At 42.5% G+C, this 72,089-nt stretch overlaps 2 protein-coding genes across 2 annotated transcripts; both read left to right on the top strand.

Annotated features, from left to right (window-relative positions):
* Positions 1–17,331: 17,331 nt before the first annotated feature.
* tekt3 (tektin 3) lies at positions 17,332–24,369 on the top strand. Its single transcript, XM_069719955.1, has 8 exons — positions 17,332–17,407; positions 18,068–18,668; positions 19,408–19,491; positions 19,593–19,663; positions 19,766–19,909; positions 20,727–20,949; positions 21,812–21,966; positions 23,089–24,369. The coding sequence occupies exons 2-8, from the start codon at positions 18,099–18,101 to the stop codon at positions 23,303–23,305; spliced, it is 1,464 nt and encodes a 487-aa protein (XP_069576056.1). The 5' UTR covers positions 17,332–17,407; positions 18,068–18,098; the 3' UTR covers positions 23,306–24,369.
* Positions 24,370–31,315: 6,946 nt separating this feature from the next.
* Positions 31,316–39,076, top strand: pmp22b (peripheral myelin protein 22b). Its single transcript, XM_069719960.1, has 5 exons — positions 31,316–31,444; positions 32,032–32,122; positions 32,416–32,509; positions 35,531–35,671; positions 36,715–39,076. The coding sequence occupies exons 2-5, from the start codon at positions 32,045–32,047 to the stop codon at positions 36,873–36,875; spliced, it is 474 nt and encodes a 157-aa protein (XP_069576061.1). The 5' UTR covers positions 31,316–31,444; positions 32,032–32,044; the 3' UTR covers positions 36,876–39,076.
* The last annotated feature ends 33,013 nt before the right edge of the window (positions 39,077–72,089 follow it).

Genomic DNA, 72,089 nt, shown 5'->3' with positions numbered 1-72,089 from the left:
GGGAACGGGAGTTGTGTATACCGTACATGATGTACATGCAAAGCAGTAGAAAAAAATATATATATAACGCATAGGATGTACAAGCTTGAATAACTGGACTTCATTAAGTTTTGGTCATTCATCTTTGGCTCATGTTGTTCTTTCCTGCACATGCAATGTTTTCTCTACTGTTCTATATGTGAACGCTGAGAAAAACAAACTGTCACTGAGGGGTCTGCAGCTTTCCACATGTACCTCAAACACCTAAATATTTAGTTTGAGTCAAGCTGAGCTAGTCTGAGCCAGTCAATTAATCTTTTCAAATGAGAGCGGGGTCAAACAAACCAAGATGGGTGCATAATGAAGCCAGCCCCTTAATGTCTGTGAGTTGTGATTGAGCTTAGTACAAAGGACATGCAAACAATGTCTTATGATGCTTTACAGTGGGGAACACAGCTGCAGTTGTCCCTTTTGCTTGGCAACATGTTTCATTATTTCAACACTGCAAATATTTGACACTGAAACATTTCTGTTCAGCTTTCGTGTTGATTTTGAAAGCTGTATAAATTACCCATCAAGCCCAGGTCCAAAGTCTAGTACTCATAAATTATAATTAATGAGTCTGGCAGGTGTTTTTTTTTTGTTGTTGTTGTTTTTTCAATACCAGTCATTTTTAGCTGAGCAGAGCACATTTAAGTGAAGGAATAACAGCCACACATTAAGGGCTTTCAATGGAGCACTCTGGAATAACAGAAGTTCGGAAATGGGCCCCTTGTGTAGGTTTGAGTGCTTGGATGAAGCTTCCCCCCCCCTGGTTCTCTTGAGCAGGCTTCAAGCTCTGGGAACCCTCAAACCAAAACAAAAAAAAAAAAAACTAGGCGAGGATATTTTCAACCTCGGTGCAAGTTTGTCCAGGTGGCACAATTAACCTTCCAGTTTTTATTTTTTTCTGCATTCTTTTAATAACAGAATTGAGCTGATGCTTAACATTTTCATGTTTTAAAGAAAAATCATCAATAATTACAGACATCCAATCTGTGTCATTCATTTTAGTAATCAACCAGATATATCTTCTATTGATGTAAAGCTCATTTCAAACTAACAAACATGATTCAATGTTTTAACAGCAATTATGTCTTGCTATCGAGTCAACTTGTGCTAAGGAGGTGATAGAGAAGCTGACAGCTTCTTTGCTTTGACTAACGCCAAAGAGCATAGGAAGCATTTGACTTCTGTGGCCCTGAATCCTGGTCTGCTTCGGAATGCGTCGGGTAGTGCTCGACGTGATTAAAATAATGGCACTTGGTGTTGTGGTGCGTGCCGGTATGCCGAATATAAAAGCTGGATGTAGCCTCTGTTTAAATAAACATTACAGTGTAAAGTCTATTGTGTCTAACACGTTTACAGGGAATTTGAGGAAAGGAAATACTTCCTCTGGGCTTCAAATGTAATGTATTGTTCGTAGTCGTAAGTTTTGTTTTGGAGTGATTTTTTTTTTTTTTTTTCTTTTTGGGAGGGCTTAACTTTAGGATCAGTGACTTTATAAAATACGATGCTATGCTAAAGGAGAAAGAAAGTCATAGTAAAAGAGATAACTGATTACACAACGCACACAGAATGAAAGGTTGCAGAGTCCTGACATGCCATAGCTTCCCAACGCCACTCACATCCTGTCTGTTACTGAAAAACAGACGCACAATTCCTCTCGGTTTCCTCCGAGTGTTTCCTGCTGTCAGTTGAAGAGTCCAGGCCGACACCCTTTTCTTCAACCCTCTGGGATTTAACCTCTTACAGGGTGGAGAGGGTGAGCTTCCTTCCCCGTGAGAAGGCTTGGAGGAGGAAGGACCCTGGGTGGTGGTGGTGGTGGTGGTTGGAGGGGGAGCATACGGCTGGCTCCATCATTGCAACGGGAGGAGGTGGCAGAGAAGAGGCCGAGATGTTTTCCAGAAAAGGCGTTCCCTGCAAATTCTCTCTCTGAATGAAAAAAGCTGGGGTGGGGTCGTGAGGGATTTCACGACAAAAGACAGAGGAGGAAATGGACTGGACGGATACTTCACTACTCCATCATCTGCACCTCCCTTTTCCCTCTTGTGTTCATATTTTGCCAGATATGTGTGTGTGTGTGTGTGTGTGTGTTGAACATATCCCAAGGAGGTGTTCCTATGGTCACAGCTCCTGGATTCGGAGGGATGTATTCCTGAAGTTGGACCTATTCCAACACAAAGGAGCTTGATGTGATGGCCTTGCCAGTGTTCCTGATTTGTTAATTAATGCCGACTCATAACTGCTGAGATACAACATTGTTTCAAAAATGCTTTCGAATTTCCCTGTGCTGAAAAAGCTGAGCGGTGATTTAATCATCATTCTGGTAGAACATTATCACATAAAAAGCATAAATGTTCAGATGGGACTAATTATCTGCCAAACCACAAATGAGACGAGACAGTAAAATGGCCTAATCTGTTTTACAAGGACTGAAAGTGATATGCGAGACAGACTGTCGCCAGAATAAAGATTCAAATGAAAGGTCAAGTACTGTAAATCAAATTTCTATGATAATAGCTTAAAAGGCCGCTATCTCCATTTCACCATTGTGAACTGTACACTACAGACATGAAAGAGTAAGTGAAAGCCATATTGCAATTCCTCAGTCTCACTAGTTAATATTATACATCTGCTTCCTGGAGCTCTGCCTGAGAATTTGGTCCTCATTGCTACTCAGAGGGATTTCCTGTTGGATGCAGTGCTGAATCACTGGATTTACTCCAAAAGCCATTTCATATAAAGGAGAAGGATGTGAGTACATGACAAGGTCTGAATTTCATTTTATGGGCTTTTTTTAAAAAAAATTTTTTTATTTTTTTTATTCTCCTCCTTCTAAACAGGATGCTGCCTTTACTATGTATCTTGAAATTTAGGAAGAAGGGAGCATTTCTGACCATTTATAGGCTTGAACATTTACTCAGCAAACCGAGCGGGCCCGTGTCGACTGACAGTGGCCATAGCCACCAGCAGATTAACGAGCCATTAAGCCAGCCATTCGCAAACCTCAGGCTGGCCTCTGCAGCCACGCATCACCAGCAGTTTGCACGGTTTGCCCTAATACTGGTGCAACCTCCTAAGTGAGCAGCAACAGTTAGTTAGATTTAGACACTAGAGAGTTGGTGCAGAATATAAACTTTAAAAAAAGCCTGAGTGAGGCCTTTGCTGTGGAGTTGGACCTGCAAGAAACGACTGATGGCAAAGTCCTTGGAAGTCTGGAAGCAGCACAGTCAATGGTGCTGCCTTAAAAGTGGTTACAAGTCTCCTGATGGTAACACTTATGCATGTCAGTATTTGAATGATTACCGAATAATGTGTGATACAGAAGTTTCTTAAACCACTGAGGAATTCTGATTAACCTCAATCCTTCTCATTTCCAGGAACTTTTTTTGTCAAGCATGCAAATGGTGAAGACGTTTGCATGAGGACCACACACAGCGGGATCCCGCACCTCCACTTTAGGTAAAGGGTTTATTTACACGGGCACTATATGTATCATCCAGCTCAAAAAGGGAAAAACCAAATACATCTGGATACAATTTCTTTCACATGGGCTCAAAAAAGTAGAGAAAATTTTGAGGGATATTTTTTTGTTTCTATAAACACTGCATGAATCATTTCAGAAAAAAAAAAAGAAAAAAAAAAAAAAGGCAAACCAACCAGCTTCTTGGTTTGGATAACTATTTAGCTGACAATCTCCACTGCCCTGAGGCTAATGGAAGAAATTCACCTCCTGTCATGCCGTTTCCAAAGCATCTGACATTATCTCAGAACCGCCGGAGGTAAAGATGTGAGTTACCAGTCCCCGTATTTATTCCTTCTGTTAATACAAGAGCAATATTTAGGAATAATTCTCCCATTTCCTGCCCTACAAAGTTTCAGTGACGCTAATTTGAGTCCTGGTCGGTGACACACAAAGGCAAAATTATATGACGATAACTGTGAATTTTGTCCCACATTCTGCACAGTGCAGTTGTTCTGTGATGGTTTCCCTGAACAGGACGAAAGACAAGGCTGAATATAACCTTTTTAATCAACTTATTTTCTATAGTCATATAAATGTGCTAAACCAAATAAGAAATAAGAGTAAGCTAAAAAAAAAAAAAGAATATGACTGCATACAGCATGTCAGCACTCTGAACCAACTCTTTGAATTGATTCAGTTGTTCCAACTGAGGTGTAGATGTGATCTATGACTGCAAAAACACATTCTGTACAGGCACTGAATGATGTGTCTACACGTGAGGCACATTTGCATAAATCCAGGATAGCTTTTCACTGGCTGTAAATACACGAGCAGGCTGCGTAAATCACGGTGTCTCTTACTTCGGCAGCGACCTCCCCGATATCTTGTTGACTGGTTGCCCTGTCACACATGCACATACATTTTGCATGATACATGCAAAATACACGTGCACCTCCATTTTACATGATTTAAGCGGTGAACCTCGGGGGCTTTTAAAAACCACACTGTGAATTTTGGACATGTTTAGAGGGGTGTATTTATAAACGGCAAGCCCACCCGGCCTGGCATGTTTCGCATGCTTTGGGTGTTACCAGAATTGGCACCAATAAAGGCCAGTGGCATTCCTAGAGCCATCAACATTGGAGGAAAAAGAGGCAGCTTTGACAGAATTTGGGGTAGAATACATTACGTCTCTCATATTAGGTGGAGAAATTAGTCACTCTAATGAAATTAGCAGATGCAATATTGACTTTTAACTGGAAACTGTGGCGTCTAAAGTGACTGGGTGTGTCTGCAGCGCTGACAGATGTGAGTATATGTCAGGTCAAAAGGGCAGGACCTTCCTCTTTAGCATGTCCAGAAAATAGCAGCCCACTCTCGCTCTCCCTCTCATTTGTAACACAAACACACACATTAGGCAGATTTGGCTGCAACCCGCTTTTGAACTTTCCATTCCTCTGTCTGCGGTTTCAAATAAAAAAAAAAAAATAAAAAAAAAAAATTCCACCAACTTATTTTGCAGTCTTGTGACACATCATCAGAAAACACAGTCTAATGCATTACAACAGCTTAATGTTTAATAGTATAAAATCACTTATGAAACAGAGACAACACAAAGTGGAATGTTGTGGAGTTTTCATCGTACAGTACGTGCAGCAGTCTGTAATTTGAACTGTGCTTTTGAAGATCAAATCTGAATTTTATTTTCAATTAGACCAGGCTTCCAGATACCTGATACCTCATAACAATAATAGTTCTATTGGCAGCACGAAACAGAGTCTGTCCCTCAAATATAATCATGTTTCTATTTAAAGGAATAGCCGAACATCTCCTACAGTTTTTGCCTGAAATTAACAAACATGTTAAAAAGTGATAACTATTGAATGAGAATGAGCAAGAAAGTGAATATGCACACCACTTATGATGTCAAACTATTCCTTTAAGAATTTTGTTTTGATTTTAAATTGTTGCAGTTTGTTGAGCTCCTACACTGGACAGCATGCTAGCAGAGAAGATGAAGTGAAAACCGGTTCGAAATCCTTTGTGTCATCGGGTTTTATCAGATATTCAGACCAAAATGACAAAAGTACAGTCCTAGTACAGACAGTATTGCGGTTTAACCTTAATTACTTCATCAATGATACTGAACGTGTAAATGAGTTCAAGTCTCTCTGAATCAACTGTAGGTTCTATTATAATCGGTGTGCTGTCAAGCCAAAAGGGGACATCATTTCACTGTTTGATGCCTCGAACCAAAAGAGAGCAGCAAACACACGGTGTTATTCAACTACAAGAGGCTGCAGATGGTTATAAGGACAACAGAAGAAACAGAAATCAGTGAAAAAGAGAAAGAACGATGGTGAAGTCGTAAAAAAAAAAAATTGACTTGCAGTTAAATTGTATTTGTTATTTAACCTAAAATTAAACACTAGTGTACATAATGATCAGTATTCAGCACGCCACTGAAATCCAATCATGCTTTGGCTGAGTTTTCTAAAGCTGAACTGTAGCTTCACCTGCAATTCAGGAAACATAATGTTAATGTATAACTGTGCATGCGTAAAGGAAAGAAGTGTAAGCACCATATGCAGTGTGTGAGGATATACAGTGTAGCCCAGGAAACCCGTTGACTTCCTCTCTTTCATTTCATGTGCACAGTTGAGGAATTTGCAAGGCACAGGCTTTAGAGACAGGAAATTCAATTTTAAGAAGCAAACTTTCTTTTTTTCTTGTTTTTTTCTTGTGTTTTTTTAAACTTGTATTGAGCAGCAACAGCGATGCCAGGCCACGAGTTAGGGATCAAACAACGTCATGAGATAATTGAAATTATAACCATAATATAGCTGTGATCTAACTCGACTGAAAGATTGTAAAATCAAATTATATCAAGAAACACTAAAAGTTCCATTCTCCTTTATGCAGCCACCTGAAAAGGAACAACAATCAGCAAAACAAAGAGTCATTGCTCTTGCAGGAGGAGCTTGTGTGGATTTCCTACAAGCAAAGATGAATCACGTCATTCCAAGTAGGGAACTGAGACATTTTAATTGCATGCGTTAATGGCTCTTGGCATCATATATCTTCCTACTCGGGACTTGGAAACAATGTTAACCTTTGTAGGAAAGCAGTGTTTCTTGTTGGGGCGAGCTGCTGCCTTGTCTGCTCCTCATTACTGCTCTAATGATAGAGCAGGTAACTCAAGCTCAGTTAGCTCTTTAAATTAAACCTCTGTGTTTGTCTTTACATATTTTTTTAATTTTTTTTTATCTTGTTTCCTCCTATATGCCATGCTTTGATTGCACTTTCCTGGTGTGTTATCTCCCTCCTTTCCTCATGTGTGCCCTGCCTATACTGACATCCTCTGCTCTCAGTTTCTCCCCTTTTAACTCATCTATGTGATGAGTTGGCTGTCAGAAAAGTTCAGACAACAAAAGCAGCCCACCGTTTCCCTAAATCACAACGTGTCAGCTGTGAAGCAGCAGTCTTGCTGTGTGCTACAGGCCCGGTTATGGCCTGCCTACAGTAGCTACAGTATTTGGCTGAACTGGTCGGAAACCGCAGCGTCAAACAAAGGCTACAGTGTTCTCGTTCACACATACGTGCTGCAACAAGGAGCGCCTAACATAGTCCGTGACGAGATACAGTGGACTGACAGTGACTTGTGCTCTCTCATGTCACCTCTTACAATTGGATACTTACATCCTCTCATTTGTGACATTGTCAGTTATTTTCATCCCCACTGCATGCTTCATGCTGTCTGTCTTCTCTATCTGCCTCAATATTCTGTTGCCCTCTTATTCTCCCTCACTATTTTCATCCTTGCTTTGCAGCCCCCTCCCCCCCACCGCTTCTAAATTCACCAAATTCACGAGCCATCTTCAGCCAGCCAGATGCTTTTTATTTCCCTCCCTCATCCCTGCAGTTCCTCCAGAGAGCATTTTCCAAAAAAGCTCTTACAGCCTCTTCCTGCCCCTGAAGCTCATAGCAGCTCCTTCCACAGGATTCTGGTCTGCAGACGAAGACAAATGTCGTAAATCTTCATTACATCACAGCTGCTTCGTCAAACTGTGACGACCAGGTCAGCCGAAATGATTGCACGCTGACATGCTCGTCGAAGGCTCTGCAGAATCCTTCAATAACAACAGTGGGGTGATGATGGTATGATACAAATTTTCAAGGTGGGAGAGTATTGGTCGGGCTTGTTTTGGCAGACATAAGCGCAGTGGGATTTTGGATCGGTGTAAAAGTTTAACCGAGTATGTGACACATAGCAGCTCTTTGTTTGCCGAATAGCAGACAGGGGGCACTGGGCTGCCATGCTGGCTCCTGTTGTGCCCACTGCACAACAGGAGCCAGGACATCAGCGAGTCATTGCTAATAAACTGCACCTAATAAACAGTGCAGCACCACTTCCCTCATACAGGCAAATCCTTATACGACAGTTCCTCGTCTGAAGACCTTCTAAGGACAAGAAGACAATGAGATTTATTTCCTTTGCTGCAGCTGTGACTGTGTGTCGGCACAGATCTGGTTCACTCCAGGATGCTCTCAGACCACTCAGCTACGCTGTCCGGTTGGGAGCCCTTTCTGCCATTTACATTCCTGCACATAGTGCTGCTACATAAACAGAATAAATGTGCACAAGCTGTATGCAGCAGTCAAGGAATTGTTACGGAGCAGCTTTTCTTTCCTTCAGGTCCTGTACACATTTGTTGATTTATGTATTGTTATTAATGAAAAGCAAACTCACAATAATTCCAGCTGCCAGTTAAATTCCTAGACTGTAAATAAAAGTGGACGCAACTTCCAGGTCTGAAAAATGAGGCCGATGAGGAGCTCCAATACCACCGAGTGCCACTAGAGGTTGGCTCCAAAAAGCCTACAGATCCATAGACTCCCATTTAACTTGTTTCATTAAATACAAAGTCAATACATTTTTTTCTCCAAATTATTTTGGTGTTGTTCGCTAAAGTCGCTCCTTCTTATGAGTTTTGTGGCGGTCCTTCTAAAAATAATCCCGTCATTAATTAGAAAATAAGGCTCAAAAAGATGTGTTTTTGGGGGCGTGTCTGTTTGACTGACAATCCTGTGGTGTAGTCAGGTTACAGACTCGATCGAGTATTTTTTTTCTGTTGCCTTTAGATTACAAGGTTCTACCCTCCTAATGTGACTTTTAAGTTCATTCTCAAATGTGTATATACAATGTTGTATCAGAATTGCATTGGCTGCTTTCTGCCTTGTTAAACTACTGCTTCAATCCAAAACTGTTTTTAGACCTCTGTTTGGAGAGGACATGAATGAAAACAGCCCAGCTCATCCACAATACAACACTATACTGGAAAAGGGTGCATAACAGTTGTTTGTTGCTGAAAGCATACATGTCTTGTAATACGGTAAGCAAGGTCACAAAAAACGTTGATGTTTCAGTGGGCGTACATCCAGTTGAACAGACAGATGAATGGATCTGACAGAGGTGTGGCTGCTCACTAAGTGATACATGATATTACGCCAAGTGATATTACTTCAGCATACTACTCTACACAGCCAAGTGAGTGCCCGCTCCACCGCCAACGATGCCTGCAGTTGATCATCTGTCCAGTGGAGAGCATGATGACTTTTTCCACTGCAGAATGGTTGAAATCCAGTCCTGCAGCTGTGCCCTGCCGTCCTCACCACGATCAACTACGCGGGCGCGTCATGCCCATGCTGGGTAAATGAGAGGAGAGGGAGAGAGGAACATTAAAGGTCATCCTCAGCTTACCGTTCTGGTTGGGAGCAACATGCGGTGCGGTTAAGAGGCCTCGGGTGGTCGTCTCGAACTCCGCACAGAGAGAGAAAAAAGAAGAAAAAACTGTGTTAAACAACTGCGAGCTCACCACAGCAGCTTGTGTTACACACAGAGAGTTGGCAGCACTCGCACAGAGGATTAGAGACAGAAGACGCTGAAGTAGTGACGGGTGTTTACCACTGCTAAATATGTTTAGATATTACCAATTCTTGGCTGTTCCAAGGCGTGCATGTGAATTTTTTTTTTTTTTTTTTTGAGTACGATCAAAACGTCCTCACAACTGGACATCGGAACGTCTCGGAGAAATGGAAAAGGCCTTTAAAGATAATTCAGGACGAAAGAGCAATCCATAAACTTAAAAACGAGAAAAAGTTAGCAAAATATGTGTCAGTTACAGATTTCAACAGCAAAAATGCCCTTCTGCTTTCATGTTTTTGGTGCGCTCCAAAATCAGTAACACAGCTTCAGGGTCAGACGCGCTTCACCTCTTGACACTGACTTCTGGACTGGTCCGGCCTTTCTTTTGACCTCACTTTTGCTGACCCCCCCTCTGATAGCTCCTCCCATCGGGGGGTCATTGTGCATTCCCAGCTGCTGCAGCCCATCCTGTCCACACACACACACACACACACACACACACACACACACACACACACACACACACACACACACACACATTGAGAGCGTATAGCTGCCACAGATTTTCACATGCCAACTCCATTTAAGATATCTTGGCACCTCCACTGAAGGGACCCACAGTTTAAGTCTGATAAACAGATCATACGGTACATCCAGGGGCTGTGAAAAAGGTGGGAAAAGGCTAAATCTTGTCTCGCAAGATGAAGAATTCCAACTGCATCCATTTATGGGACTGTTAAGCTGCCAGGAAAGATACATTAATTTCTCCCAAGTTCGCTGAACACGCGGACAATAGTGCCATTCTACTTAAGTCCAAATTTGGGAAAGGGAGAACAATTTCAAAGCTTGTGAGGAGCTGTCAACTGGATGCCTTTGGCATTTCAGAAATAGAGGGAGGGCGCAGGGGTTGGAAAATGCCTCTGAACAAAAAAGCCATGGTTTTAAAGGCCTTTCTCCGCCTCGGAGTGATACATCTGAATCTTCCTTTGCATTTTGTTTGGCTGTGAGCAATTAGACAATGATCCTTACAGGGTGAGAAAGCACTCTTTATGTTTTATCCAAAAAACTTGTTTCATGGTGAAGTGCGTACTGCTGTCTTTAAACAGGAAAAAGCAACTCACTTCATATACACTATAAAGCACATTTTAATCTCAACCAGGCATCCTCTAAGTGTAATTAGAAGTTACTAAATGAAAGCAGACTTAGACAGCAGCAGTGTGTGCCTCTCCGAGCGCCTAACATGAGAACATGCCTGTGCCTCCATCTGATATCTGACTTAATGCACTCTGACCTTTGGCAGCACACAAAGGGAATGAACGACTGGGGAATGGTGTTGTAGCCACAGCTGTGTGTATGTTGAATGTGTTTGTACTGCATACTTTGTGTTACTATACAGTACACGCGCTCGCAAGATCAAGACAACACTAAGTCCGGCACATCTTTTTCTTATCCTGACAGGAAATACAGCTTCTGGGAATGCATTTCGAAGCTCTAAGCTCTCTTGTGGCACTTGTTTGAGCTCTGGCACTTTCCTTGTGACTCCAAGAATGTTGAAACAATGTGTAATAAAAGTGCCCAGACTGCAGGCCTTAAAATGAAGACATCAGTGAAATCTTTGGCGGGACATTCAAGAGCCGTTCTGCCATCAGTTTTAATTGCAGCAGGTCTCTCCTCTGGGAGACAACAGAGCGTGTTTGGAAAGCTGTTAATCGTGCGGCAGAAACATCTCCAGCCACAGAGTCCATCTGGACGCGATATGCCCGGCCCCGCTTCCAACCCTTGTTCCCATGCTGCTAAAAGGTCCAGCTGTGCACAGTCTCCCATCAACACTGACAGACACCTCTTTGTGCAACAGGACACAGAGTACGGCCGGCTGTAACAAGGGCACTGAGAGAGCTGCAGTAAATGGAACATTTAACAAGTGAATAAAGGGAATGATGGAGAGGAACACTGGAAAGGGGGGCAGACGTTTTTTGCGAGGGAAAAACAAGAAACCACTGGAAATAAGACACAGACACTAACTTCCTCAATTCCTTTCTGTCTTATTTGTCTTCTTGGCTTTGATACAGTTCGCACATCAGCTGGCCACATGTTGAACATGCTTCAATTCACATCCTCGCTCCTAAGTGGCACCAACATGAGGAATGTAAGGCTCGTTTTGTTCCTCATCCTGATTAAAGCTCCAGACGCTCCGCTGACCATTACTTGCATGATCGTGACTCACTGTGTAACGATCTGAGGTTTTTCTATCGCTCACGTTTCCCTTCCTGTATGGCATAGATGACAAGCACGAGCTGCGTTTTCCCTAATTTGGGGTGGAGGTCTGAGTGTGAGAGTAAAGAAACACGCCCAGGGTGAATAATTCAACTCCTGAGTCAGCATGGAAACATTAGACCTCTTTCCCCCTTTATAAACGCTTGGGCCAACAATAACTAGAATTACAAGCAGCAGTCCAGTTGTCAAAGCACGTTGTTAAGTCAATTTATGGATAGTTAAAGTGTTTATATGGAAAACAACTTTTAACAAAGGCTCCAAAAAGGGTTAATCGGTGACAAATCAGCAGACAAATCCAATACTGAGATCAGCAATCATTGCTCTATCTAGCCAGGGAGATTTCTCCATGATAGTAGCAAACACTCCACAAGATGCTGATGACTCAGACCTTGCAGACCAGCCAGAGATTAAAGCACGAAGCAGCCATTTCTGCAAAGACAAGTTCCAACTGCTCTATAAGTGAACAGCACACTTCCCGTGGCTGACCAGTAGAGGTGCTGTCCCTTAGAAAATAAAGAGAAAAAATGTTTTCCACAGGAGATCTCCATCAGTGGCTTTGTGAATTGGTTTTGAACTAGTTGAGATGGACAAAGTACTCAGAAAGCTTCAAAATAAGCACCAATAAAAAAAAATTAAAAAAAAGATGACCACCTCTACATAATTGGCATGAATAAGCGCAAGTATCTTTTGATATGGTGTTTTATGTTGCATTATGACAGGCAGAGGGTCTGCTCAGTGTTTCCTCTCCCGGCCTCCCCTCTCCTGTCCCGTGCTGCCCTGGCCTGCCCTCTCCTCCGCTCTGATGCGCGCCGCAGAGTGGCTCCAGAGGAATGTGATGACCACGGACTGGACAAAGCCCCGCATTCATGGACCCATCGTCCCACTCTGGAAGTCTGCGACTGGGAACCTTGATCGCAGAGTGGCATGGCCAGAGTCCATCCGCCCCTCGCCTGTCCTGTCCTGTCAGGCACGCCGTTGCCCTCCCCTGCACTGGCACATGACAGTCGGCCACCACATCAACATCGCACCTCCATCGACTGTTTTTTTAAAAAAACAATTTTTTTATCTCAATTTCTTTACAATTTATGTCGTAGATAAAGATGATAACACTCGCAGTTAAAATCCAGACACAGATGCTGAGGGAGGACGCTTAAAACAGTCGACCAAAAGCAGCACGGGACGTTTCTGTTTCACTGGTTCAATAAAAGGAAAGTATTTGGATGTTTCAGGAAAATAAACAAATAATACAACAATAATAAAAAACATATATTTATATGTTCGCTCCGGAGGCAAAAAGTGGATTTCATTTTGTGCGGCTCATCGTCCACTAGACACAAAATGAGGAGACATTGATTGCTACTTATGAGGAGAACATAATTAAGGAAGGTTTAATCAGGGAGTCGCTCAGCTTTAGATTATGAGCCTGTGATAAAATGATGTCCACTTCAGTGCTGGTTCATAGACAGCAGGCTACACAAACCATCCATCACTCCTTCCTCTGTCTGAGTAGCTCACACAGTATCCATTTGCCTGCATTGTGAAGGAAATATAATAGAGCCCACTGAGCGCTCTGTGCCTCAGAGGCTTTCCCAACTAAACGTGTAGACATCAAACTGCACAACACATCTAGTTACCATGCAACAGCACACAAACATGCACAGGGCATGCGAGCATCTTAACGGGTTTGTATTGCTGTGCAACATGTATTGGATATTCTGGATAGACATAGGAAATATACATTGCTATACAGTTTAGACGCATGTAAATGTACTTGTATATAAAGGATCCGTTTGCTAATAGGCTATTTTATTATTGTCAGTAATCCCACAAAAAGACCAAATAACATGCTTTGTCTGTGCAATCAAAACCTGATGTATCTTATTCCTCTGTATCAAAGAGCTCCACTGTTCCTGAGAAATTATTAAAAACTCATCAGTGAGACACACCTTTGGGTGACATGTTTCTTTATTACCATGAACACGGACATTGTACTTTAGTTTGACGCAATACCACATATGCACGCACGCACGCACAAATCCTTCCTAACACATTAAAATCTGACTGTGAAAATAATCCATAACAAAATACACGACACCTGTTTGAGTTATATTTTGAAAGATGTTACAGTGCTCAGTTATTTTAGGGAATTTAATTGGCTTAAGAATTGATTGAAAACAGTGATTTAGTTGTGATGCATTTTCATAGATTCATGTCTTCAATAGGCCTGAAACCTCCCCTGTATTAATAAGCTCAAGTCAGTCATCACCACCCTCACTTTGTACGACCAAAGAAGGCCTCACGACTGTAGATAAGCTACGATGAGCCCTTCAAGGCTTCTGTGATTTTCCCATCTGGATGCTCCATTACCTCAGCGGGGGAGCTCTAATACTGTCATCAGATTTAATGCTTCATTTCTTCTCCCGTGTTCCTCTCCAGGTGTGGCCGCCCTCCTCGTAGACTGCTCCATCTACAATTCATGAGAGGAAACCGATGCCGTTACAGCGGCCCGTGTACTCTGTGTACGGTACCTAGAGAGGCGGGAACTTGCTCGTCTGGTTTAACCGTCGAACTGTGCAGCTAGGAGAGCAAGCAAAGCGTGGTGGGACTGCTGATAGTAATCTTTATTTCTTTAAAAAAAAAAAAAGAGGAAGCTGTGGTGTGGTGTGGCCAGAGCGCTGAACGGAGCAAGAAACTTGCCAGGTTGACATAAGGGTGGTGGGGGGGTGGGGTTGAAGAAGTGAAAACACAAGGGGCCCAGGGAGGGAACAGACAAGCCCTTGTTGTCACTGGGAGGGACTGTTTAGAAAACCCCTGTGACCTCCTCCTCTCGTCTATTCTTACCTGATAAGCAGAAGGTCAACTGTGAAAAGTGAAGGTTGAGTAAAGGCCGTCGGGGAGTCGTGTGTGTGTGTGTGTGTGTGTGTGTGTGTGTGTGTGTGTGTGTGTGTGTGTGTGTGTGTGTGTGTGTGTGTGTGTGTGTGTGTGTGTGTGTGTGTGTGTGTGTGTGTGTGTGTGTGTGTGTGTGTGTGTGTGTGTGTGTGTGTGTGTGTGTGTGTGTGTGTGTGTGTGTGTGTGTGTGTGTGTGTGTGTGTGTGTGTGTGTGTGTGTGTGTGTGTGTGTGTGTGTGTGTGTGTGTGTGTGTGTGTGTGTGTGTGTGTGTGTGTGTGTGTGTGTGTGTGTGTGTGTGTGTAGTGCAGGGTGTGTGTATGAAATGACCCAACTGGTGACAGCTTAGTAGAAGCAATAAAGTTGTATGCTTCTTCAACTGTGAGACAACTTCAGATTATGATGCGTTTCTTATTTTGGCTGGTTTTTAATTCTGACCCTTCTAATGTCTCATTAAGGTTTGAAAGCATCATTTTGGCTGCTGAGTTTAATGTCCAGATTGCTTCCGTGTGTATTTGGGAGTCTCTGTGATGTCTGTAGATTGATAGTGAGTATTTTGTCTCTTCTGTCCAAATCGAGCATATCTCATCTAAGGCAAAAGAGAAAAATCCAAAAGCCAAACACCTCTGCCAAACCACAGGACATGACTTGCACACATTACGATGCTTTTGTTTTCTTGCTGGAGTCACTTTTCATCCACAAAGAATACAGCTTGACTGCTAAGTGGCTACAATACCACATAACGGGAGGAAATCATGTCTTAGATACTCTGCATTTCAGATTTAAAAGCTCTTTTTTTTAATCGAGTTTTCATTCACTATGAGCACTACAGCCTTCAGATCAGTGTCAGTGAGCTCTAAGTGGAGTGGACAGCGTGCTTGCTCCCTCAGACATTTCTACTATGCAGTAATTCACAACATACTCTCATGGGCCACAAGGCAGGTGTATATATAGGCTCCTCTAACTTTTCCTTCACATTCTGAGGCCGGTGGGGAGATGGACTGGGAAGCACGTTTCCAGCGGACACTCACCGCTCTATCCAGGGGAGGAATTTCATAAGGAGGGCTGGCTTTTCATACTTTTCTGAGGTGTATTTATAGCGGCTGAGGGCAGGGCGACGGAGGCATGTGGGGTGGCCTTCTACAACCTGGCCATGTTAAGTGATGCCGGGCGGCCGCAGGGGTGGAGCAATGATGTTTCATTCCATTCTAAATCTAAGCCTCCACGTTTATGACAATAGCAGCCTGGAAGCCGGCATCAAAATAGTGCGCCGAATAGCTTCTTTCAAACACACAGAGGCGGTTTCAGGGCAAGACACATTAATCTGCAAGCCAATCACACAGCCATTATAAATGATCTTGAGATTACAGTAAGTGTCGTTTAAAATGGGGTGATTTGATGTATTTTAACCTTTAGATTACATTTTTTTTGGTTGCCATTTTAGGTAACAGGTCACTTTAGGATGATTGAATTATCAAGGATACATGCATGACTTTAGCATTACTTCATACAATAACACCCAGTGAAATCATCAGGAAGTAACATGATCTTGATTCATGATAATGAATGCACCCTTACTGTGTTACCCTAATTAGATGTACAGTTATTAGGATATTACATTTCTAGTGAGATTTACTGTTCAAAAATAAACCTGTAATACTTAAAGAAGAATAAAATACTTGATGAATTTAAAGTTGTAGGTTAAATGACAACTGTTGGAAAGACTGAGCAGTCATATTTTGTTCTGGCCACAATTCTATAAACAAAGAGAGAGACCAGCAGAGTAACTCCTGGCTAGAGCGTTGCTTGTCTCTTTAGTGGAAACCAGGCTATTGTCTGTCTGGCCCGGCCCCCTCCAAACAGATCTGTGTAAATGATCCTCATTTCCAATGGTAGGTAACACAACACAGATTATTATTCTGTGCTACAGGGGTTTGTGTGGACTCTTCCTGTGGCATGAATCATTAAACAGGCGACTGTAATCCATACAGACAGATAGTTCTCAGGATGACAGTGAGCTATCTGACGCTGCATGGAGACCAACTGAAGTCCTCTGCTTTACGGACAAAGCTCAGATTGCTTCTCAGCTTACAAGAAATTTGAAGGTAGATGACCTGCCTAAAATGTGACTTTAACCACAAAAAAGTGACGTCCTAAAAAAAAAAAAAATAACAACAACGCTAAATTATTCGTGCCAAGATTCATCTTTGTATTTTCACTCACTTTGACCTTTAATAAGGAAAGAAAAGAACAAGAACAATGAGGAGAGCTCACGGAATTTTAAAAAGGGTGAAAGCACCAAGGATCTATGACACAGAAATCCAATTATTGTCTCAGTGTCCTCACTGTATTTTGCTCCAGTGGTCCAAATGTGTGCTGAAGAGGATGTCCATTTAAAGGAAAAAGTAGAGTTGGTCTGTATAAAGTAGCAGACGGCCAAAACACATACATCAAGACATGTATTAATACGAAAAGAAAAATTACAAACACAAAAATCGTATCTACACTGTAGTGACATTTTTCTAACACCAATGTTTTTTATTAGTATAAAGAAAAAGCACCTGGTCGCCATTAATCTGAAAAACCCAGGCACAGTGTTGCAGTAACCCATGGCAACTGCTTCTGTGTCAACAGAAATCTTGGACAAGGCCAGCTCCTGCAGTCCAGGACTGTGCACCACCATTGGCTGGCTGAATGAATGACTTGCAAACTTGTCTATCTATTATGCATGTCAGTTTACCTTTAGTGCGTTCTTGAGCTCATTCTCAGGTAAACTCAGCTGAGAGGCAGCCTGTCACAAGACACTGTGCACCGAAGGACAAGCTCTCACCTCGGTAAGACATTTCTTTCTCTTTTTTGATGCTACTTTGTAACACTAGAGTAAATAGATAAAAGAATCTAAACTAAAGAGCCATGGAACACATGTTGATAATTTTAGTATACCTAACAATCCTATGAGTACAAAGCATGCTGTGTTAAATATCTGACCCTGGATTGGTAAAAGTTCAATAGCATATTTGAATTAAATGTAAGGAAAACATATCTGCCTTGAAACTGTACAAGGTACGTAAATAAGCAGCCCAAAGTGATTAATACACCTGTCAGTCCACTAGAGCGAGGTCGTGAATGCTTGGATGGAAAAAACAAAGGATTTTTACCCGGAAGTGTGTTTGATGCTGTGAGAAAGCAAAAGTTTACGAACATGGATTTCTTTTAGGTAACATAAGTGAGTTGCATTCATAGTATTTAACGAAATGAATGTACGTTGATTCATATGTAAAATGACTTTTTTCATTGAAATCCATTTTCTTACCCTAACCAAGTAGTTTTTGGTTCCTAAATCTAAAGCGCTTTACTTTTTACACCTAAGCGAAGCAAAACGTGACATTGATATGGTATCCTGTTGAGGACTGGCAGGTATATTACACACTTTGGTGTGATATTGGGTTTAAAATATTCAGGCTGATGTAACAAAAGTCATCTTTTGAACTCAGAAAACCAGAAGCACACTGAGGGGTGTCAAAAATGGAGCTGATGGGATCCACTCTGATGGCCACATATGCTCGGCCCAAAACCAGCCACTTCCTCCCTGCCATCTCCACCATGGCATCTAGCTACCGCAACCCCCAGGCAGCCTTCGCCATGAATCCCAGTGCCAATCTGTGGAGGACCAACAGCTATTTCAAGGGTAGCGGCGCTGTCCCATCCCCCTCTTCCATACAACGAGAAAATTTTGACCTTGTCCGAGCCAAGACCGTGTTCTACCCGTCCAACAGGAGCGCGCTGACCACCCGCTACACCCCGGACGACTGGTACAAGTCCAACTACAACAACTACAGGGAGTCCGAGTCGTCGCGGAAAAGTGCAGAGAGGCTGAGAAAAGACACCATCAGGCTGATGCAGGATAAAGATCAGCTGACCCGACGCTCCCAGGAGAATACCAGCAAGAACATCGGCGAGAGGGTCAATGACATTGTCTTCTGGAGGTCTGAGCTGAGCCACGAGATTGACAACATGGTGACAGAGATAGCGGCTCTCACTGAGGCCAAAAGGAGGTTGGATAGAGCCTTGGCAGAAACTGAGGGGCCCTTTCAGGTGAAAGTGGAAGGAATATACTTCAGTGAGAGTGTGATACCTTGAACTTTTCTTCTCTGGTTCATAGTATCTTGACGCAGAGATGTGTTATTCGAAAACATTTCTACAAGGACAAATTGCATTTTGCTTGAAGTCTTAAACCAGGCCACTGTTGAGTACACACATATTATCATTCATGCATGTCATGTCTAAGGGTTCATCACGGTATCTGTGGTGAAACCGTTTTGTCTATGAGGCCCCCTGTTTGGTTGTAGCAACAGTATCCATATGGTGCCTCACAACACTTTAAAATGCAGCCGTGCTTTTGCTGGGTCAAACACTTAATTAGGTCACCTTAGTGCCTCGTTAAAGTCCCAGTGGTCATTTGTGTCACCGAGTGAGTCAACTTGATCTAGCGGGAGATCTGATCACACAAAACACCTCGCTGGGCTAATATCATGTGGCAGAAGACTTTGTTAGAGTCCTTTCCAGTTAACTGAAACTGGAGTATACACCTGACACACGGCAACATATATGCACACGTATGCAACACACGTGCACACGTATGCTCCAATGGTGTGTGGTGTGGGACATATAACTTTACATATATATTTATACAGAGACACATACTTTATGTACATACCTATACGCCCCTCTCGTCTGTTTAAAAGTCCCAAGAAACGCTGAGAGAAGAAAATGTTGGTTATTGAGCGATAAATACCATCTCAGCTTGTTTTATTTACGACCATTTTGTCAATAGGTGTCTCAAGAGTGTTTGTACCACAGAGAGAAGCGGATGTCCATCGATCTGGTACATGACGATGTAGAGAAAGACCTCATAAAGGTAAAATAAAAGCAGCAGTGTGGTTATACTTTATGTCTGATACCAAAGTGCCCACAGAAATAATTACATTTTCGAATTCTTCCTACCTGTGCTGCAACAAGGAAGTCGAAGTTATAAAGTCGTGTCAGGAAAGGATGAGGCGACATCTGGACAGAGCCATCGCTCAGCTCGCGTAAGTGTGAAAAATCAAGCATCAAAGTATTTGTCAACGCAAAATCCAAACTGTGAGTCAATGCATCTTTTCGCTTCTGTATTGTTTTGAGGGGCTCCTCAGGTCAAACCGAGCAGCCCAGCATGAGTTGGAAAGAGACATGAATGACAAGGTGTCAGCTCAGAGGATAGATGACCGGTGTCACCATTTGAGGAACACTTCAGACGGAATCGGCTATTACAGAGGGGTTGACAGACTGGACCCTTCGTGAGTATCGTTATGTGATCAAATACGAGCTGGCTTATGAAATGAAAGAACCGCTCACACTGTTTTTGTGTAACTCAGCTGGGAATACTGGACTGGAGGGTCCAGTTAACCTGACAGTCTTTGAGAGTCACTTTGGCTATTTGCTGCCAAGATACGTTAAAACAATCCATAAAAAGATGAATAGTCTACATGTTAGTGCCTTTGGAAACCTGTGCTTAAGCACACTAGTGCTTTTTTTTTTTTTCTAAATGCTAACATCGGCATTATAACATGCTCATAATACCAAGGCGATATGCTGCCATACTATATATCATGTTCACCGTCTTAGATTAGCATGTTAGCATGCTAGTTCTGGCTAATAAGCTACTTGCGTTACTTTAAGAAATGTTGACTTTTGCTGACAGAATGACCTCCCTCTTTAACCCTGGTTATACATGCTTGTACTTTTTACGCCGTGGCAAACCAAAATGTGACACTGACACAGTATCCTCTAGTGGACTGATGGGTTTATCGCACGCCTTGGTGTGATATGACAGCTGGAATGTGTGCTCCAAAATTAGACGATTTTGAGACGTCAGAGGATCACCAATGTCAGTTGGTTTTCATCCTCTTCGAACAAGGAACATCTTGACCAAATTTTTAGGCAATCTGTCCAATAGTTTATTTAGACAAAGACCGAAGTGTTGGAAAGAACAACTGATAGACATTTGATCAGAGGAGCTAAAAATCTAAAAGAGTCTTCTTTACATGAGGCTTTCTGAAAACCTGTAAGAGTCTGAACCTCCAGAAATGTATGTAACTCTCTTCCTTCTGTCAGACTCTCTCTGCCTGACTCCTGGTCCAAGTTCACGGATGACAACATCCTGCACTCCCAGAGCGAACGAGCCACCTCCCACAAGCTCAGGGATGAGATAGACATCTTGCTCAACACCACGTCCAACGAAATGTGGAACCAGTTCAACAACGTCAACGTTGCCTTCACCAACCGCATATCAGAAAGCGCTGACGCCAAGAACAGCCTGCAGACACACCTGGCTAAGGTCGTCACCTTTTCGACATGGTTTCATTTCATAAAAGACAATACGGTCTTGTTACGGTGGCGTAACAAGAGTGACAATAACATTTCAAATGCCTGAATTAATTAAAACGGGGGTTTCAAAGAGGCAGTCACATGGCTCTGCATTACGGAAAAAGACAAAATCCATTCACTCGCTTCATTCAGTGGTTAACCTCATTTTCCTGTAATTAGGAAGAGATCATGTGTTTGCACTATTCACTCCTTTTCTAACCCACACACAACAAACAGTATGTGTGCTATATCCAGCAATGTCTGCAAAAGGTGTGTACAGCGTGCAGAACGTCAGCTCTTTTATTGTGCACTGCATGGCCTGTATTTGGCCTCTGTAGTGGATTATGTGCATGTTTACTATAAAACATTCCTCTTAGAAGAGAGGAATGGTAACAGATTATTGTTCATTGCGTGTGCCATAGTTTACAGGCTAATTGGTAGGGATTTCATTCTAAGTCCACATCAGCTGTTGGATGGATTTGAACACTGACAGCAGCTATGATGTGAGGCACACTGTCCTTAATAAACCCTCAGTCCCAGTCAGCTGTAAGTTGTGGTGATTCGGTGGAATGAAATTACATCAAATGGGTTTGGACAGAGAAGGCCACTGAGCAGGATTTTAGTCGGCCCATTTGAGGCCCACACTTTGCAGCTTCTTCCTTCTTCTCTGCCTTTTCTGTGAAGATGATCACCTTTCTTGGGCTGTTAAGTCAGTAGGTTTTTCCGTTCCCCTAGTTACAACGCTCGACTGTACCTAAGAGACCCAGCTGCTCTATCCTATATTACAAATTGCATTGCTTTTCCATGTAAATGTCTTTGTCTTTTTCCCTCAGACTCTGCAGGAGATCTTCGAGACTCAGATGCTGATCGAGTCTCTAAAGAAAGCCCTCAGAGACAAAGAGTGTCCGCTGAAAGTGGCCCAAACCCGGCTGGAGGAGAGGACCCGCAGGCCCAACTTGGAGCTCTGCAGGGACAACCCGCACCACAGGTAGCTGTGTAACTAGCTTCATTATGGGGCAATTTACAAATTCATAACAGCAGGTGTCCTTGCAAAGATGCCCATAAATACTGTGTATTGCTTTTACACACATTCCCCCCCCCAAAAAAAAATCTAACACACTTGCCAAGATTGTTGAAGTTAAAAGTTCAAGTTGAGGTAAAAAAAAAACTAGTTTGACTGCAACACCAGTGTCACTATCAAGGTTAACAGAGGGGAAGTATTTATTTTAATACATTTAAAATATAAATTGAAATACTTTTTGTACACTTGGCTGAGTGTGTTGATTGTGGTAAAACTAAAATATTGTGGTACCATCTGGCTTGCCTGATAAACCAAACAATTAGGTTTGTACTTCTGAGATATAGAAAACAGAATTTGAATTTATGAAACCCCCATGAATGTTTTTGAGGACTACTTTTGCATTACCTGTCAATAACATTTGAATTTCCTCTGACCCATGGAGTCCAGCCGAGCTGTATTATGACACAGGATCATGTAGTGTACAGTAGATTGCCACTAGTTGTGACCACAGCGAGAGTCTGTAAAGTCTGTACCATTGCATTTAGAAAGAAAACCAGAGGGGATGGTTCAGCAGCTCTCTGTCTGACCGCTGAGGACACAAACTGTGTCATCTGTGATGATGACTGCTGCCTTGGGATGACAGAAGCATCACTAAGGCTGTCGTCATGCCTCTGCTTTGGTTGTTACAGTTATGGCTGTGAAAACATTCGTTTTTAACGGTTTAACACTTAAGATTCAGCGGTTGTTTCTGTCCAGCGGTGGTTGTGTTGGCTGAGCGTTGTATTAAAGCTAATGTATTCCTTAACTCCTGTTGTGGGTTGGTAACACAGAAGCACCACGGGTTCAAATAGGAACAGCTTGATATATCCATAGCACCATAGACTGAACCACAGCAGCAGCTAAAGTTGAAATAATACCCATATATCAGACAACACAGCCAGACAGAGAAGCTGCAGCTGCACATTGTTGGAGATTGGACTTGACTAATGAGCACTCAATGTACCAAGCTTCACATCACCCCTCCTTAACTTCTTTCTCTCTGCTGCAGATTTAACAGTAAGCTGTCTCTTTCTGTCCTTAATTGTTCAGACTTGTCAGCGAGGTGAGAGAGATCGAGGACACCATTCATAAACTTCAGGAGAGGCTGATGGAGGCCGAGAACACTCTGCAGACTCTGGTCAAGACCAAAGTAACCCTGGAGTACGACCTGTCCATCAAGGCCAACTCACTCTTCCTGGACCAGGAGAAGTGCATGAGCATGCGGAAGTGCTTTCCCAGCATGCCCCGTCTGGTGGGCTACACCTAAATCAAGTCTTTATAAAATGAGAGGCTTGGAGGACCAATATAGTCAATGTTTGAACGGGTTTGGAGTGCTTTCAGGATGGTGTGGGTAATTTGAATGTAAACACAAATAAATTAATACTTTTTAGTTACTAATGTCAAAAAATGAATACAAATAATGGTTTATCTTAATGTAATAATCTCGAAGACTTTCATTTAAATAAATGTCTGGTACGTGAGGAGGTATCATCAAATGAGGAAACACAGCTGTGATTGTGAATGTGGTCCACTGAAAAAAAATCCCTTGCATGTGCAGTGTTTTCCCGACAAGATGTGCTACAGGAGAAGGCAGGCGGAGCTAATGCAACAGGGTTGCTCTTCAACTGTTGACTATAAACTGTATTTAAAAACACATGTAGTCTCTGTATCTGAAGAGTGAAGCTAATGCACAATTGCAATACCACTGAGGGCCACTAGGGGGCGGCTCCAAAAGAACTCCGGCTCCAATAGACTCCTGTTCAAAAAGCGTCAACTTCACTTATAAAATACTAGCTCAATACAAAAAAGCTATGTTTAAGGAATGCCCGGTTTGATTGACATGCCTGGGGTGCAGTCAGGTTAGCTGCATAGGCGAGCGGGCACAGTATCTTCAGGTTCTCATATGGTTGTATGGTCACTTGGTCACTGGCTCCAAAATAACAAGATAGAGACGCACAACATGCCAGATTTAGGACTTCACAAACTTGTGACGTCACGGTGGGATGCAACCACCTGCCAACTGACTGACATCACACAGATGACATTGTAAGGATCTCTAGGAAGTGAAGTCCAGTAAACACAGCTGTAATTACTGCTTACCGCTACAGGTGCCGCCAAAGAGAATAAAATGTAGATCTTCGCGATTGTTACCTAAATGCTGAGTATGGATTTGCAGTACTTATAAACTCAGGAGGGGGAAACTTGTTTCGATGTTGTTGAAGAATTCACTGCAATGGCAATCGATCAAACGCAACTTTATATCTACTTATATTACAATTTTGCCTGTACTTAAAATGTATTTCATACTATTAAAAATTGATAATATGTTGGAAGCTCATGTGAAAGTTAAGTATTAAAAGCCTTGAGAGTCAAAACTAATCACCAGTATTAATGCATATACAAGACTTGTCTACTTTGAATTTCTTAATGTTGTACGAAGACGTTGCTTCTCCAGTCAAAGGAGAGCGTTGCCACAACTATGACTAAATTACGTAACATATTCTGTGACAGCATCCTGAAAAGTGACTTGTGACACATTTTTTCACTCCATTTATGAGACCTTGATTTATAATGTGACCCTTGTGTTTGGACCCCAGCAGCAGTGATGTGGTGCAGTGCGACCAGCCATCCGAGCGAGCGGTTCTGTTTTTTTCTCAACACTACATTGCCGACAAGCTACGGTCCAGTGGACCACAAACAGCGGTCCTGGTAGTACGTGACAGTAATCTCAAAACAAATAGCAGGGATTAGCTTTGCGCAACAGAGGCAGAGTTGATGACAAATACACAGGCTGCTGAAAGCTCACTCAGATCTGTCAGCTCAAACTGACCTGAATGTCACAGCAGCAGAACGGCGACAAGTCAGAGACTGTGATTTGAAGGTTTGTCAGCGACACTTCAAGCATACAGCCTCAGTTGGAGCAGGATGTATGTCTTTATCATGGCACTTTAATGACTGCCGTGGCCCATTACTCATTACCTCGCCCGAAGGAGGAGCTGAGCAAACAACTTGTAAAGCCCCACTCCCATCCTATAAGACATCAAAAGATTCCGGCTTCGAATCTGGAGCTGGGCCCTTCTGTGCAGAGTTTACATGTTCTCCCTGTGCCTGCGTGGGTTCTCTCCGGGTACTCCGGCTTCGTCCCACCATCCAAAAAACATTTACATCAGGTTAATTGGTGGTTCTACAACTGGCCCTTAGGTGTGAATGGTCTTTGTTTCCGTCTATCTATAAGTGTTGGCCCTGTGATGGACTGGTGACCTGTCCAGGGTGTAACCTGCCTTCGCCCAAAGTGAGCTGGGATGGACTTCCAAGAAAGGGAGGGATGCCCTCCAACACCTGGCTTGATTCCTTGAGTATCACTTTCATTTGAATTTGTTGATTCAGCCAACACCTTTCAGAGCCCTAAACAAACTATCAACACACACACTGCAAACAGTTTCACACTCCATTCCATTACTGCACTTCCTGCATAACCTTTGGCTTTACGGAGGAACGTAAACTTTCCTTGCATCGCCAACATTATTTGAGTTTTAACTGTACAGCAGTCACCCCGGCCGTCCCCTATCGTTAGATTCATCCCAGCTCTCTTAGATCGAAAGAGATATCGGCTCTCTGAACTTAAATCTAAATATGAATTATTTAATTCTCACATTCTTGTTGCCTTATTGCATCAGTGGGAGGACAGTAAGTGTGTTGAAAGCAAAACAGGTTTGAGTGAGTGCCTGCAGACAAAGTGAATGGAACCTGGAGACAGACACTAACTGGACTGGCATGGGAATCAGACACAAAGTCGCAACACATAAAGTTGACATCAAATCTATCAAAGAAATTGAGCCCATTAAAATTCTTCGCCTGCAAAGTTTGAATTAAAACATCTCTCAAGTACTTTAAGTAAAGAGCAGTTTCACCACAGATTCCTGACTCGAGGGCGGAGTGATCACGAAGATCGTGCGTGCGTGTGTGTGTGTGTGTAAAATGCACTTTGATTTAGGTGTAATGTTTTACAACTCTACATAAATCTCAGAGCTAAAGAGCTCTCTCTGTTGTGCAAACCGCTCAGTGTTTGACTACAATCCTCAGGAGCAAGTCAATAGGAAGAAGCCTCTGCCATGGTTTCTTACATATATGTGTGTTTAATATGCGTGAGCCCTCAAAGCCCATGTCCCGTGCCCGGGCACATTCCTGAGCCCTGGTATCTCAAAAGAAAGGCCCCCTGTTGTCTAGCTGACATCAAAAGACTCCCTGCACTCATCACGTTGCAATTAAACGTACTGACAGATAGCAGGGAGTTGAGGGTTTTCTCCACCTTATCTTTCCCCTTCCAGCTACATGATGGTAGCCCAGTGGAACAAACCGGCGCTCTCGTGCTCAGCTTGAGGTCGGGGCCGTCTCTCTGGAGGGGGACACAAATAGGTCTTCCTATTTGACCTCCTCCGCCACCCCCACATATTGGGAATGTACTCTGGAATTTATCCTCACAGTCCAAACATATTGACAGTTTATTTTTTAACAGCAGCTCCTGTTATAGATGCCCCGTGTTATTTTATGTTTCTTGCATACATACCATCATGCCATACTAAAGAGCTGATCGAAGTACACTTGAGACCGGTGTCGGTCGCTGAGTTTTTTTTTTTTTACTCCGCTGTAATTACAGACTTGGACTGCTAGAGCGTCATTGAAGAAGAAGGAGAGTGGTGGTCGTCACGGAGACTATTTATTTTACTTGTAGCGTACCAGTTTAACAATGTACAGTATTCACATGCTGATCTGTTGGCTACTTGACTGCATTGTTGTTGATTTATCATCATGTTTGTTTTCAGGGGACCCCGGTTTTTACTGGAATGTCCAGTTTAAATCTTTCTAGCTGTATAATACGGCACATTTATCACTTCGTGATTCATTTCAAACTGCCCACATAGCTCAGTGTGAACCGAACACTGAAACATTCATGGGAACCGGCTCTTCCTGCGGCTTTTGGACCTGAGCCAAAAGTCTTGAGTTTTCTCAAGAGGTTATTTGGCCACTCCATCATCGGGCTGTGAAGTTTGTCTATTAATACAAGCCTAGTTAAAAACAAGAAAAGAAACTAGGCTGGAATCTGTCGAATAATTGGTCGAGTAACTGCTACGAGCTAAAGGAAGCTGGAGCGAGACTGATAAGACATGGAAGACTCTTTGTGGTTTTCCATCCCAACTGCCAACCTCACGTCCGCACCGTGCCTCTGTGATTGTGTGTGACTTGTCGGCTGAACTTTGCTCACGAGAAATCTATACGTTTCTTAAATGTTCAGCTTTCAATCAACGTTATCTTCCCTCACCCTGGATTCTGCAAATAGCTGTTCCTCCAAGGAGGGAGCCATGATAAGCCACGAGGAGCCCAACTGCCAACCAAAGTTCGGGGGGGTCACCCGCGAAGACATTCAGTTCGATGTGGAAGAGACTAGAGTCTCGTGGGTCACTTGTGTTTTTTGAGTGGATTTCTGGAACAATTCATAACATTGATCTGTCAATCCAATTCCTCACATTCTTGATAGAGAGAGGGATGGGTGGATAATGGAGGGACGCTGAGGTCAGGATACAGTGCTGCAGTCTTTCCTGCTGAATCACAGTGGGCTGATGATGACTGGGAGTTATGCAGCGTCATCTGTCTTAAAGCCACATTTTGTGGATTTTTGTTTTATGTATTCATATTTCTGATAACGAGGAAACGAGGCTGACTTTCTCACACTTGAATAAAACTGCTCTTTCATGCTTATTCTCCACATTTTTGCCCCATTTACAAATCAGAATGACTCAGGAGGGCGGGGGGGGGGTCACATCCAATGACTAGACTTCTATATCCATATAAAATATATTGTAAAAACAACAAACATTTAAACAATAAATCATTAAGAAATGGTTAAAAACTGTATAAAATTTCTGAGATATTGACAGACAGACGCCTGCGCACCCTCACTCAGACAGAACTGACCTTTCGTCATTGCTCATTTTAAAATGAGCAATGAAACATCCCAAACATTACTGCAACTAGCGATATTTTAGGGTTGTAATTAGAATTCTGCCACTGATGGTCTGACACAGGTTTACATACATGATACCAACGACACCGCTACGTTAGTATGATTCTAATTAAACCGTTCACTTTTCCACCGCCTGCATTTCATTATTATCTAGATCATCTGAACTGGACCCTGTTGTTTATTTAGTGTATTGTAAGGGAGGCGGCTCGGTTTGCCGCTCTGTTGTCATCTCCCGACATGTAGTCTTGATTAAATAGTGATGACAACACAGACACTGTAAGTAGCTTAAAACCTCATCGGCACACAAACAAACAGACTGTATTTACCTCTTAGCTTGACTGTCTCACGTCGTTTGTGTCCCCCCCCATTTTTTTTTTTTTTCTCTCTAGTCTCTTTTGTAAGACTGTATAGTCTCATCCAGTCTTTTGGGCCTCTATTTTGAGTTATTACATTTTGGTGGTTTCTTTTTTTGTGTGTGTGAAGCTTTCTTTTGAATTCTACTTTAGGTTGTTCAGTTTATTTTTATTGTGATCCATCTGTGCTCAGATTGTCTGTCTGAATAGCCAGTCTTTAACTCATACCCATTCATATATGATTTTCATGGTTAAAATCACTGTATTTTATGACTACAATAATTACAGGCATCGTGTGCACTCATCTTATGCTTAAGGACTCTCATTGTGTGAATTTAAGTACTGCATGCATGATATTTTGAATACAGCTGGTTCTGTAAACAGTTACTTGAAAGGTCCAATATGACCTGAGAGGGGCAGGCTGACTCCGCCACGGCTGCAGGAGGAGGGGAGCTCTCAGACCAGATAGTGGCTCTTTGCATGCTGATTGCAGGACAGGAGGACGGACACACCTTTGACCACCAGCGGCCACAACCTGAAACAAAAGGCAGAGGGCCCGTTCCCTCATGGTCGAACAGTGACGCAGACAAGCCTTCCCCCCGCTGACCTGCAAGGAGCATCAGCTGGATCCACTGTCTCACAGTCAAGCTGAAAAATCTCTGCTGAGTACAAGCCATTTATCTATCCCCACTAATGGACTGCGGTTTAAGCCAGTAGAAGTGAAACAGCATATAATGCAATAGTGAAAGAAAGTGCCTGTCACACTGTTTTAATATCAAAAGTAGAACATTGCAGCGAGTGAAGATCTCCTCTTTTGCTACACTATCGCTAATGCATTTTTATTTTACCCATTTTTCGAGAGTTATTTCGGATGAACAAAACTATCACTTGTGAGAGTCACACCTGCTTTAACACTCTGCTGTGTGTTGGTATGTGGATGGAATTACTGTAAGTGCGTCACGTCTGCTCTCCAGATTAATGCCCCTTAGCTGAGGTCCTATCTCTGCTTTTTTGGTATGCACTCTACCTGTCCGCTGCGCTAACGTGAAGATAAGTCATACCATCTTAACACCGGAGATGAAATGTTAGACGCCGCTCCAGATGTAACGTTATTCGGTATCTGGGCCTGAATGTTTGTTATGCAGCTCTCCCCGGAGAGTTTGGCTTTGACCCCGGCTTCGCAAACAGGGTCAACTTAACACTCCCGTGTCTGCTCGGCCCGCTGATTGTCAGTCTTTTACAAACATTGACATACAAGGGATGGGAGTGAAGAGTGCCTGCACAGCTACGCTACAGTTTTAACAAGACCTCTCCTCTGCACGTCAATGTAAACCTCTAGTGTTGACCGGCTCGCAGCTCGTATGAGGCCTGATCATTCAGTAAATACCAAGAGTTGCAGATTGAGCTCACAACAGATGTGAGAAAGAAAAAAACACACGATAATCAGATCGTGCACAGGTACTTCTATACAACACAGCTCTCACTCAGAGTACTACTTCATGCCTGTGATCTGGTCTCGTATCTGTGCCTTTCATGTGTGTGTGTGTGTGTGTTTGTGTGTGGACATAAATACAGCTGAGTGGCCTCCATTTTCATGTGAGTGTGAGAAACACACACAGCGGGTATCCAGGAAGTGTGAGCAAAGTGGTGAAGAATAGAAAGTGGATGTTGACAGGGGTTATCTGAGGTCGGACACATCCAGAGCTCCTCCACCAGCCTGCTGATGTGAATGTGTTTGATAATGGTTTGTCTATTAAAGAAGATAGAACAGGATGCAAACCCCCTTCTTGTTATAATGAAGAGTGAAGGAGTATATATTTGATGACCTACGAACGTTCATTGAGAAATTATGCCCTTTAACATGCAAAGAATCAGCTCAGCAAACTGCTTCTGCTAAATTATAACCGACAGCAGATGTTGGTTGATCTTGTATCTCTTCAATCTGAGCAGAAGAAGATCTGCAGGGAGGACGAGATAACGCTATCAATTTATGGTTTTAAATATTTACATTTTTGACCGCTCCTTGAATATTTCCCCCGGAATTCCATTGACAGCAACGCCCATATTTATAGGACAAACCTCAGTACATACTTCTAACATCAGGGGTTGTAACTCCCTCTGGAAATGAGTCATGTCAAACAGAGGAGAGCCCCAGATGCTATCTTCCGCTTGTGGTGGCTGTCCACACTTTCACACATACGGTGAGTCACAAGGCATGACTACCCGCCTACCAGAGGAAAGAGACCCACGCAACCTCATGCTACAGCAATGCAATCACCACGGTAACCAAAAGCAAAAAGAGTTTTTGAAAGAAGTCCAAAATGCATCAATCTGCTGTACTGCAAACATAAAAGCAATTCAATTTAAGGCCTAACAAAGATTTTTTTTTTTTTTTTTTTTTGCTTGGCTAAAACAATCAATTAGCTTAAATGAAGAAAGGGCTGCTGCAATTAGTCACATAATCAATTCCATAATGTAAGGATCAAAATCCTGTGCAAAATGCTTTGCAATACCCAAAAAGATCAAAAAGATAAATAAAAAAAATGTGTGCTAGATATATTTATTGTAAATCTCAATAACAAAAACTTAACCAGCACATCCCAAATGTGACAATAACTAAAATAAAAAAGTGTTAGAAGGAAGTTTTTACAAAAAAAAAATAATAATAATTGAAAGCAGATAACTGCTTTTAGTTACCACGACAACAAAACAATGATCAGCAAGTCACTACACATACAGTAAATTAGTAACTAAGGCAACCCATGCGCTATTGCGCATGACGCGTCTATATTGGGAAGCCTGGCCGTGGACCACAGGGTCACTCCATGACGCAGCGACGCACGCAGGGCGTTGTTCTTCCATAATGAGACACTTTATAACAGAACGTCAGCCGGGGCATCAATCTAGTCTGAGAGCGACTTTTAGGACGGGGGGACTACTGCTGTTGGACTCTTTTTGGGAAAACTTCATTTTGCTTCTTGCAAGCTTAAACTCTTTTTCTTTTTGTGGAAATACAAGCTTCGCGCCCGAAGTAAGTGGACTTACACTCTCTTCATAACTTGTTTTCAATCAGCCGCGCTGAGACTCAGGATTAAAGACGGAAACGCTGGGATACACTTTGACTGCGCGCACGGACAGAAGAACCTCGGCTGTCATCGCAAACAGCCTGGCATTCCGCTTAATTGGTCTCAAACAGTTATTTTCACCGATAAACACACTCAAATCATGTGCAATCGTGATTTTCCACCTTGTTTGAACGGTTTCAGGCGGAGGAAAAAAAAAAACGCAATTTAAAAAGCGACAAGCTTTCGAGACAGGTTTGGTTTTGTTTGAACAAATAACTCGAAAGGTATAGTCCCTGAGATCAGCTTCAAAGTTCCATCATGTTCATAAACTCGCTGTTAAATTTCATTCTAATTTGCTTTCATGCAGAATATTACCAACGACTCAAGTTCTCATAAAATGATGCAAAGGAGGGATCCTGTCATCTGAAAGATGGTTGAGATGAAGTTTCTCTCCCTATTGAACGTGCTGCAGCGACACACCCATGTCCCACCAATCTGACATCCACACCCACATATATTGACAGACTTGTCTCCTCTCCTCATTACTTTCCAGATCGTCTGAAAAGATGCTGCTCCTACTACTGGGAATCATCCTCCTGCACGTCGCTGCTCTGGTTCTCCTGTTTGTGTCAACAATTGTCAGCGTGAGTAAAACTGTCCGATTTTTTTTTTTTCTCTGCTAGTTTTGATGTCATCAGAGCAGTTAGAGAACATCCATGTACACTTAATAACCAGAGCAAAAATGTTGAGCATTAATTAAAGATATAAACGGACTGTTTACTGATGTTCACAGGCATGTTGCACTGCAGTATAGAAATAGAACATCTTGTATTTTTTTTGGGGGCTCCATAGTTCGTCATTCCTTTTTGTATTTTTCTGTACCATTTGTTGCTGCTCTTCACATGTTACTAACTAAGTCGTATGTTGTTGACACCAGGTATGGACGTCAGGTGAAACTGGCACCTCAGACCTCTGGATAAACTGCTCCACTACCAATGGAGGATTCCACTGTAACCCAGCATCAGCCGGAGGTCAGACACCTGCCTCATATTTGACTATTTACTTTGAGTATACGTTTGACTTGTTTACCGTGTCTTTACAGTACCGTGGCTCAGACTTGACTTTATAATCTCTGCTCTGCTGTTTATTTTGGGGATTTGAACTTTGAAAAATGCCTTGATGAAATCTCACTTTTTTACCTTGCTGATGATGTGGGTGTGTCACCGCTCCTCTGGCACTCTGGTGCCATCTAGGGCAGAGAATGTGGCAGTGCTGTTTGGAAGCGCGAGCTGATAGGCTGCCACTGTATAAATAGTCGTGGTGTGATGTCCATATTCAGGTCTCTTGTTAGGGACTCCATAGTGACAAGAGCTGTGGACGATCAGGGTGGGGCCGCATAGAGTATTTAAAGTTTTAGATCTATGTGTGTGTGTGTGTGTGTGTGTGTGTGTGTGTGTGTGTGTGTGTGTGTGTGTGTGTGTGTGTGTGTGTGTGTAAGGGGTTGGGTGTCAGAGTGTTTGAAAGCAGGGAGACCTTGGACCACCTCGTGCAGAACATAGCATGCTGATGGCGGGTCACGCCCAGTGTCAGATCAGGAGTGTCCAGTGTTAGTTTGCAGGGATCATTAGGACAATTTAAGGCAACAGCTGCAGTGTTAAGAGATTTATTGAGTCGCACATTCCAAGTTAGAAGTATAAATGTATAAATATAAGACTATTAATAAAAAATATTAAACTATTTTTGAGAACAAATTGTAATTCTCATTGCCTCAGAATTAATAATGCATCAACAAGTTTATGTAAGATGTTGTGAGCGCCGGCTGTATGTTTTGCTACTAAATGTGCCGTCACGGTGGTGCAGGAGCTTTCTGCAGCCAGGTGATGTCATTTGTCTAAAATGCTTCAGTCAGTGCGTGTTTGATCAGGGAGGCAGCGCCTGCTCACTCTGCCAGGTAGCTCGATGGCACAGCCAGTTTGGTTTGTTTGGCTTGCTTTCATTAGCGCACTGACACGGAGTGTTTGTTTAAGGAGGCGCGTGTGCTGTTCCTGGGTCTCTGCTTGGGCTCTGGGAGATGGAAGATAGCATGTTAGCTCAAAAAGAGCTTTTTGAAGCTTTTTTTTTGTTGTTGTTGAGCGATCGAGTTCCGAGGTGAATTGCGATCATCTAAGTTATTTTTAGAGGATTTCTGAAACTTTTGAGTTCCTCTTTGGCGTTGCCTTGGTTACATAAATATTGGCCGCATTTGGTTTAGATGACGCCTGGGTGAGAGGTACTCATGCCACAGTTATCACATGCATTAAACCTCACATCCTTACAGCCAGGAAAATTACTTCATAGAATTTACTTGCTCTAAAATTAGCCGTTGAGGAAGAATGTCCTCTTCCCCCACACACGCCTCACAATACATAAACATAGAGAAGTAAATACTACAGCGGCTTTATTTTTGGTCACTACTCATTGGCACAGTGCAGTTTCGAGCATCAGAATAGCAAATCAGAAAGACAGCAAGAAGCTATTTTCCTGTTTGGAATTACAGTAAAAATATAAAAGATCTCTGCCACAATAACAAACCACGACATTCATACACATTTTTTGAATATGAGTCACATGCTTATCTGTGATATTCTGAGCCCCCGAGCCGCGCCTCATGCCAGGAAATGCCCAGATGTCACAGTTTCCTACTACTGGCCAGTGAAGGAAGGAAGGAGGGCGAGATGTCTGTTTATCAGAAAAGCAGTGATGTATTTGTCGTTATTTTCTCACAGCATTATCACAGAGTTATATATAACATCTGAAAACAGGATCATTACGGGGGAAATCTAATTGTTGCTCTGCTGTGCTGGCTGCTATTTTGTGGAAGGGAGATTTTGCAGTGTGTCGTGTTTCCTCCCATATATCTCATCTCTGAGCCGGTGGTCATCAGGACAGGCTGTGTTATTATAGGTAACCTGACTCCAAAACTGTGCAATCATTCAAGATACGGATTCTCTGCCAATCTATACGTGAGATACGATGAGAAAACTGCACGATTCTTTGCAAAAGGCCACAGATTGAAAAGTAGTTACAGAGCAATGAAGTGTGGTGAGTCAAAGTGATAAAATCACACAAAGTAAGATGTCTTAATCATCCTTTTTGTTCTTGAGAATGAGCTGTAATAAATTATGTATTGTGGCCCTCCATTAAAACCACGACATGTGTTTGATTTACATAATACAAGAGAATCAATAGACCACAGGATCTTGAATGTTTAATGTCAAAGTTTAGCGGTGGCATGCATGCAGATTGAGACATAATACAGAAACAGGCTTTATGGACTTGGGTCTGGGATATTTGCTGACATTTGGACAACACAGAAGTGACTGATTGGGTTATGCAATGGCTGCCAGTGCACAAACAGGCCCTTGTGATCAAGCGCTTCGCAACATGGCAGCAGTTGTGTTCGAAATTGGAATAGAAGACACACAGCAGACGCAGCTAATGAGAAAAGATGGATGCGTACAGAGAGATTTTAGGAAAGCGCAGGGCGACCGGAAGTGAGCACGGATAACCCTCAGAGAAGACCTTGCTTGGAAGTCCTCGGATTCCTGGCATGGTGGTACGAATAAATAAAACAAACAGCCACACACTCAGATAGACAGCACAGATACAAGTAGATGGTACTCGGTATTCCCTTTCGATACAGGTGTCTAATGGGTTAATGGCGTCTGAGCAGCCCCGATCAATACAATACATTTAGTCATGGGTCCTGCTGCGAGGGGCGCACAGAGCTTTTAGGAACAAGATACCCAGGTTTCATTGTTATGGATCCATTACACGTTCCCAGAAGTGAACATGGCCACAGGGGCGAGCTCATTATGTTCTATTTGTGAGGATGCTTAAAAGTCAGCAGAGAGAAGTCCAGTCAAAGCACACTTTTAATTTTTCATTTGTTTCCTTCCATCGTCTTTAAGTCAATCATCTATATGTATACTGGATGTTATGCTTTGGCTAATGATGACTATGGGTCCGGTATATTGACAGCACTCTCTTTCTTCCCCCCTTCTCTCCGGCAGAGTGGATTCAGGCGGTCCAGGCCCTCATGATCTTATCCATCATCTTCAGCTGCCTGTCTCTCTTCCTCTTCTTCTGCCAGCTCTTCACTTTGCAGAAGGGCGGACGCTTCTTCCTCACAGGAACCTTCCAGATCATTGCCAGTGAGTTTAGTTCACCCACTTCATCACAAATCCATCGACAACATATAACTGATACTAGGCAGATGTGGGAGAGACACAAAATATTAAAAATGGAAATGTATTGGAGCTGGTATGACTACGATTTTGCCATGAATGATTATTTTCAACTGGCGATCTGTACCCTGCCTTTGCCCTAAGTGAGCTGGGATAGGCTCCAGCCCCACGTGACCCTGTTCAGGATAAAGCGTGTATAGGTAATGGATGGATGGATGATTATTTTCAGTATTTGGTCATCTGTCTGTAGTTTTTCTTCGATTAATTAACTTGTAGTTAAGGTTATGAAATGCAATAAAAAAGGCACAAAAAAAAAAGACATGATATTGATAAACAGCATAAAACTGAAAGTCGACAATTAGTCAACAAAATGACTAAGATTTTAAGCAACAATCTACAGCACCACTTAAGTAGTCAGAAAACGCAGCAGGCATACGAATCCACCAGACAAAACAACAGCGGATGCTCCCACCACATCTTCTACTGCAGAGAATTAAATTAGGCGAGTCTGAGCGAGATACTAATGGTTATTATGCTTCACTTGTCTATTGTACTTCATGCCCTTTGGCCAGAGAGCAGCGCCACTGCCAGTCCATTGTGTTCTCTCTTGCAGCCCTTTGTAAAGTCCCAGGTTTTCTCTCTGTACTGTGCCAGCACATTGCCTGGCACTGAGGTGCCCACTCAGCCAAACAGGAATGACACTGGGAACGCCGCCAGCTGCGCAAGTTGAAATGTCAGGAAGGCCGGCCGTGTGGGGGTCTGACAAACAGATCATGCCATGTTGGACCAGGGAGGTGGGCAGAGCTGGAAAGGCCCGCAAAGGCCAGACCGGGGGTCAATAAGCATGAAACGCTGTGATGTCATGCGGAGGGATGCCTTCTGGGAAAGACTCCTCCGCTGCCAGACAGGGTTCAGCCCAGGACAGGAGACAGAGAGCACAACGCTGCAGAGAAACATGATCTGATTATTGAAGACGATGATATTCAGTGCTCTCTTTTTCCTACCCGCAGGTTTGTTTGTGATGAGTGGAGCCATCATCTACACGGTGATGAGTCCGGAGTGGGTGGCGGAGACGGACACTTTCGGCTTCTCCTACATTCTGGCATGGGTGGCTTTCCCCTTGGCGCTGATCAGCGGACTCATCTATGTCATCTTGAGGAAGCGAGAATGAGCCGTCACTCCATCCCAGTGTTCCCAGTAACCCCCTGCCCAACTGCAAGTGTTATCAGTCCCCTGCTGAAGTATACAGTCGTGATGCCCGAGTAGCAGTGGCCGATGGAGCCACCAGGCCAATACAACCACAGCGAGGGGGAGTAATACCAAAAAAAAATCAACACGCAAACCGACACAAAAACACCAATACTGTCTCAGTTCAAAGATGTATATAGTATCTATGGTTTAAACCCTATTTATAACACTTTTTACATATATGTACATAGTTTTTGTGTTGCTCTGTCAACGGATACTATGAGCTTTGTTTTCGCTGATTAAGTGCCTCAGTCTTTGTTTGTAATGATGAAATAATTATACGCTATTTTGTTGTGTTCTTTTTTTGTTTTTGTTTTTTTTGCCTTTTTTGTTTTGGTAATTGCCAAATAATTAGTTAAAAAAGGACACAAAAAAAGTTTCTTGAAGTATATCAACCAAAGTGCATGTATAGAAATAGAAGGGTTAGGAAACCTTTTTAAGGGCTTGCTTTATAAAAAAAAAAGAGTGGTGACATCCGTGGATGTAGCATAGCCATTAAATCTAGATTTGGTCCTTTTCTATTTGTGAATTTGCAAGTTTAAGTGTTTTTATTTTCGGTATTTTTCTATTTCTTATTTTCAACAAAAGATGGTGCTATGTATTTATCATTCCTATTACTGATAGCGGTCATTTACAACAGAGTTACTTTGTTATTGTTAAGAGTCAGCTTGCCATTGATTAAATTGAGAATCAGACGGAGGTACACTTGCGCATACAGTGGCTGACTGCTTCTTTAGGGAACACAGCCTATTTCACTTTGCAGTGTCTGATCCTTCTCTTCTTTATCAGCGACTGTAAACGGTGAATGATTGAGGTTGAGGTTGTGCATTGATGAAATCAAAAGTCATTTGGAATGTCAGTATTATTCTGCAGGTTTGTAAAGAGTTGGATTACGGAGACATAACTTTAAAAAAAAAACAAAAAAACTTTATTTTTTAGCTCTATTTGCCTTAATTTCCCATCATTCTCATGTTTGTGTTGACCCTGTGTGTACGTCTCAAGAAGCCAAATTGCCTTTTGAGTACAACATCATGAAGAAAGTAACGCTGTGGGGGCATTATAAACAAAAGAAAAAAACCACACATTTTACTGTACTAGAAAGAAATGCCACCGAGTTGAAGCCATATAAGAAAATACCAGATGATAGGAAAAACATATTTAGCATTAACTCTAAAGTGAGGAAAGGACAGAGGTTTGCAGTGAGGATACAAATGTCTGTCACATACTTGAAGTTTGGCATGCAGCAGTCTCTGCCCACTGACGTCTAGATTTTTTTTTTTTTGTTCCTCTTCTACTGTACAAAACACTGTTTATATGTTGTGCATAACAGATGTTGACGACAATCTCGCTTAAAAAAACAACTCACTTACTAAATAAAACTACTCTCACGTTATCTAACGCTGTGTATTCCACTGTTACAAGGGACTGGATTCATGCTAACACTTGATACACGTGCAGGTAAAACTTTATGCATAAAGTCAATCTGAAAAACACTTTTCATGGCTAGAAAAAGTGTGGAAAAACCTGCCAGTCGATGGGAATAGACATTAAAATGAAGCAAATTCTGAATCCTGTGTGGTGATAAATCTGTTGTGACTGACTGTGAGATGCCCCATGTTAAATTCCTGTGTACAGTCCAGCCTGTCAGGTCTACCTTACAGTATGTGTTCATGCTGCCCTGTGTATGTGTCACCCACACCGGGGCGAAGGCACGGCGCTTGGCGCGCGACGCCGGCTATTCAAAACACGCAGCTTGTGTTTCAGTGTCAACGGTGTCTTCTCATGACATCAGAAATAAGAGGACCCACGACTGTAAGAAAGCATCTGTCCTCCACTTGACATCTCTCTTTCCAAAACACAGCCTATATTTATGGTGGGTTAAAAGTGTTTCATTCAGAGCTTACACTAACTAATCTGCTGTGGGTTTTTTTTTTTTTTTAGCATGATGGATGCTCATTATTGGGTTCAGTTAGAAGAGACTGCCTCTAATGACAACTGCCCTCTTTTACAGTTTTGTGTAAAGCTACAGCTGTCTGTACTATGTTTACACCTAAACTTCCAAATGCTCTTGATATTACCAAAGCTACTTTGAATTTAACCATTAAAGGATGTTTCTTACCACCACGGAGCTTTTTGTGTCTTTCAGTTACAGATAACAAAATAATTTGCATAAACCTGCCTGTTTCAATTGAATAACTCTTGTACACGCCCCGATTGTGGGTTGAAATGGATCTATTCCTTTTAAAGACAACAGTCATTTCTCTACTGATCTGATGGGTATTTGAATCTGCAGAGATGAAAGAGTACTCTCAGAGGGAGCATTCTTGTTGCAGGCCCGAGAGGTCACAGCCTCCCACTGCCTCCCCCTCTGACATACTAGAACTGGGTGAAACGGGGACACCGCATTCTGGTCTGCGTGCATGAGGGTGTGTGTTGTGGTTTAGAGTCTGAAAACGTCTGTACCTCAGTGTGTGTATATATATATATGTATTCTGTGTCACCATGTTGTGCACATGTATATGTCCATCTCCTAACATCCAAATTCTGTAAATAATTAAGGCTTTACACTTAAAAAAAAAATAAATAAAAAAAAAAATCAGGTGCAACACCGCCATCTGGTGGATGCAGAGAGTAACAAGACCAGCATTTATGTATCGCACCAGATTAGCAAACACTGCCTTTGTGTGGTAGAATATGAGCACTACAGTTAAACCTCACAATCAACCATGGTATTGAGAGGAGATGGGAAAGACTCAATGTCTCCCTTGGGTGTGGCGGATCATATTTTTCTTAGTGAAGTGTGTTAAACCTCATTAACTCTCGATGTGATCATTAAGCATTGTCTAGAACTCGGCTTGTTTGTGAGGGCGTATCGCTGCCATTAGTGTGCAAGCGTGAGATAGTGAGAGGTGATTTCTCCTGCTTGTCTACTCTCTATTACCCTTCAGTCAATCTAATAAATGCTCCTCCTCCAAAGCCATTATGAAGGCCTTCATGGCACAATACACCATTAAAGGTAAAGGCAGAAGACAAATGACTCTTTTACTTTTGATGAATTATTTCAACGAAATTCAGACGTGTCACAAAATATGAAATTAGCAAGAAAAGAGTGGGTCAAACCGTTTTTGATGATCTCTTAGTTAAATCTGAGTGAGCACAGATTTTACAAATCTCTGCTTGACAATAAAAGAACTCAAAGTTGAGAAGAAGCTTGAAGACAGCAAAGGGTCAGTTCAAGTCAGGTTAGGTGACAATAAAAAAAGAAATAAAGATGGGTAATAAATCACAGTTAAAACTAGAGAGTAAGCTGCCACCTTGTGGACCACCATGAGCCTCCATAACAAGAATGCTGTTTGGCATACTGTATTATGTATGAAGTTTCTGGACCTAGATGGATTTCCTGCATTAATCTTAAAGATATTTCCTCATTTCTGTGATGTCAGAAGACTTAGAACTACGACCACGATGATTTAAGATGATTCCACATCATTTCCATCCTCATTTAAGCATTTCCTGTATGGAAGAGTCTCATTCATTGTTTATCCTTTTATTTATTCAGGGTTTTGCATTAATTTCTTACCTGTTTACTGAAATGTAAATATGGTCTAACTCATCCATTTTTATGCAGGAATAGTCTTCAACAAATTGTAGATATATTTGGAACTTATGGCCAATATTAGGTTGATAAATAAGTGAAAAAGTATGGGAAAAGAATATTTTCTCATTTCTCTGATTTGTACTGACCATGATATTTTACCACAGTAACTTTAATCTATATGTCCATTCATCCCCTCTCGACATGTCCAAACTGAGTGAAAGTCATTGGCCGTGTACTCAGACATGCACACAATATTTAACACAGTAACTACATATGAGACGTGAGACAAAGCAGACAGACACCGGATCAATTTGTCACATTATACTGAACCAACACCAGTCTGAAAGGACTCGTCCAGTCCTTGTCACATTCATTATTTTGATGATGACAGATCAACATCCTGTCTCACCACCACCACCTGGTTTTTGGCAGATTAATGAACATCATAAACTCCTGCCTCCAAACACTCTTTACAGCACTTTTGCACACAGTTTAATTGTTCTTTGGTGCCTTTGTGAAAATGGCAAAAACGTGGTTTAAAAAGAGCACAGAGTCATTGCATTGTATCTATCAAGTATTGACTGATATGCATTATTAGCTCAGTGCTTTATGGGTGTCTGGGGGTTCCACGCGTCTTTGTTTTGCCATCACGGGGTCAAGGACAAGCTTTAAAAATAATCACTTTCCCCATTAATGACTTAAAAACGCTCCCTTGTCTTGTCCCATCACACGCAATGTCACTATCACATCCTGCACTCACACCACCAACCCCCCCCCTGCCTTAGTTTTTTGACTTTGAGTCAACTGAGAGATAATATTTTCTAATTTCTGGAACACAATGAGGGGGATGCAAACAGAAGGCCCACCTTAATCTATCACGGCTACTTCAAGGGTGTGAGGGGGTGCCCGGTGACAGGCACAAAATCGCAGAGCCGGTGGGGAGGAGGGCAACAGACGCAATTAAGGCTCATGAAATGCAAATGGTACTTTGTGTAAGGGGAAGGGGGGGGGACGGGGAGGAGGGCTCGGTCTCTCCTAGCTTTTTGCTGCCATCTGCTTGCTATCACCAGCAGTGGAAGAACCTCTGGGTCTCGATAATTTGTAGCTTTAATAATCTCTCCCTCAGCTGGAGAAGAAGATGAGGCTGGAGGGGCCGAGGAAATGCAGCTGGCTAAGATTAGATTCAGATTAGCCAGTCGGATCACACAGAGATGTGACCTCGTACACTTTAGCGCAGGCATAAACACACTCGCATGCGCGCACATGTATCACATGTGGCGGCAGACACGCACTTTCAGTCCCTTAACTCCTACACAATACTTGCCTATTCTCCATCAAAGCTGACCCTAATCCAAGGTGTACCTCTGGCCCAGTGGGTCCAGAACTCCCCGAGGATGTCTGGAGGTTATTTAGAAACATGATCCCTGGCCGCTGGGGAGGGGGGAGGGGGGGGGGCTGTAACCCCATGAGCCGATTTGGCCCCCAACTCTCCCTGGAGCGCCGTTTGAAGGGTCAAAGTGGACACACAGTGTTTTTTCTTTTTCTTTTTCCCCAATGACACAGTCATTCATTTGTCATGTGCAAAACAGAGCAGCGCACACCCAACACGCTCTAATACCCACCATACTGACCCATTCCCAAGGCCAACACAGGTTCAAGGTCATCACCACACACAGCTGACCCCTGACCCTGCGGGCGTCCATCACGCTCAGGAAATAAAGCAAAGATTGGCAGCCGATGTAGTCCGGGACTAAATCAACTTCAGCTCCTGCCATAGATCAAAATCACTTACGCCAACACGCACTCACACGGAGGGCCTAATCATTTTATTGACGATTAAAAGAGCAGGGAGGATAAAGCTGTCTGCTGGACATGGCACAATCAGATGTAGAGGAGCTTTGTGGTGGATTTAGAGCGGGCAGCATCGGGGAATTGTCGGTCCGTGAATATGGTTAGACGACAACTTTAACATCAGTGAATGCATCTCTAGCAGCTGGGGAAAATCACTGAGCATATCATAGCCAACATAAGGGCTCACTTTCTGCCTCGTGAAACTGAAGTACGCCTTGTAACTCTTCTGTTGACAGTGGAAAAACTGAGCCACACGCAAATTTGAATCAGGATGAGAGTAAAAAGTCTTTTGAGCTGAAAAAAACCAACCGCAGAACCCTTTGACAGCAGAACATCTGAAGCATGGATCATACGTGTCGCAAATTACCGAGAGTCATGCATGAGCAACATGACGGACATGTGCCACACAGGATGGTCAAAGCATGTGCCTGCACTGGATTTTCATATCAATGCACCCGGCTTTGAAAGGGGGCATGACAGGAATCTCGCAGCTCTATATGGAGAATATAACACCGGCAAGATGCTGTTGTAATTATAGCACTTAACACACACACACTACACACATATACAAAGACACAGAGAAAAGGATGCAACGTTGCAAGTTCAAGACAAAAGGTGTAGCCTGCAAGTTTCAGGCTACAGAAGAAGAAGAAGAAGAAGAAGAAGAAAAAGAAGAAGAAGAAGAAGAAGACTGAACACGGCTGCTTTTAATCTCTTGCAGACAGACAGACGGCTCTCATGAGGTCCAGTAAAGCTTCATACTGGTCAGGTGGACGGCAGTAAAAGCTCTCTGAATGGTGTCAATGAAGCCTCATAAATTCCCCAGGCAATAACAGGGCCTCCTGAGGGAATGGGATACTGAGCAGCATGTTATTTGCAGCCGTGCCGCATTTTAAACAGGCAGATTTGAAAAAAGAAAAAACTCATTCCCTGGCGTTGTTATAACTAGAGATGTTTTTTTATGCACACGCATAAAAATTTTAACATTTAAAGATATACTGTAGGTAATAATATCAAGCAGCCACAACATTGGAATTAACGTGAAATGTTCTGCCTTTCATTGAGGACTCTAAATCAGCCAGTTGGAGGAGGAGCAGACAGCTATACGAGCCACAGATATTATTAAAAAAAAAACTAAAAAAAAACCTGCTGCGACAGTTCTGGGATTCAAAGATCAAATTCATCTCAGTGTGTATTCATCTGCAAAATACCACATTTGACTCGAACTCTGGGTAGTTCAGCAAAACGGTTGGCGCCTTCAAACTCAGCAAGACACTAGAAATAGTGTAATGCCTCGTCATGCAGCTTTTGTAGCCCTTATTATTACCACTATAGGCTCCTATCTCTAGGCTTCTATTGATATTATTACTGAATAATATAATCACAAAGAAAAAGCCTGAACACTAAAATTGTATTACATTTAATTAAGTAATGCAGTGGTTAGCACTGTCGCCTCACAGCAAAAAGGTTCTGGGTTCGAATCCGGTCCTGGGCCTTTCTGTGCGGAGTTTGCATGTTCTCCCTGTGCTTGCGTGGGTTCTCTCCGGGTTCTCCGGCTTCCTCCCATCATCCAAAAACATGCACTTCAGGTCAGGTTACCTGGCGCCGCGGTCGTGGCAGCCTGCTGCAGCATCTCCCCCCTGAGAGCCCCCCTGCTGTAGTGAAGAAATTTCCCCTCGGGGATTAATAAAGTGTATAAAATCTAAAAAAAATCTAAATCTAATACATTTGTTTCAGTGCCAAGCATGCGCTTTGCTGCCACTACCTGGACAGTGTGTGTGTGACGGCACCAAGTGCAGAGACAAAATAGTACCAGCAGTCCAAACAAAGCATGTCCTCGAACTCTTAAAGGGCACCCTGAGATGAAGACCGGAATGATTTATTTATGTGGGTATACAACTCCTAATTATGATACCACTGTCCTCTTGAGTAATTGGAGCTGAATCCCCCGTCCCCAAAAAAAGCGGCTCTGACGGGGAAAAAAAAAAAAAAAAAGTCTGGCCCTAGATACAGAAGAGATCTGGACCTAAAGGGTAATGAAACTTAGATTAGTAAACCTAATTAGTCAGCTACTTTCCAAGCTTTTGCATGTCCGGCAATCACTATTCATGTACACGAAACAGAGACAGGGTGATTAGTAAAACAAAGCCGAATGCTGTAATCTTCTCTCAGTGGAGTGCCTGCCATAACCCATGAGGAGATAGCAGGACCGGGCTGATAGCAAAGGGGGACTGTCGAGCTATTGAGTGCACATGTAGCTGAGGAGCTGTGGAATCTCGGGACAAAGGAGCAGGGCGGAGGGAAGATAAGACAGGAGGACGCAGCGGTATCATGAATATCTATGATGAGTTATGCATATCGTTATGCATGCAGGCATGGGGACAGAACAAAGAGAAAACATATGTATATTGTATGTGCCCACAGTACACAAGTCACAAGGCTCACAAGCCTCAAAAATCCACGACATTGAAATTAACATCTATTAAGTCCAATTCATTATGACGCTCATTTTATATTCACACTCACCCAAAACAAAACCTAGTTCTTGCTGCTAGAGGATGCTATTCACCATAGTTTAAAGTAAACATAATATAAGTGATTATTTTCAGTATGTCCTACCTACAGACTACAACCCAGTTCCCCAAAAAGTTAGTAAGCTGTGTGAAATGTAAATAAAAACAGAATGCAATGATTTGCAAATCATGTAAACCCATATTTAATTGAAAGTAGACCAAAGACAACATATCAAATGTTGAAACAGAGAAATGTTATTGTTTTATGAAAAATATATGCTCATTTAAAATTCCAATGCCAGCAACACATTTAAACGTTTTTCATGTTTCAGTGTTTTAACAACACTCTGTAAACGTTTTAGAATGAGGAGGTCGAGTGCTGGAGTTTTGAAAGTGAAATGTCGTCCCATTTTTGCCTGATGCAGGATTTCAGCTGCTTAACAGTTTTGTCGTATTTTTCATTTCATGCTGCGTCAAATGCTTTCGATTGGTGACAGGTCTGGACTGCAGACGGGCCAGTTTAGCCCTCAGACTCTTCTACGACAAACTTTTATTTGGGAAACGGGGATGTAATATAGTATTTTCTTGTTTTAATTGCAAAACATCCATGCTAATTTATATGAGAATTTTAGACCATTGAGCACTGCACGATAGTCTGCATAATACAGTCATAACAGAGTTTACAATTAATCACTATAATGCTGTATGACGAGAAGTGGTGAAAGACTTCCACCCACAGACACCCACGCAAACACACCGTCACCGGTTTATTTTTCTTTAGTAGTACAGTGAATCGTTTATCAAAGTAAACACATTGATGGGCCTCAGTCAGAAATATGTCTGCCTTTGTGTGTGTCTGTAAGTGTGTGTTTGTGTGAAGTCTGAATGGTTTTTCACAGGATTGTTGGTTTGTGTAGCCCCCTGTTGGCCTGACCCTCAGAGCCCGCATAAACCCCTTCATCCTTCATCCCTAGAAACACTGTTGCACTCGCGGTTCTGAGCTGTAAATCTCACACACACACACACACACACACACACACACACACACACACACACACACACACACACACACACACACACACACACACACACACACACACACACACACACACACACACACACACACACACACACACACACACAAATACAAGTATGTCTGGATAATGTTCACACTGCCACCACTCACACAGGGTTTACCGTAGCCCCGTGCTGCATTGGGAATTTTGAGGACATCCCCCCTCAACACACACACACACACACACACACACACACACACACACACACACACACACACACACACACACACACACACACACACACACACACACACACACACACACACACACACACACACACACACACACACACGGCCCCTTTATGCTTTCTCCTTCTATTTCTCCTCCTAACAATCAAAGGCCATATGGCAAACATATTCCTACAGGTCATTGGCTTTTACGGCTGTTGCCTAAAGAATGGGCAGTGCCTTTGGTTGAGGGGTGTTGCAGGGGGCCAGTTTGAAGGGCAAAATAATATAGTCTGCCCTCAGTCCATTAGAGGGCCTTTATTTCTATTAGTTCAGTCACTAGGCACTCTGGGACCATTGAAGCAATCCTGCTTAATTAGAAAAGAAAACACAAGCACATGACGTGTTTTACAGCAAATTAGATGGTACGCTGCTGCCGATTCCTTCTGCACCTCTGCACTCGCTGCCCGGGCATCACTCCACTTATGCGTCATTTGATCACTTCAGTGGAGCTAATTGTGCTTCACCGGGAGATTCAGCGGTCACCAAATAGCAAAAACAAAAAGTGATTGCATACTGCTTGGAGTGTCCCCATCATATATGAAAGTGACTTTGGGCTCCTGTTAAGTAAAGCTTGCATGAAGGTAATTCACTCTACTTCAAAAGTTAATGGGCCACAGTGTTTTTAAAGAGTGACAAAACTAAAACACACCGGAGGTGTTGAGACCAGCATTTTGCAGTAATGTTTTCCTTTACTGCTACAAAGCAATAACTCAGCAACATTTGGAAACCGTAACTTGCCAATTTATGTTTTCCACTGATCCAGAACAGAAACTTCGGTGACAGCCTTCAGACTAACGTGTCAGAAACGAGCTGCCACAACGTTAGACCAAAAACTAAAAACAATAACAAGGAACTCAATCTTTAAGGCATTTCATGGCTATGTGGCTTTAGAATTTGGGTTGACAGTTTACTCTTTCTCCTTTTTTTCCCCGTAGTGGCTTTTTACAGCATGCTGTAAGTCACTCGGACAGCATCCTGCACCCCACCGCTGACCTGCATCTGGACAGCATCTGGGGTCACCGAAGTCACCCTGACAAGTGCTAAACCATGTGGAAACTTCCTCCTTCACTTTGAGGGGTCACGGTGTGGAAGGGGTAATGGAGAGGACTGTGATGTTGGAAGGAAGACATTTGGCAATTTGAGTAGGAAGAAACAAGATTAAAGAATAGTGATTAACAGAAGAAAAAAAAAAACTGATTTTAAAGCGGGCATGATTATCATACAGCATATTCAGCAGTATGGAAGATTAAATACTCTCTCACAAACCACGTTTCACTGAGCACTTTAAAAGCGAGAGACTCTCAATTCATAAATTCTATGGTCTATTTAATACTTTTAGAAGATGGAAATAATTAGATGTCATTAGCTACAATTCCCCGGGGGTTATCGGTCCGAAAACATCCTCCCATTCCTTTTGAAATTCGCATATTTTGACTGCCTCTCGGCTGACATGGTCCAGTTGAAAGGGCCTTTCTGTGTTCAGATATGCAAACAGCTTCTGGTGAAGGGTCAGGAGTCAAGAGAAACATTCCACACCAACTAGAAAACAAGTGTCCTTGAAAGAACATGATACCGAGTTTGCTAGTAAGTGTAGCACCCAGTGTAAGAGAGACAAAAAAAAAGGGGGTAAACAGCGCACAAGACAAAAGACAAAGAGAAGTGAAGAGGGAGCTCTATGCCCAAGACTCCTTGAAACACTTGAAAGAGTTCACTGTGGAGCCCTGGGGTGGACTCGGTACTTAGGATGAAGGATCCCACTTCAGGAAGTAAACAGGACCTTCCGAAAACACAGTCAAATGTTTAAAACTCGGGATGAATCGAGAGATAAAAAGGGATGTTACAGGGTCCAAACTGGGGGGGGCGTGTTAATCAAGTGATAAGGAAGTTTGTAGTGTGAGGGAGGATGTGAGGATTGAAGGAGTGATAATTGATAACAGACTACAGAGTTGTTAAGTCTCAGGTGCAAGCTGCAGGACATACCCGGATGTTGCATCCAGTGCTAATTGCATCATGGGAGGCTGCAGTCACTGAGAGCTATTGTTCAGTCTTGTAATTAAAGAAGTCATTAGGATCCAGACACAGCAAAAAAAAAAAAAAAAAAATGGCATCAGATAGTAAATATGATATCATTGGTCAAAGTCAGTGAGGAACATTACACAAAAGAAATATATGAAGAAATATATGAAATGCATTAGTCATTTTTTATAACCTTGGATTTAATAATATCACAATGAAACTGTATTAATTGGGGACATCAGTCTTTAATGGTGCCCACATACAGACAGCGTCCATGATGGCACTGCTTGATTAAAGGCTGTATAGCTCTCTGGGCCTTCAGCGAATCACTAATTACCAGAAGGGAAATAGAATCAATATGGTACAGCCATTCCGTCGCAGGAAAAAAAAAAAGAGATATGTAGGAGGATCCCAAGTGGTACCATACCATCTATTACCATGAAATAGCTCACGCTGCCTGTGGCACCACACATGTTCTGGTTTCCTTAGATTACAATGAAGCTTTCTTCCATTTAGCATTCTCTCTTTGCATTTTTCCAAACAAACGTTTGCTTGTGAAATAACACTGCATCTTTAAACACAGAACCATAGATTTGATATAAACAAGGGCGTAGTCTCAAGGGTGGAAATGTCTTACCAGACGAAAGATTTACTGATCGGCTTAATCATCCATTTGTAAATTCATTTGGCAAAAGCTTGAATGTAATGGATGTTCATTTATATGTAAAAGTCCGGCACACTGGGTTTAAAAAGAAATGTCTAGAACAAGGGAATGAGTCGGAGTGTCCTCCTTTACTGCAATGGTTATTGATAAGGTCACTACACAATCCCAGAGAATCATTACTGACAGGATCAGTGATTGTTGATGGTTCTCACGTTCTTCATTTGCGTGCGATCAATGGGAGCTCATTCTCTATTGAGCTCGTGGTAAATGCGATGGGACCCTGAGAAGTGCTTCTCATTAACAGAAACTAGCTTTTAATGATGTCCTCTCTCCTTAAGAGTGATGATAAGAATTGATCCCTCCTCTGGCCCTTGCCCAGCTGTTTGACCTTTTGGACTCGGAGTTACAGTGGTTAAACTGTAAGCTTGCCAGAGCGTTTATTATATGAGTTCAGCCGCTCCGCATCTGTCACTGTGGGGCCCACACATGTAGCGGGAGGAGGAGAAGGTGGTGGAGGTGAAAAATGGGGCAAGAAGAAATGAGCAGGAGGATAATAGCAAAAGATAAGGAGGGTGAAGGTCGGACAGAGAGCTAATGGGAGATGATGATGGTGAAACTGATGCTCAAGTTGCACTCTCTGTCCTCTCTTTACCCTCGGGCGCTGTCTCCCAGCTGATCCCACAGGGCCTGTCTCTGCCTTCCTAGATGCTGTCCCATTCTCCCCAGTGACCCACCATAGCCTGCAGGTAGTAGTGACTTATGACTGACAGAGCTTGCACCTTGTTGTCTGTGTTCAGGGACCCTGTAAAGTTGCACCAGTCATTATACGGGACCAGGGGCACTGCAGGAGACACCCCAGATGATCTCGCCACTGTGCCCTCAGCTCACCTCTTTATATGCTAATGACTCTATGAAGCTGTCCAATGTGCTAATTTGTAACAGCTTGGCCAATCAGTGGGGAACTCTTTGGTTGCCATGGCATCGCTCAGCAGGAGTGCCCCTGGTACCGGGGTGAGTTTTAAAGGTGGCAGGTGGACAACAGGGTCTTTTGGTTCCTGTCCCGTCACTTTCCCTCCTTCAGCTGGATGTGGGCACCAGCTGGGTCCCACCTTCACGTCTCATGACCCTGAGATAACTACCAAGGAGGGTTCACTTTACCTAGTTTAGATTTCCCAGGCTGTAAAAGCACCACATATAGCATCAAATGAGAATAAATATGAAGTAAAATGTAGAAATTAAAATTTCTATTTAAAATATTTTACTAATTACATAGCCAATTCATATAAAACTACATTTTAAAACTGCATTGAAACTGTTTGCTTCAGTATATTGGGTTTATAAAGGAGAACCAAATGTACAATGTACAAATGTAAGAAAAAATTTTAACACAAGAATAAGTGTAAAACACAGATACACAGAAACAGCATAAAAAACATGAAAATTTAAATGGGAAAATCCCAAAAATGTATCTAGAGCTGCTTCTGTGCCATTGGAATATGATAATGCAATACTATTATAAAGAGCACTAATAAGGGTAAGCAAATAATGTATGTGTATAGTAGGACATATTAATGTGATAGCGAGATAATGGGGTCATCTGGGGCTAAGAGCTTTAGCTTTTTAATGAGGTCATGATTTGACACCCCAGTGATGGATAGGATATAGCTTACATGACACACTGATGTGTTAAATAAGGGGCATTGTAATGATATTTGCAGGCTTGAAAGTATATTAGCATCAAATGACGACAACATAAACAAGATGGAATACGAGCCAAGTCAGTTTCTGTTTGACAATTACATCACATTTTGTCTTTACATGCATGTGTATCCGGATTTAATTTTCAACCCTCTTTTCAAACAATGAAAGTCATATTCAAGCCTATTGATTTAGTTAATTTAATACTTATTTTGTGTTAAAACGCTAACAATCTGGCAATACCCTTTGCATTTAAATGGAGATGCACATTCATTGCTGTGTAGGAGTTAAGACTAACCACAAGTCAAATGCAAATTACAGTTAATTTCTTTAGAGAAATCCAGTAAATCACTTAAGGGACATTCGAGACATTTGGATGCTAATGCTAGTAAACAGAAGGAAAGAGGTTTTCCCCTCTTTGAAAGGCCACAAGAGCCCTAATCCACAGCAATCACCTCAAAATGAACCAACTTTCCACTGGAGACTGCAGCAACTCCACAATGAGACTCGGCTTCCTTTCAAAGTCCCGTCAAAATCAGTCATCTGTCATTAATGAGCTGCTGTAAAAAAAACACATTGTCTTTGCCAGTGGGAATGAGGAGTGGAGGGGGCGGGTGGAAGAGAAATGCCCACTGACAGGAAACTTTCACTGTAAAGACCCCTCTTCACAATAGATTCTTCTCTCCTCCTCCTCCTCCTCCTCCTCTTCAGGTCTATACTTGCACTGCTATCTAAGACTGCATGGGCTCCAATTAGACTGTGCAAGAAGGAAAATAATTGGATAGTAAAGGATGAGACATGGGACCTGCTGGCGACCCTAGTGAATCTTCTGGGTTCTTTTCAGGACAGATGGAAGTAGTCACATGGACAGAGAGACAATAGAATTAAGTATGCGCTCTGACCTAGGCCTACAAAGACCTTTCCTAAATACTGGACAGTAAAAAGAGGATAATGGCAGATTAATTAGGGCCAAATAGACAAAATTATTTAGCTAACATCCTTTGCTTACAGTTTTTCCACTAGTTTTTCCCTGTCTTCTGTGCTCCTTAAGTGAAGTGGGAAAGTGCTTTCATGTGCATTAAATCAAACAATGTACGCCACATTAACTACTAAGACCTTTACTTTGCTCAGCAGCTAACAATACACTTGTGTTTCTAAAAATGCTGGCACTTCACCAGCAATAACTCTTAAAAGTAAGCATTACTTTCCAATAAAGCTACATAAATAAAAACGTACAAATGTGCGTGATTGAAAGGTGATGGATTGTGAGTTCTTGTCATCTCAGCTGAGAGACAGCCTAACATTAAGGAACTTGCTTGGATTTGTACGTTAGTTAAATGGGTTTCCCATCAATCTTAGTCGGTCAAACCGCTGAAAACTTGGCACGTCCATAAAACAGCGCCAAAAAAAATTCGCACTTATCAGAAATTAGAGGGCAGAGCTCAAGACGTCAGCGCGCCGCGGTTGATGGCGGCAGGAAAAAAACCAAATGAGGATCATTAAGTGCAAATATAACGAGTAGGTACATGCCATACAAAGGGGTATTTCATTGGGCCTGTTTGTGTTTTTTAGGCATGTTGCTTTTAGCTCCAGATGAGAAGGTAACAGTTTAAAATGTGATTGGCTGAAGTGACAAAAACGCACCAGCCGAAAGACCTTCAATTATTCAGGCGAACCTTAACGCAAAACGTCTGACAAGTCAAACTACCAAATGTCACTCATGATGTATATTTGACAAATTAGGGTCCAATTAGAAGTAATGGGCCTTGCAGTGTAAAATTTATTACCATACGGATTTGATTAAGCACAGCAAAGGCTGCAGACTGATTGTTATTTCTGAAGGTAGGCCTCAATACCGCTCAGTGTTTTAAACCATTACCGACTGTGGAAAATTGCCAATTATAAGTGATAGAGAAAAGAAAGAAACAGATTGATACTCCTACCGAGCAGTGGTGTTGGAGCTACTCGAATCTTGGTAAACTAAGGGAAGTATTTATCCATCAACACCTCAAAACAGCTTGATGTCTAAGGATGCTTTTGAGTCAGCCTTTCGGAGAAATCGCTAAATGATCAGAAAACTGCTTTAGAGTAAGTATGCTGAAATTTGTTAACCCCCCCTGTGTTGAACCTTGGTGTGATCCACTGTCAGAGTTCAGCTGTGTTTGTTGTCCCCATTGCACAGGTTAAAGATTGATGCCTGACCTAATCCCCATCTCCTCCCACATGAACACTCACTTTCTCTTCCTTTGTCCCTGCAACCCAAAGCAGAATCAAAGAGCACATTGAGCAGACCTGGAGTGCCAACACACCCCATTGCACATGAAAACCTGAGGTAAGCCCTGAACTTTGAGGTCCTCATTGTCCCCGTGCACTTTGACACGGGGCGACAAAAGAAGCCCTATCTCCAAGCCGTAGCGCAAGCTCAGAAGAAGGAGGCAGAAAACCATTCATCCCGTCATTAACCCTTCAGCCCGGCTCTAGAAACCAGAGAATGGGGTAGTTCCACCGTAACACCCTGCCCCACACACCTCATACACCACCTTCCCTGACAGACAGACTACCCTCCAGCGGTACAGCCCCCTTTTGTCCCCGTGTGCCATGAGTGATGGATTCTGGCGGCTGGGAAGAAAACGAGGGCCGCAGAGAGTTCCGTGAGCTTGATTGGCAACTTTGGATATGCGAACTGTCAAGAGGTAAGGCAGGAATAACTAGGGTATACCTAAATGGGCCAATCCCAAAAGGAGAGAGGGCAAGGGGCACGGTGATGATGCATAATCATAATGATAAAGAAAGAAATCCCTGTAGGGAAACCTTACGTGCAGCTTGGCCTTTTTCTCTAGTGGGTTAACTTGATCTTTTGTGAATGCTGATGGAGGATCATGCAGATACTTTAGGGGTGTAGAGAAGGCTGCCCGTGGTTTACGGAGGCCTCCTTTGAAGCACAGGGGCATTATAAATGCTAAATACCAAGCCAGCTGATCACCATAGCCTGCGGCAATCAATAAGTGAATGGAGACCAGGTGGTGATGGCGCCTTTCAAAAAGAAAGGAGGAGGACTCCGATTTTACCAAGAGAGGCACAAGTGAATACACAATGGAGGTTAAAACTGGGAGATCATAAAAGTGATTAGACACTCTTGTACACATCAATGGTAAGGCTTTGATTGTGCTCAAGCCAAGATGGAGAAGGATCAATACATGCGTGTAGGATCTCAACGGCCGGAGGGTGGACATATGGATGAGGAGCCAGAACCAACGCTCATTGTTGTAGGTATTTCTTTAAGATCCTTGCATCTACCAACAAATTTAAAAAAAAAATTGGCAAATTTTCAAAAGAGCTTTTTCACAGCAGACATTTTGACTTGTCATAGTAGGAAAAGCACAGATGGGGAAAAAAAAAAAAAATCATTAATGATGGCTCATCCTGCGTTCAGGCAGCTGGCAAATGGGAAAGTTCCCATTTGGCAACATCCCACTGCCTATTTGAGAGCGTTCACAAACAGGTAAAACGGTAACCCTTAAAAAAAAAAAAAAAAACCTGCTCTATTTCTGCTTCCCAGATACAGAAAAGTGACAAACAACCTCATTATCATCCATATGAACCAACACAGGGACAAAATAGAGGTCTGGAAGTCGGTATTGTTTGTGCAGTATGCCTCTACACATTTTGATGTACAGACGTTTGTTAACTTTTTAACACAGCGAGCAAACGAAGTAGGCTAGGCTAACCAGGTCTGGCTATTGTTCTTCCTTTCACCACAAATGCTGGCATGTCAAGTGACACCAAACCTGCCTCTCTTAGCCTTCAAAAACCTCCCACTTTCCTAGTGGGATAATCCTAATGTGACCGGCGCCCTAGTTTGTTTTCCCACTTGGTGGTCGGAACGTTCCACTTCCCAGTTGCACCATGAACGCACCATCAGTTTCAGTAAACCACACATAGTCTTCTAAACCAGAAACAGCCTTATATCAAATGCTAAAGTTGTGCCATTGTATTTAAAAAAAAAAAAGCTCATATTTTAGTTTTTTTTTTTATATAGAATTTAAAATAATTTTTGGTAAGTACTTTTCCTTAACTTTCATTTTCATTCCAAGCCAATAACCATTCTTTCCTGTTATTATTACTGCTAAACCTTCCACAATCATGATGCACCTGTGTGCAATGTTGTGTTAATAATTGCCATTTTAACAATGAAAAATGTTCCACCTGTTCTTTTGAACAGACTAATGTATTAATGAGTATGCCTGGCACATCATGTGATACCAGCTGCTTTGCCATGTCTAATGTGATCCAGGTATGGCTTTAGCCTTCACTTAACACTAATCCCTGCACACTTGATACTTTCTTATGTGCGACTGTAATGCAAACATCATGTTGAGGCTTTCAGAGCTGCTTAATGTGATTGCAAAAGCAGGGGGAGGCAAACATTAAAAGATAAGCTTTGCCCGAAAACCGTTACACATTAATATGGATCAGGTGGAATCTCTTTTCTTCTCACTCGAGAGCCGGGGCCCATGAAAAGAGGAAAGCGAGAGGATTTTTACTTCAATGCTGATTGGGGCACAATATGAAACAATAAACCCAAGTGTTTCTTATTTACTGTTTGGGGTTTAATGTATTTTTAAGTGTGGTAGTGTACTTAAAGGCAGCGCTGGCATATGTTGTAGTGCCTTGTTCTACTTAATCAAATGATAAATCACCAATACAGAACAGCTGCTGTACGCAACGGCCACAACTACACTCATCTGGATTGATTTATAGAAAAAAGCTGGGCAGACTGTAATACAGAAAGACAGACAAGAAAGAGAAAGCCAGAAACAGATGCATTTGCAAACATATAGCAAACATATAAACAATAGCACATGCATGAGAACAAATTCTTTATATTAACCATCTTTAATCAAGTCACTTAATTATTCTTCATAAATTGTCATGAAGCTATCTGTAAATATGAATTTTGTAAATTAATGCTTGCACACAGAGCTAAGCTGCACTTACAATCATTTTTTATGTGTTCAGTCATAATTGAGCACATTCTCTTGTTTCATTTGCATTAGCAGTATCACTCCATATTGATATCCCCTTTGGATTACATGGTTTTAAATGAACTCGGTGTGAATAATCATAGTCAATTTCATTCAATAAGTGTTAATCATATATTCCTTCTCCGGCTTTAATTACTGTCATGCTGCAAGTTGTTGCATTCATTAATGTAATCAATTAGCATTTTATTCTGAATAACACCAAGACTCTTCTCAGCTCAGGCTGGGATTTCTGCAGCAGAATAAATGTGTTAACAGAGTCATTATAATGTTGAGTATGTGCTAATTACCCAAGAATCAATATTGTTCGGATTTCTCTCCGTGGTGTTACTGATGAAGAATGAAAACATACTTTTGCAACCCTGTGAAATGCTGAAAATTAAAAAAAAAAAAAAAAAAAAAATCAAATAAAAAGGTGCCATGAACGCTTTGCCTATTTTCAACAACTCTCATATCTCCTTAAAGGTTTAACAAACAAAGGGAATACTTTTCCTACCTTATGATACAACCAAATCATGTAATACTAGACTAATTTTGACAGACCATGCCAGGGTCATTGTTTTTGCTCGCCTGGGCCTGGAAAATACACACATGCATGACCATGATCAAAGAGTCATGTGACATAAAAATAAATACAGAGTGATAAAGTCTGAGTAGGGGTGAGGTCAATGTTGGTTGGATGGAACAAATGCAGGACTTTGGTCGAGTCTGTGAGAAAGCAAAATTGAATGTGTTTTTTTGAAGTAACATAATTAAGTAAGATTGAATAACTTGCATAACATTCGGAACATTATGTACATTTTTTGTTTCAAGACAAACCATTATCTTTTCCGAATCTTAATCAAGTAGTTTTTGTACTTAAACCTAACCAAATTGCGACCGATTACTTTTCATGCCTAGGCGAGGCAAAACGTGACACTGGCACGGTATCCTCTGGTGGGTTGACAGCTTTTGGCAAGATATTGGGTTGGATAAAACATTTGCAATTTTTGGAAGGTTTTAAAACCCGTGTTTCTTCACAATGGGTCTTATTCTGTTTAGCTATCTTTTATGACAAACCAAATGAACTGCAAAGAGCTTTGAATTGTTCACACTGTGTTTACTGGATTTCTGGGTCTTGTGCAATCTTACTTGAGGCATGAGCCTCATTAGAGAGTTTTTACCTTAAAAAATTTCAGTGCGCTAACTATCTACAAAATTCCAGTAAAAAATACATTCAAAGAGGTAGTTATGTATATATGTGCTATCATCAGGTAAATGTGACAAAATGGTTGAGTTAAAAGTACTTTATATATAATGAGTAAAGGTAATCGGAGAAAGGGATTTCTTTTGTTCTATTTTTGGGAAAATACATGGGTGTGGTAACTGCTTATAAAAAGTGAATAAAAATATTTTCATGAGCAGTTTAGGACTTTATGATATAATTTTGCAGTTGTTAAAATGCATCACTGGTACTGTGGCTACCGGCTACTACTTTCAGAAGCTCTGCTCTCCCTGAAGGATTACAAGTGGAAATGCATTTTCATCCAGTATTACATGCTCTATGGTTGTGTAATTAATACAAAAATGATAATGCTGCAGTGAAATGTTTCTTTAAACTTTCTTAGAATGACTTTGCATACCTGAAGGGGAACAGAAAGTCATTGGGCTGTATGAAATTAACACATTTTCCCTTTTATTAACCTGGTCCAAGGATCGTTTCACTTTGAACCTCCGAGCTGTTGGTGCTGATGAGCCAGAGCTCCCCCAGTGAGAGTGTAATTACAATGTTCCCAGATTTCTAACCTCTTCTGTGTTGAGTTATGGGCTGGAATTTAAATAATCTATCACTGGGCTACCTGGAGAGGGCTGCGCTTTGTTCTCATTTGAAATCACTTTTAATGTCAGCATGGAAGAAGAGGAGAGTGGTGATTGTAAGAGGCCTACTTTTCTCTATTTCCCTAGAAGAGCGTGTTCCTCACATTTGCTAGCCCCAATGCAAATTGCAATTCAGATCCAAATACTTATTCAATAATAGTGGTATTGTACAGATAGAGTGTACATCTCATATGAGGAGAGATACTCACAAAAGATCAAATAAGACATGCTTTTTTGTGAGCTGTCCTCTCCTCTGTAGATAAGTCCTCTGCCGCAGGCATTAGTAGACTTTTTTTCAGCCCCGGTTTTATTTTCAAACAGATTTTGAGACAGTGATCACGTCAGATGACATGAAGCAAAGACTAAACAGAGACAACTTGAAAGCTGAAAGCCGTCGTGCCTCCTCCTCTTTCAAAGAGGTGTGATATAGTCTTCTCTCAACACCTCCACTGTGCTAAATCAAAACAAGACTTCAACCGAAGAAAATCTTCATTTATGCGTGGTTGTGTTTCACGTGTCAGGAGACTGTATATAAATATATATTTATTTTTTTCTTCATGATTTTGGATCCATTTGATAATTTAGAAAAATAAAACCTGAACAGATGACAGTGCAAACAGGCCATGGGTCTGATGAGCCCAGTTGTTGATCACTGCTGTAATCGGCACAGACAGGGAGTCCATAATAAACACTGGCAGAGAATGATAAGGTTTGTCTCACCGTAAAACTGTTAACACTGAGGTTTTACTGGACTAGCACATGGCAGGAAGGCAGCACTGAACGTCCCCAGAGCTTTATGATGACTTTGGGGAAAAAGAGAGTTGGGACTGAAGAAAGTTGTTGTGAAGAAAGTCATGACTGGCCCACATATCTCCAAGTACTGAAATCTATGTTTATTATAAAAGTGTTGGAAGTCTCTTTAAAAAAAAAAACAAAAAAAAAAAAAACTACTTCTAAAAACTTATACAATCCTTATGACTTCAGTCACGCTTACAGGTTGTAGCAGTTTTTTTTTTTTTAAGAGTATCAGGACACTTGTATTGACCACTGGTGATAGGTAGGTAGGTAGGTAGGTAGGTAGGTAGGTATATACTTTATTAATCCCCGAGGGGAAATTTTTTCGCCACAACAGCATACATACAGGAGCAATAATAGAAACAATAGAATAAAATAATAATAGAATAGAATAATATAATAGAAAAGCAATAAAATAAAAAATATAAATATAAAATATAAAATGCACAGTACATACAGTATATATACAGTACATTAAATATCTATATATATTATATACAACAAACCAATAAACACAGTCAACATACATATATATATATATACATACGGTACAGTATATATCTATATATATAATATACATATAATATACAAGCAAGAAACCAAGAAACACAGTCAACAGTGTTATTGTACTGTGATGGATTTTGCCAGAGGTGAGTTATTGTAAAGTCTTATGGCAGTGGGCAGGAATGATCTCCTGTATCTGTCCTTGTGACAGCGGAGCTGGAGGAACCTTTTAGAGAAAGTGCTCCGCTGTCCCTGCAGCAGGTGGTTGAGAGGGTGGACAGGATTATCCAAGATGGACAATAGTTTGATCAGCGTCCTCCTCTCCACCACCTTTTCCAGACTATCTAGTTTGTAGCCGATGATGGAGCCGGCCTTCTTAACCAGCTTGTTGAGTTTGTTGGTGTCACCGGCTCCAATGCTGCTCCCCCAGCAGACCCCAGCGAAGTACAAAGCACTGGCCACAACAGACTGGTAGAACATCTCCAACATCATGCTGCACACATTGAAGGATCGAAGTTTCCTCAGAAAAAAGAGTCGACTCATCACCTTCTTGTAGACAGCATTGATGTTGGTCTTCCATTTCAGTCTGTTGTCGATGGACACACCCAGGTACTTGTACTCCTCAACCATGTCCACCTCCTCTCCCAGAACTCTCAGCGGTTGTGGAGCCGTCGCCTTCCTCCTGAAGTCGACCACCATCTCTCTGGTCTTGGCCACGTTCAGGAGCAGGTGGTTCCTTCCCGCCCACTCCACAAAGTCCTCCACTACTGCCCTGTACTCATCCTCCCGTCCGTCTCTTATACATCCGACCACTGCAGAGTCATCAGAGAACTTCTGCAGATGGCAGGACTCTGAGTTGTACTGGAAGTCAGTTGTGTATAAGGTGAACAGAAAGGGAGACAGAACAGTTCCCTGAGGAGCTCCAGTACCACTGACCACCGTATCAGACAGCACACTGCCCAGACGGACAAACTGTGGTCTGCCTGTCAGGTAGTCAGTGGATCACCAGTGACCTGAAAGTTCTTCTTAATCAGAAGAAAGCAGCCTTCAGGTCTGGGGACAGGGAGGAGCTCAGGAGAGTGCAGCGCCACCTGAAGGAGAAGATGAGGGAGTGCAAGGACTCCTACAGGAGGAAGTTGGAGGCCAAACTCCAGCAGAACAACGTGAGGGAGGTATGGACCGGTATGAAGGAGATTACTGGGTTCAAGGGGAGAGAGAGACAACCAGGGGGCTCCCTGGAGAGGTCAAATGAACTAAACTGTTTCTTCAACAGGTTTAGTTCACCGCCCTCATCTGTCTCCTCCACACCTCACACCTCCAAAACACCTCTGCTGCCTCCCCCTCTCCCCTCTGCGCCCCCTGGTGAACTGCATAGAGCCCTCAATCTCACAGGGCTCTTCCTCCATCCATCCCCCTCACCCCTCACCCCCTCTCTGTGACGACTGGCCAGGTTAGGAGACAGCTAGAGAAAATCCACCAGCGCAAGGCTGCAGGACCTGACGGCATCAGCCCCGTGGTCCTGAAGACCTGCGCCGCCCAGCTGGCTGAGGTCCTACAACACCTCTTCAACCTGAGCCTGAAGCAGGAGGAGGTCCCGGTGCTGTGGAAGACGTCCTGCCTGGTTCCTGTCCCCAAGAAGAAGACTCCATCTGGCCTCAACGACTACCGTCCGGTTGCCCTCACATCTCATGTGATGAAGGTGCTGGAGAGGCTGGTCTTGGCCCACCTCAGGCCGCTGGTGAAATCTTCTCTGGACCCTCTGCAATTTGCGTACCAGCCTCGTGTGGGAGTGGACGACGCCATCATCTACCTGCTGCAACGAGCTCAGTCTCACCTGGATGGAACCGGTGACTCTGTGAGAATCACTTTCTTTGATTTCTCCAGTGCATTCAACACCATCCAACCACTGCTGCTGAGTGAGAAGCTGCGGGTGGTGGGGGTGGATGCGCCCACCGTCTCCTGGAAGCAAGCAGCTACTCTGTCAGCAACAGAAAAAGAGCAACTTGTTTACAGCGCAGCCACGGCGGCTGAGAGGATTCACTGCATTACATTTTTATAATAAAGAAGGCAGTCAATGTCAGCCGACATTGAGATAATAAACTCATGATAGAATATCGTCTGTGAGAAATGCAGCTTATCTTTGGCATCACATTCACCGGTGGGATGTCTGCATCGTCTCCTTATGTTTAGTCCTGCTACTTGAAGCCTACTGGAATAATTAAAAAAAAAAGAGTCAATTATAGCATACAAATACATTTAATTATTACTACAGCCAAATGTCACTGATCAATTGTTTGAAAAGTAGGATCAGTATTGTGAAAATCGTAGGGATTACAACTTTAAAAATGCCCAAACCTTTCAAATATCTCATTGTAAAAAAACATCAAAGAAATCAGAATTTAAATGCAGGTGATCTCGGGTGTCTCTATGCCAGTCTCAATGGTGCCAATATCCCAGTATGCAGTTGCAAGGGGGATAAAGGAAGCTCCTAACCACTGTAAGTCCCATCAGATTTTCCAAAAAAGTTCTCAAATGTTTGTTAAACCACAAATGTATTTGACTTTCAGGGAAAAGTGAAGTAGAGCAGAGATGTTTCTTTTCCAGTTTGGAGCCTGAATTACATCTGCATTTCAAAATAAATACTAGAAATGTCAAAATAGTGCAAGCTAAGATAAAACAAATAAATTAAAAAAAAGATTCACATGTATACTGCATCCGTTTTAAATTTAGCCTTAAAATAAGAGGAAAAAAAACCTCTGAGTGGATCCAGCTGCATTTTATAAAACATATTTCTTGCTTTCTCTGGTTGTCTGTCACTCACTCACTCTATCACTCTATCACTGTCACTCACTCACTCACTCACTCACTCACTCACTCACTCACTCACTCACTCACTCACTCACTCACTCACTCACTCACTCACTCACTCACTCACTCACTCACTCACTCACTCACTCACATCCATCCATCCCTTAGTTGAGCCACAAGAGTCTTCTTCTTTATCTGTTGAATGCTTGCTTCATTTTCCTGCTCAGCCCTGCCTTGTTTGAGGGGATTTGAGGGGCGAGATTGTTAATCCCAACTTTGAACATGAATCAGCATCCAGGGGGAAGGCCTCCTGGATTCTGAGCCTCTTTCTTATGATAATGGTCCAATCAGTATGGCCAGAATGATGAAAATGCCAGCCATCTTATCTCAGTGGGACAGCTTGGCGGTTGTAAGGGAGGCCTGTCAGAAAAACAACAAGAACCTGTTTTGAAATAAGGAGGGTGCCGCTCTCATTTCATTTCAGCTAGCTGGTCATAGCAGCATCAGTGTGTTTTGTGCATGTGCGCGTGCATGTTTATGCGTGTATGCATGTAGGCTGAGGCAGTATGATTGCGTATGTTGGTACTTGCATAAATGCACATGCGGGGAGCAGGAGTGCAGAGTGTGTCTGTGCGTGCATGTTTATGGGTTTGTGGTGTTTATGCCCGAGTATGCCCTTTGCCGAGGCCGATGTGTCTTGCTGAGTGGGACAGGTGCGTTTCTGCCTCGCAACCCACTGATCCATCGGGCTCACATTTCTGAAATTGATAACTGCTGACCGGGAGATAACTTTTTCCACTCGAGGACTGTGCAGCTTTCAGATGTACATGCACACATCGCTTGCATCTGTTGCTGCAGATTATTTTATGAAGTGAAAGCCTTGCACGTGCATAAAGATATGTTTTTAAAGCATTGCCTCCTCCTGTGCTGCTCTGTACGCGAGACTGATTACATGATACGAGTGAAATTTGTGTGTCACCGGCAATGCCGATCTTACGGGTATAACAACAGGTGCCTTTAGTCATCGTCAGCGAGCGGTGCAAGGGTTCAGTCACATTGCGGATACGTTCGTCAATGGGAGGTATTACGGTATTCGGTATGGATGAAATGTGTTAACTACCAGTAAGGTGAAGTTGTTGCCAGCTGGGGAGGAGCGGAGGATGGGGACTGGACGGGAATTGGCTGCGTGTCCGTCCCCGTACATGAGACCTTGAGTTACAATGAAGGCATTATGCCAGATTATTGGGGCTAAGCAGGGGGCAGTGTCTGTCTCTCTGCCGGTGCTCCGAGTGGCCTCGGGGCTGGACTGGACGCACAGCTGTTCCTGGCTGCTCTGCACTAGACACTCTGGCGTCCAGTAAAACTGCATGTGTGGGTTTTTGTGTGTCTGTGATAATATTTGGTTTTTTTTGGAGTGTCTGTTCCAGTTTGGGCCGCTCATGTGCTCATTGTTCAGTTAAGTTCTTTAACATCCTTATTGGCACGTCAGTAATGCACTCAGGACCAAGGCGCTCGAAAAGCACACCCTCTCGTGTAATATTGCAATTATACAACCAGATACCAACTAAATAAAATATATAAATCAAAATGTATTCATATTCTGAGGCAACTCGCTCTCAAAATGTATAACTTTTTGTTTCGATTAACGTTTCTGTGGCACTACATGGGGTATGACTAAAAACTGGAGAACAATCGGTCACGTCAGGAGCCTCTTAAGTAATGTCTGCAATGTTTACTACTCCAGAAAGCAGGGCGACCCTTAGCAACGACTGTTTTATTGCTTACTACAGATCGTTTCTCAAACTGAATAAGTACAGCACATAGAAACACTAAACTGCTTAGCTGGCTCAATCATGTTGTAAGTAAGATATCTGCTTGAAAAGATATTGATGGACTCGTGTATTTTACAGACTTTAGCACCTTGTCATGGGTTAAAACCCGGTCAAGCTAGCCGCCGCTAGGATTTTAAGTGATCGACTATAGGTGGTGTTACGGTACGGGTGCCCGGAGCCACAAAGAAGGACCAAAAGAGACCAGATTTTGCCAAATGGGTCTCATTTAACAGGCCTATAATGTGTAAAAACAACATTATATTGCATATTATAGGAAATTAATTTCCAATTATATATTGCCATTGAGTGACAGGCGGAGTGATATTTACTACTGATGAGCAGGGATTGCTATTATGCTGATTTGAGCACGTTCCAAATGTTCAGTTGACCAATTAGATCTCTGGGTCGAAACTACTTGTTGTATAATTATGCTTATCTGTGCGTAAGGAAGCAAATATGTGCGTACGTATGGAAAAGGCGCTTTCATCACCCTCTTTCCTGCTGTGTGAGGAGGGATAGCCCCTGATGTGGTGACTAGGGCTGGTAACTTATCCAATGTTTCCCCAGGGCTGCAGGCTCTGTAATGAGAGGGAATCATCACTGCATTGAAGATAAGAGAAACCCAGCCAGCAGACAACCAGCACTGTTCACCGTCACTCCGCAGGAATAGCCACATGATGCTCCACATCAAATCCTCATATGCTTTCCTTTTCTCTCGCTACCACATTACCTCAAACGTTCCTGGCCTGTCTTTATCCTTCCTGTTTGGCCTCAGGATTGGCAGAGCCCAGGTGGGATTGTGCTTGTCAATGGTTGCGGTGGGAGTGGGATAACGAGCGGGGCGGAGGAGGCAAGGTTGATTATGAGCCCGCCTCCCTTAAATAAAGCTCCCTCCATCAGAGGATAGGAATGGCATGTAGCGTGTGCCAGCAGAGCGCCAACCCATAAGCAAATTTTTTTTTTTACAAGTGCGAGGCTGGAGTAGAGATGGACATCCAATCCTGAGAGGAGTGCATGTGTTGTGTCGGTGACCTTTGGGCCCCACTCGAGTTACATTACGTGCGAAATTTCCCTGTGACATCATGTACATAATCATTAGCACAAGGCTGCAATTGAAAATAGATATGACATGATTATGGACACTGGCATTACCGTCCAGTTTATACTGACTCTGTAGCGTAAACTTTAACGTGTCATTTTCTGAAACCCCCCCAAAAAGTCTGGTCTCAAATCTTAAAATGAAAAACTAAATGAAAGAAACTAAACTTAAATCCTTGTGTGTTTATAGGCTTAGGCAGGAGAGGATCTGCCTGTGTCGACTTTCATTTGACCTACTGGAGGCTATTTGCATACGATGACTTCTACACCAGCATCTAATAACAGCAGTTATGTTAAAGCTAATACGATAGAAAAACCTCCCTAAGTGGATATGAAGGAGGGAAGCTGTTTGCGTTCAAGTCATTCTCTCTATGCGTGTGTGTGTGTGCGTGTGCGTGTGTGCGTGTCTGTGTGTGTGTGTGTGTGTGTGTGTGTGTGTGTGTGTGCTTATCAGTGCTGCTCACAAAGCTGGGCCTCAATACTCTGAACTGACTGGAGGAAGGACACATGCAATTGTAGAGAAATGTGCAGGGAAACAGGAGGTAGTGTGGATACACACACTGTCCGTACGTGGAAACTGTAAACAATAAACACACACAGTTTCTGACTGAAGTCAAAAGTGATTCATATTCAGATGTACACTCTGCAGGTGCTTGACTCCCATCGGCCCCTTTTATATTATTGAAACTATGCCAGTGAGGTTTTTCTTGTGTTGAGTTTTTGGGGAATGAGATTTTAAAATGCTTCCAGTTCATCACTTTTAGACGAGCATGTGTGGGTACCATTAATGGAATTACAAAATAGTCTAAAAACAAGAAGGCCCATAGTGAAATTAAATAAATAAAGTAAGAAATAATGTAATAAAAACATACAATAGAAACATACAATACAGGACTGATTTAAGACGGATGTCCATTGGGTAATCTATCTCACATTGATCATCTATGACAATTATGGTCTGTCATTTCTAATGTGACTAACTTCATCTACTTGTAAAATAAGGATAAGAGTAATAGAACATTTTCAAAAAACTAGAAAAAGGATGGGTGTTTTGTTCAACCTGAATACAGTGGTGAGACTTCTTTCTGTTTTGCATTCACTCCCGTGCTCACAGACGAAGAGCTCAATATGATAGGATAACTACATTTTTAACAAAAACATTTAATGATGGCTAACGCAGTGGCCACTAGAAAAAAACTACTAATGAGGTATTTTTGAAACTACTAATGAGGTATTTTTGTTTCAACATGTTTCTATACTGCAATGCCCACAGAGTTAAATTTAAGGCAGTAAAACAGTCGTTACAGGAAACTATGGAATATGATGGACCAAATCTATAAATACAGTTACAGCAAAGCCTATAATATAGAGAACTGCATTAATTCCTTACAACTCAAATGAAAATAAAGCACAGAAATGTGCCTTTAAAGGAAAAGTATAGGAATATATTTATCATGTACTGTTAGGGTGATCCATTGTCATTCTGCTCCATGTTAGTTAACATCTGGTTAATGGATCCTGGTTCACAGGGTTCATATGATGATTCAGTCTGTTGGCCCTCATCTGGCCCGAGCCTGGGGTGAACATGGACTGCTGTCTCACTGCTTCCTGATTAGACTGTATATAAATTAATACCAGCGGCTGACACATCATCAGAGCTGCCTTTGTGAAACAGAAAACACAGGTGCCCCTCTGGCATGACTTTCCACATTGTGTGTTTGTTTGTGTGTGTGTGTGTGTGTGTGTGTGTGTACGTGTACTGAGAGTCTACAGTGCTAATCTGTCACACTCTGCCATGCCTGTCTACGTTCAACCAAATGTTCATCAATCACACGTGTCCGGAGAGCACACAGACATCCAGACACACAGCTTTCACCTCTGGTACAATGCCAGTTTGCCAAAAGTGACTACGGCGTCCGTCGTCATCGTCGCCTCTCTGGCATATCTGGAACCAAGACAGACACAGAGACACAGAGACACACACACACACACACACACACACACACACACACACACACACACACACACACACACACACACACACACACACACACACACACACACACACACACACACACACACACACCGGCATGTGACACCAGTTACTGAAATGGCCCTACAGTGCACCAACAATCACTCAAAACACTGACTTCAGCGTGAGACACCAGCAGGAGCAGAAGTCCTGAAAACTATTTAATCCCCTCATCCTGCTCCAAACTCCATAAAAAAAAAAACAGGCAATAGTGGGAATATAAGAGGTCATCGATCATTGATAAACTCGCAGTTTTGATTTGTTGTGTCAAACATGAACATTTACACTTCCAAGTTCCCTTTTCTTCCCTGTCGATTCTCCGTGGCGCCTCCCACTTTTACCACGCTGCAGATGCACATGCAGCTTGCAGAAGAAAAAGAAAACACCTCCCTGAGCTCTGAGAGTTGCAAGCAGGTGCAAAAACAAGCACGTGGACACGGAGGAAGGGACGAGGAAAGGAGGACAAAGAGGAGGAGGAGGAGAGGAGGGCGAAAGGAGGAGGAAGAGGTGAGTTATGCTATGCTCCAGTTAAGGCTGCTGAGTTTAGTCTGTGGCTCCTTCATGTGGCAGAAACCCATTAATCATTCCTGTTCACTGACAGGACCTCTGCAACTAGCAGACACTCCCCCTCCGCACACACACACACACACACACACACACACACACACACACACACACACACACACACACACACACACACACACACACACACACACACACACACACACACACACACACACACACAAGCACGAGCACCCACACCTCCGTGCCTCCGCCCCTGTTGCCACATACACAGAGGAATACGCCCCAATTTCACCAAAACATGACCAATGATGGCCTCCCTCCCACGCGCCCATCCATCCCATCAAGTCATCCGTCTTTTACCATTATCTATCCATGAATCCATCTCTCCATCTTCCCGCGTTGACAAGCACTGGCAGCCACTCACGATTCATCAAATGTGCTTTCATTTCTTCCTCCACCTTTTGGAGCTCTTTTAAACAAAGAACACAATCTTCAACATCACACAAAATAAACTGAGGGTGAAACTGTGAGATGACGGCAAAACCAAACAGAGATGGGAAAAAAATAAACCAAACTTCGAAGTAACACGCCATTTAACACACCACCGTTACTCACACCGGACTAAAAATAAACCCGACTATAAACCTGAAAGACTGAAGAAAGTCTTTTAATGGAGTTTTATGACCGAGCACGCAAAACAATCTTATTGGTAATACATCATATGTTTTTCCTCCAGCCTGCATTCAACAACACTGTATATTGAAAAATATTTAACGGTTCCAATGCACATGCGGTTTAAGGTTCACTGGCACGAAAGACATTTACGCAAAGCAAATACTTAAATAAAAAAAAATTAATTGGCTTTTAATTGAGGCTCTATTGTTTTACCGATTTATTTCTTGTTTGGGTTTTAATTGTGTTTTATTGTTTCATCTTTCTTCTAGTTTTCTCTCATTTTCCTTGTATTTTAAGTTTCTTTTATCTTTCTCAGCTGCATTGTTGTATGAAAAGTGCAACATAAATAAATGTGAGTTGAGCTAAATGACACTAACACTCCACAGTTGAATAAACTGTGCTTGTAGAGATTTTTGTTACTTCTATTTTAAGCCCTTTTCACTTTCCTTTCATGTGACAGAAACTAAACAAGTCTGGAATTTAATATCTTTGGGTCGAGTCTGTGAATCCACACATCTTGACTGAGGCCTGTGAAATAGTTATATGCCCATATGTCCCTCTCTTATTGCTGCAGTGGTATTTCACAATATGTCTCCGTTATGAGGTCCATATATCATCAAAAACTATTTCAGAAAAAAGAAACAGTCTGAGACCTCATTGCTGTATAATCTGAACCAATTTAGTAAAAGTGCTATTCTTGAAGCCACCACTAGGGGCTATCTACTCCACAGGTTTCTCCACTTGCAGAAAGTCCCCCAAGCCTCATCAGCAACCACTTCTCATGACAAAGGATTAGAAACTCAACATATGACAGAAAGTGTATTAAACCAGCATCTCACTAATGGAACCATCAAAGTTTGGACTGAAGGCAAGAAAAACAAAAGAAGAAACTGAAACTGAAGAGCAGTTTGAATTTTAAGCAGAGCAACCACAGTTTTTCCACATTAATCCAACATGTGCAATTCGGCTGCTTTTCATTTCTGCGTGAAAAAAAAAAAGGGACAATTGTGTGTGTGTGTGTGTGTGTGTGTGTGTGTGTGTGTGTGTGTGTGTGTGTGTGTGTGTGTGTGTGTGTGTGTGTGTGTGTGTGTACATGGGTGTGTGTGCATGTGTGTGCCGTTTGTGTGTTTCTTTTCTTTAACGACACTGATTACTCTGCAAAATAATTTACTATGATGAGAAGAAGCAATGAACAAATTACACCCTTGATCTTTTCAGCAACTGCATGCAAATCTGAGACACATACATATAGTATGCATACTGTGTTTGTTTTTGACCCTTTCTGGGAACACAGAATGAAGAGTTTTTAAAGCATCAGCATGGTGTTTGTTGTCGAGATGTGCCCCAGTTGTAGCGGTGAATGTAAACAATTGTGGTTTGAGTGCATGAGAAACAGATGAGCCAGATGAAAAATTTAAGATGCGTAAATTTGTTTGTCACAATGTCAGTGCATTAATGCATAATGTCAGTGTGCATTAATGCACAACACACTGAGAAGATGCCACAGACTAGTGAAGACACAGGAGGGTCGGCTATGAGAAAAAAGACCGAGTTACTGAAAACAGGAGATGAATTGTTAAATACAATGATCCAGCCAAGAAAAATATAAAGATGACATGTTTGAGCACTTTTTAAAACACAACAGTGACAGTAATTTAGAAGATGGGGTGAAAATGTAGCTTTCACTGGGGAACATTTTCCTCTGTTCTCACCTTTCTGTTGCAGAAATTACAGGTAAGGATTAATGAGGTAACCGCTTCCCGATTCTTCCTGCCATCTGCCCCTTCAAAGAGATCTCCCCGAGTAGAGGAGTAAGCACTGAGGGAGAGGAACCAGAAAACGCCTCCGAGGGATGTCACTGCTAATTGTTTCCTATTTAGCTGAATCAAACGAGTTAACATCTTTGATGGTTTGTTGAAATATGACTGGGCTGTTAAATATAAAAGGGACTTGATTAAAGCCTGGAAAAGAACCTTCAGGGGTCACCGAGTGCCTTTTTCAGTGTTTTGATGCTAATATTGTGGCAAATCCATTGACTGACTGGCACTGCAGACAAGTGTGGACAATAATAGGTCAGATATTAATCCAAAAAAAAAAAAAATCTGTGATAGTAATAAAGCTCTGGTTTAAATTAAATGAAAATGCAGAGAAGATCATATCGTATCCACGCTGTACGGATGAGCAAGTATGTTACTGTGAAAAACAGCAATTTTGACATGATTATTAATGTAAAATATAACCGGAGACTAAAATAGCTTCGGCTTTGACTCTGTTTTCATAAATATGATTATTACTGTGACAACAGAGGGAGAGAGAAAAAAAATGTGGCTTAAAAGCGATCTCTCTTTTTGCCAGTGTTATTACATGTGCAAAAGTCACCATCAAACTGGATTAGGGGAATAGGATTGCGATGCTCGCCTTTGATCTGCCAGATTACAGTAAATCTTCCCCGGCACAGAATGAAAAGTTAGCGAGAGAGAGAGTGAGAGAGACGGGAGGAGGAGGAGGGGATTCTGCAGGGGCCCGATATCCACGCAGTCTTTCAGCTATAAGCCGAATTCTTCCCCCTTCGCCTCGTGCTTCCAGGAGATTTGGTTGCGGCTCTGATGTCTGAGTCCGAGGAGACACAATCAGGACAGTTGCTAATATGGCAGCGGAGGCACAACAAAAAAAAAAAAAAAAAAAAAGAGAGAGACAGTGATGGAGAGAAAAACAGAAGAGAGAGAGAGATACCCTTCAATAATGACATCTCTATTCATTCCACCCCCATTCAGGATATATAGAAAGAGATCAAATGTTCCAATGGGATAAAGGCGTAGCTCGTTTCAGGCTGTCAACAAAACGGCACTCTGGCACCGTTCTCCCTGAACTCTTCAATCTGTGATATGATTATTTGATGTAGGGCGGGTGCAACCACCACTTCGCAATGCTCGACAACAAATCAAATATATCGGGTCCCCGGACTGCGTCAGAGTGCAGCCAGATTAGAGCCGCTGTCTGCTCATCTTTGCGGATGAACAAGGCTTGATAATAGCTCTGCTAATTAACTCCAGGCTACACTGGAGGAGTTGAGAGCCGGTTCACGTCAGAACAAATGCACCCCCCACCCCTTCACCCTCCCCTCCCCTTTCCACAGCACCACCACCACCACCACCTCCGTCCTCCGTCCACCTTGACAGCGCGTTCACTTAGTCATAACGGTGTCTTTTACCGAGCTAAAGCTCCCTCGGCCACATCGCCCCCTCCTCAAAAGGAGCCTTAACGAGACCTTTAGCGCGACCGTCTCATCTGCTCGGCTGTCGAGAACCCCAAGATCCTTCAACAATCTCGATGATGAACATCCCTCCAGAGCCGGGCCGGGAATTCATCTCGAATAACAGCGGGGAAGGATGGAGGAAGGAGACAGGAGGACAGACAGTGAGGTTAATAATCGTCAGGGTGGGAATGAGAGAACATAAGGAAGAAACATTCGAGGGAGTTTTTTAGCGCCAAAGACACCATTAAGAGTCCATTAATAATCAGAAATCCTGTTTTATTACCCCGAGTCAAACGGCCCTATTACAAGCTGCTGGCATCACTCTGTTCTCTGGCTAACTACTCAGGACAGGCCCACTGTCAATGGTACTTTGGATATCACATTAGTCATTAAGTCAGGGGAAGTCAGGATGATTGCAATGTCCATCTTAATAAAATCAGATGTTTTCCCACACCCTTCCACTGCCTCTTCTCCCCGTCTTTAAAGCTGTTTGTACTTCTTGATTTTCTCTTATTTTATTGAACTCATCGTCTTTATTCTTTCACTTCTTCTCATCTGTTCTTGTTTCTACCCTTCTCTCCCTGTTCCCTGTGACTGTGTGCGTTTGTGTTTGCACGTGTGTGTGTGTGTGTGTGTGTGTGTGTGTGTGTGTGTGTGTGTGTGTGTGTGTGTGTGTGTGTGTGTGTGTGTGTGTGTGTGTCCAGTATGCAGGCTCTGGGGTAAATAGCTGGAAAACATTCAGACATTAATCAGCCTGTCGCCAGACACCGCTGACATCACAGGCCTAGCAGGATAAACACGCGCATGCACACGTGTGTGCGAGCATGCAGACACTCGTACAAACCCTCTCACACACACACACACACACACACACACACACACACACACACACACACACACACACACACACACACACACACACACACACACACACTCGCAGGTAATTTCTTCTGAGGGCAGCCTGACCCCTTTTTTCTCTACCGCAGGATAAACAGGTAATCAGTCTGGAGTGGGACACTAATTGGCACACATACTGTACGTGTGTGCACGCACGCACGCACGCATGC

This window comes from Brachyistius frenatus, unplaced genomic scaffold (assembly GCF_029030835.1).
Source record: "Brachyistius frenatus isolate BFR_SWC_R1_liver_20210118 unplaced genomic scaffold, ASM2903083v1 Contig_228, whole genome shotgun sequence".
NCBI lineage: Eukaryota > Metazoa > Chordata > Actinopteri > Embiotocidae > Brachyistius > Brachyistius frenatus.
Note: the sequence above shows the minus strand (reverse complement) of the source record. Positions and strands in the feature narration are given on the sequence as shown.

Coding starts and splice junctions, on each gene's coding strand:
- pmp22b (XM_069719960.1), top strand. CDS start 32,045: ATGCTGCTCCTACTACTGGGAATCATCCTCCTGCACGTCGCTGCTCTG. Junction 32,123..32,415: donor TTGTGTCAACAATTGTCAGC/GTGAGTAAAACT, acceptor TGTTGACACCAG/GTATGGACGTCAGGTGAAAC. Junction 32,510..35,530: donor TAACCCAGCATCAGCCGGAG/GTCAGACACCTG, acceptor TCTCTCCGGCAG/AGTGGATTCAGGCGGTCCAG.
- tekt3 (XM_069719955.1), top strand. CDS start 18,099: ATGGAGCTGATGGGATCCACTCTGATGGCCACATATGCTCGGCCCAAA. Junction 18,669..19,407: donor AAACTGAGGGGCCCTTTCAG/GTGAAAGTGGAA, acceptor TTTTGTCAATAG/GTGTCTCAAGAGTGTTTGTA. Junction 19,910..20,726: donor GTTGACAGACTGGACCCTTC/GTGAGTATCGTT, acceptor TCCTTCTGTCAG/ACTCTCTCTGCCTGACTCCT.